A 70,434-nucleotide genomic window follows, 5' to 3' on the forward strand; every position below is an offset into this window, starting at 1 on the left:
CGAACACACCGTAAAAGCGGCAAACTGTGGACCCGTATTAGTTTCAAAGGCCAATTCATCACTTCCATCATCACTCTGGTCTTCAATTCCTCGCTAACCCATCCGGACCATCTATGGAGCACATAGATATTGGGGAAGACTGGAACAATCCTCACCATTCGAACCAACAAGCACCCGCTTTGGTTTTGCAGTTTTCCCATCAAAGATTTCTTGATCGAAGGCATCCAAATCGGTTGGATCGAGACAAATACCCGGTAAAATGATGTAATAATAAAATCTGGACGGAAGAGCGACAACCCGCGTGAGTCCATGTCCTTAGGACCAAGAGAACCTGCATCAAGCAAGACATGTGTCACAGCCCGAATTTCTAAACAATAACAAAGTGAATATTTGAGATAAAGAAAATCTCAAACATCACTAGGTTCACTTGTTTAAAAACCCAGACTATGACAGGGGATACTACACATACAAAACCCTAATAGCCATGTCATAAAAGAATCAACGTAAATAACAAAAATCCCAACAATTATCCGCAATTTCTTTATTAAGATAACATCCTTCCAAATAAAACATCAAACAAACTCTCCAAATAAATTCCTCACTACCATGTTCTCATGCCATGAAAAAGATAAACTACGTTATTACATTCTTCCAATAAAGAATCAGACCTAAAAGAAAACTAACGGACTGCTCCAGGCACGGATCCCAATCACACGCCGCGGTTCCACTGCCTTCCACTTATGTTCCCAAGAACACACCCACGTTGCCAAAACAAAGCAAACATGGGTTGACAAAATGGAATTTCTTTGGTATGAGTGAACTAACTACATATAAACATTTCGAGACTTTACTTATCCAACTAACCCTTTAAATCTATCATCACCTAATCATTCCGACTTGGAAGATGTAGTTCCGTCATCTCAACCGGCATAGTTTCTTCCCAAGCAAAACTTCCATTTTATTAACTTCCATTTTTATTAACTCATTCAAATAACTATTTTTAATATCTAAATAATTGCATTACACTTACCGATATCCGCTGCTGTATAAGGGTAGGACCACGCCCCCCAAGACAAAATATTATTAAGTCCTACCCTCCCCGCAAAGAAAGTTAGAACTTGTATATAACCTATGTAGATATCCTATATGTATTCAAAAGTAAGCCCAAACACACTCTCATAATCAAATCAATTTCTCTTATCAATTAATCAATTACTTTTTTTATACACCCACCCTTTAGTACCTACTCCATGATTTGCACTCCACACATTTGCCAAATCACACATTCCTGTGTGCCTCTCTCCCACCGAATACCACAATATCATAGCCATCATTGGGCTTTCATACACATATTTCACAGCCTCTTTGGGCACAAAAACTCAGGTCATTTATGGCACATTCAATGAATACCTTAGGTCATTCCCGCCACATTCAAGGAATACCTATCATATCACTAACGGGCCATTCATGGCACATTCAATGAATACCCGGGTCATTCATGGTACATTCAATGAATACCCTTATATAACACTAACGGGCCATTTATGGCACATTCAATAAATGCCCACCTAACATATGACTTCATCAATCATAAATTCAATTCCAAAACTTGAGGCGTGGAGAGTTCTAAAAGGGTGCGGTAAGTTTTGTTTACGCATTATTGTACTTTATTGCATAGATTATTTCAGAGAACGTAGGAATATCTTGATTCAATTATTTTTATTTACGCGTTATTAATTTCATGAATGTATAAGTGTCGTAACGTTGTGTATCGCAAAAGACTGAAAAATCACAAAGCAGTAAATACACATACACAAGTATATTTATAAAGGTCCTAGCCTAAGGTCAAACACGTTAATAGTCCTAGACTTATCCTATTAGACCGAATCATAATTTTAGGAAAAAGTCAAATTTTCGGGTTAACTGGTCAAAGTCAACCCTGGTCAAAGTCAAAGTCAGAGTCCACTCTGGTCAGTGGTCAATCAAAGTCAGAGTTCACAAACTCTTCTAACCCAAAGGCCCAAAAATAAAAATCCAAAAGTAAAAAGATATTAGCCCACACGATTTTGGCCCAAGCCCAAATTCGTTTTTTGCTACTGTTCATCTCCTTCCCTCATTCAACTTCCAGCCACCACCGACCACCACAACAGCCACCACCGACCATCCATGACAAAAAGAACCCAGCGGTTTTCATCCTCGCAAAAACCCCTACACACCTATCCTAAAAATTCATGATTCTGTTATACTGTAAAAATCACATCCCACGCCATTAACAACCTTTGGAGCTTCGACAGCTCCTCTCCAGCACCCAATCCACCTAACATATTCACCTCAACCCAACAACCATGTCCCAACAAAAATCCAAACAACAACAACATTCAAACAACACATTACAAATCCGGACGGTTTGGGGTCTTGGTCGAACGCCATTAATGGCTGTTTCAAGGCTTCCCCTCATTCAACTTCCCAAACACCAATTCGATACCCCACTCTTCATTACCACAACCAAACATCATCAATAACATTCAAATTTAACACTTCAACATTTCCACAAATCAAAAAAATGAAATATACTTCAACCACAAAACAGGAAGGACGGTTTGGTGCTTTGGTGCTGATGGCGATGCCATTACCCACCGATGTCCAGACTTCGACAGTTTAAATGCCAAAAATTCGTCCTAGTTATTTACTGTAGTGTTTCCAAATGGTATCTAACCTAGTCGACACCATTAACAGAATTGGCACCCTTTAACAGAGTTTACCAGATAAAAAAAACCAACATTACTTGAAAGCGAAACAAATATTTAAAAAGATCGTCGGACTACTCACCGTTTTAAAACCGAGCGGCTTCAGAGAGCTTAAACCCCGAAAACCCAACGCTCATCGGCTAAACCGAACGATCTTTCTTGTTCAAACCCCCTTTTTTTTTCTCTCAGTAAAACTTTTTTTTTTTTTTTCTAAAACTCCCGTTTTGTTTTTCCCTCCAAAACTCTACGTGAGAAACCCCTATTTTCTGGTTTTTAAAACATCCCCGAAAACAAGGGTTTTAAACCTATCTACTTACTTACGGGCTTTTATCCAAAAACTACTGGATATCTTATCTCTGTTATTTATTTACATTATTATTATTATTATTAATATTAATATTATTATAAGAAAAGCAAATAAAAGCCGGGGTGTTATAACATGTCAGTTGTTCTGCTGAGCCAATGCCATCCACTGGTAAGAATACTTAGCCCCAGTAACCCTGGATTGAACAGGGAACACAAAAAGGCCGACTGCGGAATCATTCTTCTTCCTCTTTTTAGTAACAATCTGCTTTCTCAACTCTGTCGAGCAGAGTTTCAGGGTTGGCCATTTGAGCCATCCAATTTACCGACTGACTATCGTGATCAAACATGGTCAACAGTATTATGGTAGTATGATTTAATTGATTTATAAATTAATATTATTTATTGAAGTATGAGTTAGGGTAATTCAGTACAGTTTCAATTACAAACCGTATTGATTGATGTATTGGCTCATCTTTGATTTCAGAGGGTCTGTATCATGTCTCAAGTTAGAGCAGAGGAGTTTGATTACATGACAGACGATGAGGAAGACATGGGTGGTAATGTCGTTGGAGTTGCAACAGACGAAGAGTATTACTATGGAAGTGATGGCGAAGTGCTTTTTGATGACTATGAATCAGTATGATTTTGATTTTGTCCTTGGAAACATATTGCATTTTCAGGCTTTTGAATTCTTGGTCCGGGTATTAGTAAATTGGTTTGATTGTGCATCTCATTTCGGTGTTTGAATCGTTGAGGGTTCTTCTGACCATAGCCATTGTCACAAAGTTTGGCGATTTTAGAAAAATCTCTAAAATAACTGTTTGGAAGTTTGAGGCATGTCACTGTTTAGAAGTTAATATGAAAGAAGGAAGTAATTCTTTTATAAATGATGATTATGACTGATCCTTTTGAGGCATGTAGCGTTAATTATATGCTTAGGATGCATCAACATCACATGTTATAATCTGTTCGACTGTTCTTCACGTGTTAATATATTGTATAATTTCCCTAGACGCTTACCAAGTGATCTAAGTTTTCACAGTAGACTGCTTACTGACTATTATAGCCTTCATAGCTAGGTTATATGGACACGCCATATTTTGAAAAAAAATCCGTGTCGGATACGTATCCACGTGTCCGTGTCGAACACATTGTATGTAATTTACCTCGAATTTTGATATTTTTCCGTGTCCGACAATTCGTATCCGTGTCCGATACGGACACACTTACCCGTGTCAATGTAACCTAGCTTCACAGTGTCGATTAGGTCATTTTTGGCGTCAATTCATTTAAGTGACGCTGAGTGTTATTAGAAATTAACAAATACTAATCCCAATAATAATAATGGTTTGCGGTTTTATTTATAATGGTAGGAAATTGCAACAATTTTTTTATCCCTTTCATTGCTTTGCAAATCTGTTTTAATTTGAAAAAGTGGCGAATTTCTACTCATACGTTTTCCACTGTTGCTTTGTATCCTCCATGCCAATGATGCCTCAACAATCAAACTCTATGATAAATTCTCCTACTCTGAATGCCTCACCCGCTGCTGGAGTTGCTCCTCACTTGCATCAATCTCCTTTTCCACCTTTCTATGACCAACAACATTCTCTTCCTTCAATGGGCCAAGGTCGACCAGATTATGATCCTTCACCCAAGTCTTTCAAGGGTTTGTCTGGACCACTTCCTTCTGATGTGGAAGCAGAACTTGGTAATGTGCTCAATAATCTCACTGGTACTAAGGAGTCGATCAAGGGTGCCAAGATATGGTTTATGCAGAGGTCCCCTTTTGTGCCTGCTCTAGCAGAGGCTCTGAGAGAAAGAGTACTTTCCCTCGAGGATTCTGACTTTCTTTATAATTCTGGAAAGTTTTATATTTTTGTTATTATTCTTTACTGTGTGCTTCTATGTGTTATATTGTTTGATTTAGTGGATGTCATGGATTGTTGTTACTTTTTTAGGCCAGCATTGGTGGGTTGGTATGACGACTTGAATTTTGATTAGTGATATATGGTCATTGTTTTGTTTATGAGTGTCCGAATTAGCATTATGATCTAAGTACTTGCCCTTAAACCTTGGATTCAGGGAATTGAATAGCATGCCAAAGAATTTAGTGATAGTGCCAATTGCATTACATCTATACGTTTGCTACTGGTTTAATATCTATGTTTTAATTGATTGAATAAATTCGATGGTGTGCGCAATAAATCACTTTTGAAGGTTTGAGCAGTCTGTTTGCCAAATTGAGTTTCTGCCATATGCGGTTATTTTAATTATTGTTTGATTGTTGGACTAACCTTTTGTTCCTTACCCGACCTTGCTATCTAATATTCTCTCTGTTTTTTATAAGACAACATGTTCTTTTGATAGATCAATCAATATATGAATTCTTAGCAACAGTAGCTTTTAACAATAATAGTAATAATAATAATTAATCATGTTCAAGACCATCCCCCCAGAATCCTCAACATTTGCCATTTGGATCTATTATTGAGCGGTTAAGACATTTTTATCGGTCTCATACTAGAAGTTATGTTGGTCTTTTCCGGTCTGATCATTTGAATTGTACATTGCAGCTAAATCTGCGATGGAGATATTGAACTTCACACCTCTCAATGGGAAGCCCATCAGGATTATGTTGTCACATCGAGACCCTAGCATCCACAAAAGTGGACATGCTAATGTCTTTATCAAGAATTTGGACCCGGAAATAGATAACAAGAACTTGCATGATTCTTTTTCTACATTTGGCAAGGTTCTTTCATGCAATGTGGCCACTGATTTGAATGGGCACTCTAAAGGTTATGGATATGTGCAATTTGAGCAGGAGGAAGCTGCACAAAATGTTATTAAAGGTCTGGATGGAATGTTGATGAATGATATAGAGATCTCTGTTGGTCTTTTCGTCCGTAAACAAGAGAGACATCGAGCAGACGGATCCGAAAAAGATACCAATCTATATGTAAAGAATTTTTCTGAAACACTTACTGATGAGGACCTTAAGAAATTTTTTAGTGCTTATGGTACCATTACTCATGCCTATGTTATGAAGGATGTGAACAGTGGAAAATCTAAAGGTTTTGGTTTTGTTAAGTTTGAGAAGTCAGATAATGCTGCTTCTGCAATTGAGAAAATGAACGGATACAGTCATAATGATAAGGTCTGGTACGTTGGGCTGGCTAAGAGCAAGACTGAAAGAAAGGCTGAGTTGAAGTCCAAATTTGAACAAGAAAGCAGTGGTAAAGTCTATAAACTACAGGGTGCTAATTTATATTTGAAAAATCTTGATGATGACTTTAGTGATGAGAAACTGAACGAGCTGTTTTCTCAATTTGGGACGATAACATCCCACACGGTATGACCTAGCATTATGGAAAATTTATTTCATGTTATTTCATTCGTTTTTCTTATGATGTATCTAACCACATCCTTCTTTGGTTTTCTGCAGATCAAGCACGATATGCAAGGGCAGAGCATGGGCTATGGTTTTGTTGCATTTTCTACTCCTGAGGATGTTGCTAAAGCAGTATGTTGTCTTTGATCCCACCATATTTACACACACATACATACATAATACATAATGTCGAAAATTTGTAAATCATGTCATGCACAGGCTTTGTTGTGTAACTATACCTTTTGTTTCTTTTTTTACTTCAGGCTGATCAAGTCAGGAACCGTAGTTGAGGTACTCCTGGAGGATGGAAAGCCAGTCAGCGTTGACACGGTACTCTCTCTCTCTCTCTGCGCGTGTGTGTGTGGAGTTAAACAACCATTACAATATTGTTTGAATTTAAATTGGTCACTGAACAATTTCGGTATACAAATAATTTTATGCTCATTTTGCTTCACCCATTGCCTGAACTTGGAAGTTCTCTTTTTCTTTTCTTTGCAGCCTCTGTTTGTTATTGACCCCTGAAGTAAAATGTGGTGGTGTTGTAGCATGTTGAAAATATACTTAATCTTAATGTTGATCCACAGTGTTTTAATTGTTTTTCTTTGGTTTTTCAATTGTTCACCATCCACCCCGAAAACCCCAAACTCTCAAAGTTTTCTCGCACTGATTTTACTATATCTCACTATGCTGGGGAGGTATTCATGGCTTTGTCTCAATATATATGATTATCTTTTTCACTCTTAGTAGTCATATTGATTATATTTTAATCTTTTATACTCTCTATACAGGTGATATATCAAGTTGATCAGTTTCTAGACAAAAACAAAGATTATGTAGTGGCAGAACATTAAGAGCTGATGACCACCTCGAAGTGCTCCTTTGTAGCAGGGCTGATACCCCCAACACCAGACGAATCCTCAAAGTCTTCTAATTTTTTTTCGATTGGAGCACATTTTAAGGTACTTTTATTCCACTTTTATCCCAACCTTTTCTTATTAACAGCATGGGTTTGATGATAATCTAGGGATTGAAATTTATTTCGGTGAACCCTTTTGTTGGTTCACCAGCACGTGGTTTGCGAAATAACCTACAAAAAGCAAAGGCAGCCAAGAATGGGGTGAGTGCTGTTCAGATACACCCAAATCCCTCATTGAGAGAGGCCATTATATATTTTTTGCGTGTCACTTGGGAATCTGAAAAATAATGTCTCCTTTATTTTCATTTTTTATTTTTGTCTATATCTTTTGCTTTTTGGAAAGAACAACAACTATATTAAGCCCCTGAGGCCAAGGTTGAGAGTGACATATCTGTAGAACAGGACCTTGGAGGTTCACTTGAAGATGTTTGTTGTTAATATGGAGTCTGTGGAGGTGAAAATGGTGTTTTCGGAACCCGAAGGAACAAACCTTCATAATATTGATGATGATGAAAACATTGACGAGGAGAAACTAGATAGTGTGGAGGAGAAAGTAGAGTGTGAGATGGAGATGGAATCTGTTTAATCTGAACTGCAACAGCTAGATAAGCCTGATTCAGCTGAACAAAATGTTGATGAGGAGATAAAGTCTGGAGAGCAAGACACATTAGATTCAGGAGTTGTGATGTGAAATAATGAGGACTCACAGTCTATGCCTATTGAAATTGTTGAAAGCAATAGATTAGAAACAGCTAGAGTGGTATCAAGAAGTGGAGAATCCGATGAGGATATCTCTGTGGAAGAACCTTTAGACTGCTCCGCAAAGAAGCAGGGCCTCGAATTGGAAATAGACTCCTCTCCTGTAGATAATATACAATTAGAACTAGAATCTACCGATTCTATTTATCAAAGTAGTGATGATAATGGGGATTTGAGTGGAAGGTCAGATGTGACTGATGAAGAGGCTAAGGAAGATGGTGACCGTTCTTATGTTTTTGTCGATGGAGGAATTCTCTTGATGGGATTGTTTCAGATTTTTTGGGATTGTTTTTTTGGTGTATTTTCAGTTATGTGAGGGTAGATGATATTAATGATGTTCAGTACTTCTACTACTTCGTCTCTTCTAACATTATTTGGGGGTTTCACTCTTCTATCTTATGGCCTATGGGTACGCGACATATTCAAACTTCAAAAGCAGTGGGACCCGTTGTGTCCAACACTGGCATGTTACGACTTTACAAACCATGCAGCTGCTTTTTAATTCGGTCTGCATTTTGTCTCACCAGTCACCAATTAACGCCATTAATGGATTTTAGCTCCTCTTCACTAGCAAATGCTGGTTTTCACTTTGCACACATAACATTACTCTTCTCTCAAGAACAGAATAATTGAAATGGAAGAAGAAGGAAGATCATTGTCTGAAACACCAACATGGGCTGTTGCAACTGTTATAACTGTTTTGGTTTCTGTTGGGTTTCTATTTCAAGGGTCTTTGAAAAGGGCTGGCAAGGTATGGGAACATTTCTTTTGATCTTTTCGACACTTTCTCTCAGCAAAAAAGTTTGGTTTATTGTTCTTGGCAATCTTATAGTGGAGTTGTTCTGTTATTGAACAGTGGTTAGTTGATACCAAGAGAAAAGCTCTTCATGCTGCTCTGCAGAAGATCAAGGAAGGTAATAATACATTGCACTTTTAGGAATGTTGTTTCTTTAATTTCGTTTAGATTTTTTGAGTTGAAAATTTTGGTTATTTTGGCAAACAGAGCTAATGCTTTTTGGAGTTTTATCATTATTGATGGGCCATTCCGCAATTTGGGTGTCGAAGATTTGTGTTAAATTTTTGCTCATGGATACCCGATTTTATCCATGTACATATGATGGCAACTACAATGTTTCTGTCAACCAAAAAAGTGTGTTGATCACGAGCTTTAATTCTTCAAAGTATTCAGTTTCACATGAGCAGATGAATATTGAACGTCGCGAGCATTGCCCTGAGGTAAATTTTTCTCAGAAGCCATTTGGGTGAAATATTGTTAATATTATGATTCCAACCATCAGTATATATACATGCTGATCTTTCATGGTTGTTCCAAACAAATATATATGTTCCATCAATGAGAGTATATAATTATATATACATGTTCATGAATCTAAATGTAGGTTGAGCGTTGTAGTAATGAGGTCCCAGTACGAGTGCACCCAACAATCTTTGTAAAAGGGGGTTATTACGCATATTAGTTTAGCATGTGTGCAAAAGAGCATAGGCCGTACAAATTTGGTTTTTTCAGTTATTCATGGAAATGTGGTAGCGCAGTTATATCTAAGTTCACTAATAACAAACAATTGTAAAAGATCAGAGCATTCTTTTCTGGTCGGACAGTACATGGGCCAATGGTTCTGTCTTGAAACAAGTTATTTTGTTATAACAGATTTGATATACTTTTATACTACGGTGTTTGAAGTTTATTATTGTGGTCATATAATATGGGATAATGGGAACTGTGGGAACTGGTGTGCATGTGAGTAGCTCTTTTAGCATAGAATGTTTGGCTGATACATTTCAAATTTTCTACTATATCTATTAGGATTCAAGTATTCACACACTGGGTGTTGCGACTGTATAGTAATATGTTTACCTGGGAATTTGGTGTCCTGATCGATCTCAATATGTGTTCCGGGATGATTTCCACCCTACGGATGTGGCAAATGAAATCTTGGCCAAGCAAGATACAGAGAGGTACTATACAGACTACTTATCCCATGAATGTGAAGCAACTTCTTCAACTCTAGCTGCAGCTTGATCAATTCTTTGGCGCTAAATGTGAGTATGTGACACAACCACTTCTGAGTCCTGACTCCTGACGTACTTGCTCATTGGTCATTTTGTGGTTATTGTGTATACAGCTAACTATGTACACAAAGTCTTGGTCCTTACAGAGTTTTCTTGAAAATTTATTTTAACATTCAGGCAAGTACGCACAATTTCAGGTCCCTCAAATATCACCTCGTCCTTATCTCAATTTTATGCTTCCTAATTCCTCAAGGACAGACTTCGCTTCAGGGTACAACCTCTTACCGACAGCATGCTAATTCTAAATATAAAATGAGCATTTCCGGTATGTTATTCAAACCCAGAAGTAAGTCTAATTGTTGTGTGCTTTTTGCAGGGTTTTGTTATCTCGGACTGGCAGGGTGTAGACAGGATTATCGACCCACCTCATGCAAACTATTCAGACTCATCTTTATGTGAAGAATCCATTGGCAGGGTGAAGAATCCATTGGCTTTGAGGTGAGGTTCCGTTGATTTCATCTTTATGTTCGGTACGGTGTTACGTTAGTACCCAATATTTTGGGATATGATGCTTCCGATTTATATTCATTACCATTGCACGATATCTCTAATTTTTTGAGTTGGGTTCATTCCGTTTTTTGCCTGAAACTTTTGATCACAATGTTGCCATGGCATTAAAGTGGCTAAATGGATTATACGTTGTCGAGGATAATTTTTACATCCTTAATCACAAATCCAATCCAGTCGGGCATTTCGTCTATTGCCTGGAGCAATCCAAGCGTTAATTTGAGATATTGGTAAATGATATGCTCCCTAATGATATGCGTGTCTTCCTTTTTTGCAGTAAATGAGATGAAATCCAACAGATGTCCTTGCATGGAATGTATAGTACTTGGCTGTGTGTCAACTGTCCTTACTATACAAATTTTGGGGAGCAATGATTTTCCAATTAAGAGCCGGAGAGGAAAACTGAACATAAACTGAACATGCAAGCCCAATAGAAAGGTATTTTTTTTTAAAAGTTTCTATTTGGAATCAACAGTTATTATCAACCTGAAAACAAATTTGGAAACTAGAGGAAATTTGGGGAATGGTAGTTTGGTCAAAAAGTTTGATTATTTCACTGAACCAACCTTCTAATTCAATTAAGGCTGTTTATGTTTACCTGGATATCTTTCCATGTAAACTTGAACTATAACAGAGGATGTTTAAGTTGTTGATTGGTGGTTCCCCCACTAAAACACAACAAAAAACTCTTACTGCCACTTCGCAACTGATGATGCGACATTTCTACTGCTATTTGCTTCTTTTGGGAGGGATATGCCTACCAATTCCTTGGCAAAATCCCTATTCCAGTTAAACATCATCCCCTGTTATAGCTAAATTTAGCTGGAAATACTTACAAACAAACAAGCACATTCTAAACCTGTTCTTTAGGGCACACCATAAGCTGATGACTTCAGTTAGCATAACTTATCATTGCTATGCCATTATTTCTTTATATAATAATAAATTAATAATACTACAAACCACATTCACAATTAATTAAAATCATCAAGCACGACAGAAGGAATTCTAATAGCAGTACTAAGCTATGTTCACATTAAAAAAAAACATTTGCAAAAATTGATATTCTAATATATCTGAACCAAGATAACTGAAACTAGGGCAAACTTTGATTACTCAGTTAGCCTGAATTTTCAGCCATCTATCACTTTAGTTAGGTTATTTTATTGAACGCGATTTACTGCAATTGCGTTCAATTTGCACATAGGAAGCATGTCAAACTTATCCTCCAAATGAGGATGAACCATAGTTTATCATCTGATATTTTTAGAAATGTAGTTCCAAAACTAAGAAACACATTTTCAATTAAGTTGAGGCACACTACTGCAAATATTTCACCCTAGGGCTGAATTTTATTCTCCAGTTATGACTTTTAATCTTTTGCAGGAATCACTTTGTGCTAAGCAATATAGCCCCAAAGACATAAGTTTTCCAGACTGAATTAAGCGTACCATCAAATGAGGGACCAAAGAAACAGGAGAAGGGCCTTATTTCAATTATTTGTTCAAAGGTGGGACGTGAAAATTCAGCGGGTATGTTGGTCAGACTGAGAAGGAACAAAAAAAGATCAGACCAAATTACTAAGATTATTGGTTTGGTTTCTAACTCGATTCTAAGCAATGATGTTGAGTGTAGGTGTGGCTATACAGACCAGACATTCAGAATGTTCGTATTGGAGGGGAACTGCTTTAATATTAAGAGACGGTGTGTTGTAAACAGGCACAGGCAAGTCCATGCGAAAGATGTTTTTTTCTTTCAAGTTTCTAATTAGAATAGTGTTCTTTGACATAGAATAGTCTCATTGCTATTCCGGCTCTTATTGACCTTCTGTGCCATGGCAGCCCTAGAGGGAAGAAGGATGCTGCCACTGCCATATTTAACCTTTTAATCTATCAAGGGAACAAAGTAAGAGCTGTCAGAGCTGGAATTGTTGTGCCATTGATGAGGCTGCTTACAGATGCTGCTGGTGGAATGGTAGATGAGGCACTTGCAATACTCGCAATCCTTGCAAGCCATCAAGAAGGTAGGATGGCAATTGGTCAAGCTGAGCCCACCCCTGTTTTGGTGGAGGTAATGAGGACTGGATCACCACACAACCGTGAGAACGTTGCGGCTGTGTTGTGGTCACTGTGCATAGCTGATGGGAAGCATCTTAAGACTTCAAAAGAATGTGGGGTGGAAGAAGCTCTGAAGGATTTGTCGTAGAGTGGCACTGACCGTGCTAAGAGGAAAGCTGCAAATCTTCTGGAGCTCCTGCATTGGACGTTGGAAGAGGTTGTTAGCCCCCGAAATTGACTGCTGGGTACTAATATTCCCAAAGAGAAAATACAAGTGGTCTTTGTTGCTGGTGTAGGATAAGAAAAAATCAATCTGTTGTTTTTTATGAGGTCTGTTGGTGTATAAAGTAATAAGACGAGTTGGTCTTTATTTCTGTTAAAAAATGGATAGTGTGATTGGAGTTCTGTTTCTCAGAAAGTTAACTACCGTGAGTTCTATAGCATGAGAATCTTTTGATTAATTTAGTTTCTAATATGGGTGGATACTTTGGTAGTGAAGGCAGCTAAAAACGCCATGCATGACTAGGGCTTCATATCCGCTTGCTAAAAGAAACAGTTTTTGTTGCAGAAGGCTTTGTTTTAGGATACAGTGTCATTTAGTGTTGTTGGAAACAGTAAAAGGGAAGGTGAAAAAAAAAAAATCTACTTGGGCATGCTCGGCATGAGCTGACTTTAGCGTGAAGCACCCCATAAGTAGTCTTCATGAAATCTTCACGCCAACTCCTAATTCCTAACCTCGCCTCCCTCTGTTACCCCTCCTCGAATTGGCTGCAAGCTACTGGGATGTTGCCCCCACATGCCCCTTCAAAAAGAAGTTTTTTAGTTTGGGCAACTGCCATCCCCAACTTCAATTTAGATTAAACCATTTATTTGAACTTCCTAAGAAACAGAGGACAATGTAGTACAAAACATTATATATAAAGCAAGACGATTGTCACATGCATGGCCATCATTTGTAATTCTTCTCAGATTTACTGACAAGGCCAGCAGTCACTAGAAACTCAAGTGCAAGTTTATACATGAACAAAAAATTATTAATAAATAATATTCTGACCAAACATGACTATGGGCCAAAGTTTGGGCTTTTGTAAAATACATACCTAATTAGAAGACTTTGGGCTTTTAACATTCTTTGTTCTTTAGCATGCAATTTCTTTATTTCTTGACCACGCAAGCAATACAAATGTCACTGAAACACATGCTTTTGAAGTGTGTGAACAAAAACGAGGGTGATATTCATTACCTGATCTCCACTTATCACTATGGCTTATGCAGTGATCTCTGGTGTGTTGGAGCAATTGGGTACAATCCTCCAAACAGAGGTGAATCTATTGGAGGGTGTATGTAAATAAACTGAAAAACTCGATAATACACTATCTTTTTGATGCTGACGATGTATTGGACGAATGGAAAACCGAAATTCTCTGCTCACAGATCCAACAACTTGATGACAATGATGCTCCTGTCAGTGACAAGGTTTGGTCCTACTCGAAATACCAGGTAGTGATCTTTTGGTGGTATGCAAAAAGTAAGCATTTAGCATCAACTATGGCATTTTTATGGGCTTACCCTTGCAAAGATGCAATCACATTTTTTCTTCATACTTTACAACTTCAATTTGATACACCTAATTAGAAAACTTTGGGCTTTTAACGTTCTTTCTACATTTTTTTAACTGGCTACACTATTCATTTTCGCTATAAACTACACATGCGTTGATAAATAGTAGTAGATAAATAATAGTTCAATTAATACCAAATTTTTCGTTCTAATTCGTTGATTCTTCTTCTATCACAACTTAATGTTTCAGTATGTAAGTGCAAGTTTACACATGAACTAAAAGTTCTTAATGGCTTTCATAAAATACTTACATATTTAGAAAATTTATTCAACCATATATTGGACTATCAAGGTAGTAGGCCCGACTATAGGTCGGGCTTAATGGCTAGTATTCCCAAAGAGAGAAATATATCCACAATACATATCCATAAATCAGACATCGATAAATATCCATATTTTGATATTTTGTACTATGTGTGAAACAATGTCAAATATCCCCAAAAAGAAAGATATATCCACGATACATACCCAGAAATTGAGTATCGATAAATATCCATATCCCTATATTTTGTACTATGTCCCGCTCTACCACTCTTTTTACAAAAAAAAAAAAAAAAAAAATCATTCTCAGTTCTTACCAACAACAGCAGCCGCCACCCATGGAACACAAACAACAACCCTTATTATTAGATCCATCAAAACCACCCTCCCTTTATCTAATCTCCGCTTTTTTCGCAATGGAGCCCACTCCTTTCTTAATCTCTCTCTCCAAAGAATGCGGCGGTGGTTCGATAACAAAACCAGTCCAGACTTTAATTTTAAACCACTGTATAAACAAATCTGTAAGTAGAGAGAATGGGCCGAGTGGTTTATACGTGAAGAATTTTTTGAAGAAGGTTATTGTTTATGTGGAAGAGAGTAGTGATGAGGTTTTGGATGACTTGTATGAACAGTTTGCTTATTATATTACTTCTTTCAAGGTAAACGGTAAAATATTTGAATTTTCTTTTATTTTTTTATTTAAAAAAAGAAAAATTATTATGTTTTTTTTTAGGATGATATTTTGGCTAAGGGAAATACAAGGGTCTGCAAAACATTTTCTTTTCTCTTTCCTGATGGTAAGCAATTTGGATAAATTATTATTTTTTGTTTGTTTGTTTGTTAGTGCATAGCTTGTTTCTTAATATGGATTGTTTATATGTTCATGAAGATTGCTTTGAACTCTCAAGTTGTCCGAAATCACTGAAACTTGAAGTTCCGTTGCGATGTTCGCTCAACATGCTTGATGGAGATACTGGGTATTATTTCTTTTCACTTGTTCTATATTGCTATATCTATAACTTCTTTGTGTAGAATTACTGGTTGTAGCTAAATTGGTTTGCATACTAGATATATACTCTTGATACTTACTCTTGTATGATTTCGAAAACTAACACAGGAGTGCATGACAGTTATGAGTTGCATCCACTCCTATCAAGTACATCACTTACTTTTGAGTTTGATAACTGGGCAAAGGCTCTGTCTCTGAGGAATTTTACTAATGTTGAATTTTGTAAACACCTTGATGGTCATTCCCTCTAAGATTTCTGGTTCTCTATAGAGCACCTGTACATGTACTTCAGTGGCTGCTTCTTTTAGCACATATCTATTTACTTTTTCCCAACATAAAATCTACCAGATTTAGCTCCTCATGATGGTTTTTACAGATGTTGGATTTGGCCCTCAAGCTTCTATTTATCAGAATTTGTTCTGTCTTATCCTGAGATTTTCACCGGCAAATCATGTCTCGAGGTACCACTGTTACCAAAGAGCTCTGGTTCTTCTTTATTTTGCAAAAAACTGTGATTTTTTCGTATTTAAGATTGTTTTCAATGGAGGCAAGAGTGTTCTACATATGCGCGGCTAGACGGGAGTGCTCGACTTAAGCTGAGATGATTTTTTGTGCTCATTTTGCTGGAAAATAGGTTGGCTGTGGTGTGGGCTTAGTTGGTATCTCTCTTGCTAAGGTGAAAGCTACCAAGGTACATTAGTTGGAATTGTTTTTGTGGAATACGAAGTAGTTTATAAATATAAATTGTAGACATCTTTAGTTACAACCTTTAAACAGGAAACAAGGACATTTCTTTTTGCGCTAGAGTACATTGGTTTTATGCTGTCTGACTTATCCTCATTGAAATTTAAACATATTACATGGGTTGAGAATTTGTTTTGTTTGTTACCATAAAGGAATAAATTGGATTCATGAAAATTATTATTAACCGAATCATCAGTTTTAACTTTTTATTTTTTTATTTTTTAGTCTCTTTGGTGGTTGGGATTAGGCTATCTAGCGCCCTTTTTTCTTTTTATGGAATCTATTTTTCTTCTGAAGTCATGTGAAATTTATTCAACTGTCTTGAACAGTATCTCGTTTTATCAAATCAATATGCTCTACCACTTATTAATTTAGAATAAGTTGATGACACTACCTGCTACGTACCAACCCATTCAGATGTGGTGTTAATGTTACTGGTTAAGTGGATTGACAATAAGTTTTCAACTTCTGTGCAAGTATACTTAAGTACTCCTAGTATTGTTCTTACCTATCCTTACTTTCTTTATCATGTTTTAGCATTGGATTTTTCTTTTTCGTTTTCCTCGTGTTTTTCCGCACTGTTTATTTCTGCCTGTATTTATAAACTTACCCATTTTCATGGGGACTTATGCAGGACTGAAATAAATTTTAACCTCTATAATAAAATGCAGATTTTGTGATAACTTTTTGGTGCAGGTGATACTGACTGATGGTGACATGTCAACCTTAGCAAACCTGAAGCTAAATTTGGATTTGAACCATCAATTGGGTGCAGAAAGTGAGGTGGCACAAGGAACGGATAGAGATAAAAATATAGTGAGTCCATAATATACGATAACATTTACTTTCTAAGTCATTTTAAAAATGGTAATATATTGAATACTAAAAAATCCTACTTTTGAGGTTTTGTCAAACCGACACTTCATACCCATTTCAGTACCAGTGTTGACCCACCCCCCTTCTGAAACATCTTCCATTGATATATAACCATCAAAGGACTTGTGAATGTTATTATTGGCTTAATGTTGTTGTTTGTAGGCTTAACTTCCGCTTGTGGTAGACACCTCCCTCCCTTTCCCTTTGATAATTCCTAATTCCTGCCATTTGAACTTTCGATTTGTGTTTTTGGAGGGAGAAACCAAGGAGTATCTTGCTTGTCCTTGCAAATTAAACACAAAAGTTCACATGACCCTCTAGGACATTACTAGAACTTGAGATTGTTTCGTTGTAAATTTCAGGTAAAAGGTGAATATTTGTCATGGGAATTTGCATCAGAAAGTGTCCTCCAAGGCTTCACGCCGGATATAGTGTGAGTTATTTTTCTGTTTATGCATATTCAGAATACTATTGGATTGCTATTGCATGTTAGAAGCCATTGGTCCTATCATTTTGTAGTGGAGCGAAGTAGTTTTGTCTTTCGTCTTTTTATTTTCTTTTTACCCCATTGGTTCCCAAGGTAGGTAGTCACAAGTGCAATTGTTGATTTTGATTATAAATGTGTTTACCATCTCATGAGATGTCATCTATTTATTTATTTTTTCCCGATAGGTCTATAATTATTAAGAACTAATTGGGGGGGGGGGGGGGGGGAACAGACAGACCCCTTAAGACAATGCTTAAAACAGTACCAAACAAAAGATAATAAGGATACAACAAGTTAGCAAACATAAAAGCAAAACAAATATTGGATCCAGACAACTCTCGACTACAGTCTTGTGCATGGCAAATAGGTATTGGAGAAACAGCCATCGATGAAAACCACGATCTAAGTGAGCATCTACAATAATCTTGTAGGAAAACATGCGCAATCCTGCAAACCATATAGGAAAACTATAAAACTTGCAAAGTTAAACACAAAGAACTCCAACAACTGTATATTTCCAACCGTACCGTGTAGGGGTGACTTTGGATCGGATCGGATTAACCTCCTTCAGAACTTTTTCCGAATTTTTTCGGAACCTAATATGCTAGCCAAATCCGATCCAATTTTTTTTCGGATTCAAAATATATTTCCAATTTCGGAATTTTCGGAATACTTGGTAAATTTTCACAGATCTCTTTCCTTTCAATTATTTTTGGAAAATAAAATTTGACATCATTAAATTTCAAAATATAGTAATATACAATAGCAGTAAATAAGGGTGGAATTCGAGCTAAACAAGCCGAGCTTTAGCATGCTCAAGCTCAGCTCGCTAATTACACGAGCTTTAAATTGAGCTCGAGCTCGGCTCATATAGTTAAACGAGCGAGCTCGAGCCAAGCCCGAGCTGCTTGGTTATTTTATACTATAAATATGCTATTTGAGCTAAATGAGCCGAGCTTCATCAAGATCATTTGTTACACGAGCTTTAATTTGAGCTCAAGCTCGGCTCATATAGTTAAACGAGCGAGCTCGAGTCGAGCTCCGAGCCCTCGGCTCAAATTCCACCCTTAGCAGTAAAACACTTTAAAACTTAAAAAAAAAACAAGACTTTACATGTAAGGAACTAACAAAAGCCTAATACATGTCAGGAGCTAAAAGTCTTTATATGTCAAGAGCTAAAAGCATTTACATGTTACAAACCAAGACTTTATATGTCAGGAGCTAAAAGCATTTACATGTTACAAACCGAGACTTTATATGTTAGGAGCTAGCCTTTACATGTTACAAACCAAGACTTCGCATGTCAGGAGTTAAAAGCCTTTACATAACTTCAAAATACCAAAAGCAATATCAAAATCCACCTGAACAATTTTGGTTCAGTTCAATATCTACTATGGCAGTATGATATTGTACAAAATTTAAAACCTATAACATATTCAACCAATGTCCAAGAAACCATCACAAAATTACAATGTTTCATTAGCCAATGTATAATTGATACTCCAATTCATTTATTCCCTATTTATCAAAAAATCCAGCAGCCACCAACAACCTCCATGGCTATTAGTGTAGCACCTGAACACGCAAAAGTTGTATTAGAATCTACAAACTAAAAAATCTGGATGTTGAACTTAAAAGTAAGAAACTATACAAAGTAAAAATAGAGATTAAGAATCGAGTTATAAAACTTGCAATTAGGATGACTTCCCTTCTAAAATATAATCAAGTAGTTGATCCAATTGACAAAGATCTCAATTCATGTAAAACAACTATAATGACAAAGCAAAACACATAGATTTTTAGTAAACAATAATAGAACAAGAACAAAAAACCAAAATCAGGTTGAGCACAATATACCTTCCTCAATTTTTTCAAGTGCAGCAAGATGTTCTTCAACCTCATTTGATGACTTCAACCTCATTTGATGACAATGAGGTTCTTAGCCAATCTTGAGCACACACCAAACTTTCCACAACTTTTGGAGTCAAAGAGCTTCGAAATGGATCTAGAATTTGGCTGGCAGTGCTAAAAGCACATTTGGAAGCAACCGATGTTATAGGAATGGTTAAAACATCACGTGGCAACATAGCAAGTGCATGATAGGTTGGAACCATCTCTTTCCACCAAGCTAATACATTAAAGACTTTTTCATCCCCTTCTACAACATTATCATCCAAGAACCTATCCAAATCATTTGAAGCTTCACCAACATCTTTCTTCTTCAACTTGCCCTTAAACACGTCTTTAGACAAGAGACGTTTATTCACCTTCCCAACCAGATTACTCCCCTTATCATTTAAAATGCTAGATGATTCAACTTCTTCATTGGAAACATATTCTAGTTTGTAATGGTTATAAAGATGAGTCATCAAAGCTTTTAACTCATCATGGAATTTCTCCACCACTTTCTTCCTTGCCTCATCATCATCATGACCAATTCTTACTAAGTGTCATACCAAAACTCCACATATTGCATTTTATACTGTGGATCCAAAACTATTGCAACAATCAAAATCTGATTTAGAGTTTCAAACTTGCAATACTTATAAAACTTTAAATTCATGTTCCTAGCCATATCACAAAAAACACACATCATCACTAGCTAAATGATCCATGATAAGATCTTTAACTTGTGTTAAGTCATCAAAATACGTGTTAGAAGTAATATATTTGGAACCGGAAACATGTTTTGTTAGATCATAAAATTCTTCCAAGAAAATGTGCAAAACTTTTAGTTTCATCCGATCAATATCCCCCATTACACCCTACTTATTTACATTACAGTCAAACCTATAATTTGGATCACACTCATCAAACTTATCAAAGATCTTCTCAAAATCCATTGCGGCATCTATCATTAAATAGGTCGAATTCCATCTTGTTTTGACATCTAAACACAATGACTTTTTAGAAGTAATCATCTCCTCCACACAGCACTGCTTAAACACTTGCAAGCGTGAAGGACTACTCCTCACATACTTGACACTTCGACGAAGGCGTATGATTGTATCTTTATCCTCCTTAATTCCATCACCAACGACAAGATTAATAACATGTGCAAAACACCTCACATGAAAGAACTCACCACCAAACAACAACCCATTTCTCTTGTTCAGTCTTCTTTTCAAGTTCTCAACATGTGAATCATTATTTTTTGTATTATCAAGTGTGATGGTCATCAAATTTTTTATACCCCACTCTAATAGACACCCCTCTATAGCCTTGGCAATGGCTTCACCAATGTGTGGGTGTGGAAGCACTCGGAAATTGATAATCCTTTTGTGAAGCTTCCACTCCTTGTCGATAAAGGGAGCGGTTAAGACCATATACCCCAGATTTTGGATTGAAGTCTATAAATTTGTTGTGATGCATATCCTAGAAGGCACCAACTTCATACACTCTTTCAAGTTGATTCCTTCTTCATAAAACAACTTTAAACAATCCTTAGTTATGGCTGTTCTACCAACCACATAAAACTAGGTTGAGCTTCTTCACAAAACAACCTAAAACCTTCATATTCTACAAAACTAAAAGGGAGTTTATCGACAATTACCATTACTGCAAGGGCTTTGCGACACTTTTCTTGGTCAAACTTCCAATTAGAAGGATGACCTTGTTTAAAAGTAAGTGTTGTTTGAGTTTTGTCTTCTTCATAACTAGGAAACTCTCGACATTTTTTAAGATGATTCCATAATTTGTTGGTTCTATGAGATGAAGGTGCAATAACCGGTTTATGACAATAGTTGCAAATACCTGTGCCACTATATTTGTTGGTTCCCTCTGATAGCTGCTTGGCAAAGTGATTCCATACGGCAGAAGGTCCATGGTGTCCAACTAACCCAGATTTTAGACCTATCTTCTGCTTCTTTTGACTTATAACTTCATCATCACTACTAGCTACTGGACCAGAGTTTTGCTTCTTATGACTTATAGCATCAGCAGTACTAGCTACAGGAGTATTGTTCTCATCCATGGCTGACATATATACCTGGACAATTCAAGCATATATTATTTCAATTATAGACTTCACATAAATACTATAATAAACAAAGAAATAAACGAAAATTCCTTCTATACTGAATACTGAAACTCGAGAAAGAGAATGAAATCAACTCATCAACTCATCAACAGCAAAAGGATAATAATACTACTGCAAAAAGATCAAAACGGGAAAATCATTAGAATTGTTTGAGAGGAGTGGAGATTTGCATTAATGAAAACTAAACTAAACTAAACAATTATAGAAAACTAATAGTTCTTATGTAAAAGCTAATGATTTCTACTTACCAAGGACGAAAAAATTGAAAAATGGTTAGATTAGGTTTGACCGTTTGAGAGGAGTGGAGAAGAGAGGGAGTCAAGTAGCGGCTAGGTTATATTGTTTGTTTTGTTTTTGGAAGTACAAAAACTAGAAAATAAATGAACGGTTGAGATCTAATCAAGTGGACAGTGGAGATTTATTAGTTTATAAGTACATATTTTCGGAATAAATCAGCAATAATATCGGAAATTTCGAATCGACTATATATCGGAATTTTCGGATCGGATCGGTTTTTAGAGTTATACCTGAATCCGATCCAATTTTTTTTCGGAATTTTCGGAAATCGGATATTGGACCATGAAAACTCACTCAGAGCCGGACCAATTTTGGAGTTAGACCAATTTTGGGTCGGATTTCGGCAAAATCAGAAATTCGGCAAAAAGAGACACCCCTAGGACCATGTCATGATCACAACATCTCCACACGGTCACAATAAGTCATAAAACATGTCAAATGACATTTCTTTTTCTTCTTTTGTATGTGAATTAAAAGAATACCCAGTCAACTAAGAAGTGCACTGCCTAAACAATACAAATACAAAATTAAAAGAATACCCAGTAACAACCCATTTTCCTACTTCCTTTACTGTCATCAACCGTACTTAACAGGAAAAGTTGCTTGCTAGGATTGGGTTTTGACAACTCATAATAGCGAAAGGATTTGGACTACTTTAGATCCTTAGTGAGGGTGGATTTATGATATCCCTGAATTGGCCTTGTTTATGTCTGATTGAAATGTTATTTTATAGATAAGTTCATTGGCATCTCATATCCAAAATAGATGGCTTGTATTTCTTTCTTTATTTATTTTTTGCTTTTGTTTATTTTGTTTATTTGTTTATTTATTTATTTATTTTCGTCAAAATTGGAGTTTACTAGTCCTCACTTGGGTTTCTTTAGGTTGGGTGCAGATGTCATATATGATCCATTATGTTTTCCTCATCTTGTTCGAGTGCTATCCATTCTTCTCAAGCCTAGAAAAACACCGCTTCATCAAGGAAACAAAGGTTGTGTGGATTTACCAACTCATGAGGCATTTGTAGACAAACGTATCGATGATGATACACTCAATTTTGATTGTATAACAACTTCCAGTGATAAAAAATCAAGTAAATATAATGGTGATCATAATGGTGATAAATTTTGTGCTTGTGAAGGCAGAAGCGCAATGACTCCTATTGGCATCTCAAAGAAAAAGCCTATGGCTTATATAACTACTGTAATACGTAATGTGGATACCTACCGTTATTTCTTAAATGTGGCATCTCAAGCCTATCTCTCTGTTGTGGATATTACAGAAAATCAGAAGCCTTTGAATTTGCTTCCTTACATGCAATCCTATGACAGATCGAATATACGGTTATTGACTGTTTCAGTTTTGCACAATTAAGTTGAGTAATTGGGAAGTTGTTATGAGTTGGGGAATATGAAGGGATGTAAGCTGTTATGTTATTGATTGTTTTTTATTTTGTTCTTAAAATATATATATATATATATATATATATATATATTATATATATATATTCATTTGTTTTTAATTGGGCATGTTGTATTGTTGAGAAACGATGTTGGATTTCTGCTAATTTTTTGGGCATTGTGATGTATGGAATATATGAACTGGAATGACTTGTTTAATTACGAAGTTTGTTTTAAACAGCAGGCAGTTGATTACATATCATCAAATTTCGTATCAAAGCAGGTCATGCGTGGACTGGTAATGTTGATGAACCCGTAGAGTTGGTATGATTCAAAAATTGAATCTAATAAGATTTACAGTTGAATGCTATGCTTTGTAGAAAATTTAGGCATTCATGCATCTTACAAAATGCTTTTCCGGGGGAACTACCAGTAGACTGGAAAATTGAGACCGTCCAATAGCAGGTACTTTAAATATGGATTTTGTTCAACTCTGGCATTTAGCCTGTCATTAGTTTTTCTTGAGTTTACCAGAATTGGATTCGGCTGCTTGGGAAGCATTATGTCAAATTGTCAACCGGATTGATACTAATATTGTAAGTGAAATTCCATCAAAACCCCCAAAATTTTGGTGGAATTCACTTTCAGCGTTCCACGAGTTTGTACTCAAAACATTTTCCATGCTTATGACTCCAGTAATATTAAATGTTTGTACTTGCGGTGGACATGAAATATTTAAGGGTTAGTTAGTGTACACGCAAAAAAAGAGGAGAGGGGGGTAATACTAGTTAACCCAAAATATTTAAAGTAACCCAAAACTTTCATTCAGAAAAAGAGAGTAAATGATGGGATTAAATTTTTAGCATTTGACTGAAGTGCTGATAATTACCTTGCCGCTTGGCTACGTGTATTATAGGTGCAGAGAACTACTAATGAGTAATTCCTCGTGTATCAAAATTATAAAACTTACATTTTTAAGTCATATTTTGCATTTTGCATCTGTATTTAATGATCATTGGTCATGTGTTCTATAATTCCCAGAGATCTCCTTGACAAAAGCATTGGATTCCGGCCTCTTGAACCTTCTCCAATTCAGCACCTTGCAGACGAGTGCATGGTGAAATGGCAAGCTGTGGGAAGAATATGAGAGAATTTGAGCATGAGGATAATGCTTGGTAGTAAGCTTATCGATCTGCAGGCTGCTCATCAGCAAATGATGTAGAGGATGGTAATCGGTAAAAGACCTTGGTGGGAATCAGTTAATAAAGGCATTTTGGGTACGTAAGCTCTCTTTAACGTGTCATTTCTAGGGGTTACTTGCAGTTAATCAATGCATTTTTGGTATGTAAGTTCTCTTTTTCTCGAACTATTATGTTGCACCGACACAGAACCAGCTCGATTCATTCTTATGACTATTACTTTTTACTAAGGGTCATTTTGTACGCATTATTGCCCTGTTACGTATTGCTGAGAATACTGCACTCTCCTTCAAATTTTATGGTAACTGAATCTTTGCGTGAAACATTTTGACATTTGCGGAGGAGTCATCTTAAAACTAAGCTTATTATTCTGTAATTCTAATCAATCTACTATACATAATTGCACAATTCAAGGTGACCTTCAACCAAAGGCATCTGAGCAATAGTGGCCTGTGTAGGTGTAAACATAGTATCCTAAGATTGACATGCAAAGAATATCAACAACAAATTTAGACCATAGGGATATAAGGATCAAGAAGATTCTCATCGATCAGCCATCATACGCTTTTTGATTTCTCTGTTTTTCGACATTGCTAACTGTTCTCCCCTTTTGTTATCTCTACACATAGCCGCTTTAGGAAAGATGTTTAATCTGTGCCACTTAAATAGATCGCCCACAAAATAAAGAAATATCAACCGTGTGTGAAGTAGCAATCAACCTGGCCTGGGGTTCCCTGTAGCAACATTCTGTTTGGCTGTTGAGTGCCAATTCTTAAGACCCTCAATGACTTGTTCTGGAAACACCACCTTCTTCATTGAAGATCCCATCTATTAATTGCATTCCCAATTTTGTCAGATTCAGGTAAAGCAAAGGAGTAGGATATCCAGTGGTTGATACGTGGACATAAAGTTGATACATACCTGTGTGACCAAAGCATATAAAGGTAAGGTCACATAGCCACAAAGGCAATGAACTAGTGTGCCCACAACAGTCCTTATAACAATGTCTCCCGTCTTCCTATGGAAACAAGATCTCAACCCAAATTTGTACTGTGTTTCACAAAGATAAATTAGTCTAGGTTTCACCAATGTATAAAAGCCATAAGCTGTTAAATTTGTATCTCACCCATGTCCATGTGAAGAATGCCAACTGAAATGAGTTCTGCGAAGGGAAACGACAGATTGTCTTGAGCGAACTTGCAACAGCTGATGCTTGACTATGATGAAATTAAGCTATTATTATAATAAAATTGACATATTACCTGAAATAGAATGAAATGCATAAGGTGAAGAAGTAGCTGAGGTCGGCTAAACCAGAAGAGGTTGTCGTGGGGCTTTACAAGCAAAGCCCCTACAACAACAGAAGTCGAATCACGGCTTTGCAAGCCCATTTTTGTTATGATAACTTGTAGCTTAGTTCCCACCAACAATAGCAACTGCAAGAAAGTTACAACCACGGGTTTTCATTTCAGTACATTTGTTGATGTACTCAATTTTCAGACATTTTATCGCAGTCCATCGTAGCCTATTAGCCCAAACAAAATGTCCAAATATGGATATCCACTCCCTAGTAGACTTACCACTAAAGGAATAAAAGGAAGCCATAAATAGCTATAAAATCCTGAAAAAGAAAAATATGGAATTGAATCAAATCAGCTCTTCCCAGATCAGTAGTTCTTTAGAACGTGGTGTTCATCCCACCAAAAAGGAGTCAAGGTAACATTACCGTATGCATTGAAAAATATGAACGATACAGAGATCATCCAAATCCAGACACTGCAAAAGAAATTATACTAGCTATGAGAGCCCATTTTAGGAGCAACAAACTTTATGTGATGTATCCCCTACTAGTTTATAATACATTAATGCCTTAGTACCTTACTCCCACCACCACCTCTAAGTCTTTGTCCAAAGCTCTTCCTAGAAATCCTTTGAAGTTAAATTCACTGCCTTCAGCAAAGTGGGCCTAAACAAACAGAGGGATGAAATGTCAAAGGAATATATACGTTAAAAGAAGCTCTAAGAAGTGGGAGTGTAATGTCATTACTTTGGTCACTACGTAGAACATACCATGATGAACCCATGTCGAAGAGTCATGTAATCAGTTTTGGAGACAGAGCCAGTAAATTGTCTGACCAAACAGACCTGCAAAAAATATATTGTAGCGATTCAATACGAATAACAAGATCCCAACCAATGTATGGTTGGAAAGGTAGAGTAATAAGAATTAAGAAACACAATGCAGTAAGGTCTTTGTGCCACTAACAGGCCAGCGAAGTAGGCGGTGATCACTCCAGAACTTCAAGTGTCGTTGCGCAAATGTTGTTTGTTTAGTGAGCCTGAACCTCCTTGGATCTAAACAAGTAAGAGATTAAACTAAGTAACTATACAAAGGATATCATCTGAATGAAATATAAAAAAGAGGCGGGCTCATCATCTCCAATAATTGAACTCACTCTGTCCGTAACAAAACAACGAATGCGAAGAATCTTACCATTTGAGAGTTGATATTCTACTGTTCTAGTCTCTTCTTCCCAAGCCTCCCAACGTCTCATCTAGGAACCCGTAAGTAAAAGAAGATTAATAACAGAATGGTTTTACTGTAAAACAAAAGGTTTTATTTTAAAAATAAGAGAAGTTAATTAAGCTTTATGAAATACCAAAAGAAAAATATATATATCCGGCGTACTACATACTACCTTGTGGTCCTTTTGACATAATTTGAAGTTTTGAACACAAGATTTCAGTGATTGACAGCCTTAAAGTTGGAGAATGAGTATAATCCACTTTAATTTTAATTGTTGTTAATGACTTCCAACCGCGTAGATTGATTTAAATTTAACTATTGAAATTTCCTTGTCAAATTAAATAGTGCAGCTGAACAAAGAAGTCATGACTGTAGGGCCAGCCAATGGTTTCACCATACCAGGAAAACTTTACATTAAACTATATTTATTACTAGACTAGACACTCACAACTTACTTTAATGGTGTTAGGTAATTTTTGGGTTTAACTGTTAAGTCTATCTGCTGCCACATAGGGTCAAATTAACTGCATCATCTTTCTGGTCTTAAGTCTTAACATAATAGAAGTTTCTCTTAATTTGTTAGGTACTGAGGGACGCAAATACCATCAAAACTATCTGTCATTTCATATATAACTATAAAGTCCCTATAAAGTTTTGGTCGTTTTCGCCTCTACCCCATCCTGATTTCATCCCTTAGGTAATCATATGCTAAGCCACTGCCACCACTAATTCTCGAAACAGTAAAATTCATTATATTACAGCAGCCATTGTTTGCATTGCAATCTTTAATTTTGCCTCTTTACCAAGCTTCTCTTTCATGACAAAATAATGTAAGAAACAAAGTAGCGAGTTGAGGTGACATATACCTTAGCCATCCCAAGACCAAAGATGAGAATACAAGAGATAACATGATAGAAAGCCAGCAGAAAGATTAAAATTTGAAGCTGAGTGACTCCTTTTTCGGACAAAAGTGAAACCATCCCCTGGGTATCAAAATCACAAACCAATAACTACAACATTAGGATAGAATCATCAGAGGATTCTATTATTATATTTATTTATACATGTTAACTTATACCATATTAAAGCTATATATATATATATATATTATACCGGTATAAGTAACACTATATCTACGACGATTTTCGTTCATAGATAGAGTTTTTAGTAATATAAAAACTTGAGAAGAGATCCAACTAGACATGGTTTACGACTCTGCGGATTGTCTAGTATCCAACCAACTTATTAAACTTCGCGGACTGTTTCGGATACCTGCTTATGGCAAGAAGTTTCTTCTTTAATCGCACTTGGGAGTTCTCCATCTTCACAAGGTAGAAAGGTCTCGGCAGCACTTTTTGGGATACAGATCTTTGAAATAGGCTCCTTGGTGATAGATAGTGACAATGAGAGGAAGCCAAAAATCATCAGTTCTACATAATAGAGAAAAGAAAATTAGCAAACAAGTAAACAGTAAAGATGAAGTTCTTATCTAACTATATGTTTTTTATTTCTCAGTCCAAAATTTCAATTAACAACGTTACAGTCACCTGATTTGATCTTGAATAGAGCTTGATGGAGAGACTTCCTCTTCTTTTGAAAGTACTGACAAAAGTGTAAAAAAATACTCATTGCATCTTAATTGAGTAATCAAAGTTCTATATATAGTACCAGTATATACAGTTATACACCAACTATCTGAGCTCCTACCAGTAACACTGTGATGTTTGCTTATACATGAAGATATATACAAAATTTCCACACACTGACAAGACACACACATATATGTATATAGCTTGATATATATATGTACGTACATACCTTAGTTAAGAGATGTAAGGTATGTTCAGCAATTAGAGAGATGATAATTAAAATCGCACAAACAGCAGCAACAGCCCATGTTGGTGTTCTTTCAAGAGATGCACTCTCTTCACCTCCAGCCATGATAGTGTCTCAAAAATGCTTTGTTACGTTGTTAACTGGAGAGAAACTACTTACTTATTTGAAGTAGGTCATGTAGATGAAACTGACTTATGGTAGTGAGCAGTTCGTAGTAATAGCATTATTGTCATCAGGTCAAAAAAAGAACACGTCCAACAGGTATGTAGTTGGGTCGGCTGATATTATATTCAACCTAGTCAAGCAAGCTTTGGAGGCTTTTCAAACTTCAAATTACATTTGTTGTGGACTTGTGGGACCATAAGCGCAATCAATGGCAGTTTATCTGGGCTCGGACTAAAACTTGAGCCCAAATAAAATGCCACGGAATAAACCGTACGAAATGCCGTGGCATCTCAAAAGTTTTAAATAGCAAAAGTTACAAGACTCAAAAACCAGCATATCCAGATCGAAAAATTTACACCACCAAAGAAAAATGGTAACCAACATATTCCTTTTTTTTATACATTTATTCTTATATATGATCTATATTTGATGACTGTGTGTGCACATTTATTTGTTATATACAGTTTTTAAACATTTCTAGGGTTTCGGCTTTTGTTTAAATGTTTAGATTTAAATAGTGAGTTTGATTGTTTAAACTGGGGTATATCGCATACAATATGTGTCCATGTTGTGTCCTCTACGGAGACATGCTGTATTGTATTTAAAATTTGGCATGTCTATGTAACATAGGTTGGGGTACTAGCTCATGATATTTTTGATAGACATGGGCTGATGGGCTAGTACTTTACCATTACAATTTACTTTGATGTAGACGATAAAGTATTCAAGGATTAAGTAGTGTTGAAGACAGATTGCAGGGGATGTTTAGAGAAAGATACTTTGATGAAGAGTGTTGGTTAGCGAGTCACTCCCTAGACATTGGGAGGTTACTTTGAGGAAGTCGCGAGGTTACTTTGAGGAAGTCGGTCTTTCTAAGTTGAAATCCTTCTATCCCTGTTTTCCTCCGTTACTTCTCTCTCTTCTAGAGTTCTAGTATTATATTGGTGCATTTACTCAAATGACACATGTGACAAACAGTTGTTGTACACTTTGAAATGCGTAGAGAGAAAATTGTTTTGTTAAAATAAAGTGGCTGAGTTCGTGTTACGACTTACAAACTATGTTTATTACCTTTTCTTTTATGCGTCAAAATTTGTTTTTGGGCTTGTTTGAGGAGTTCCCTTTACAGTAGTATATATGCCTTTTGGTGAAAGATTACAGATTATAACTGTTTATACTGTATTTACGCGGTGATAGTGTTGTCTTTTGATATTCTTCGAATAGCATTTAAGAAGTTCTGGTCTGCAGGATGGTAATAATTCAGAAGACCCACAGCAAGGCACTGCTGACATGACTGCTTTTGTGAGTTTCTGACCATCTGCCCCATATTGTATAGGACTTGCATTCATTATGCAGCAATACAATTTTACTTGAATTCATTCAGTTACGCCCCTGACTGGTTAATCCAATTTCTTTTTCAGGTACAAAACCTTCTTCAGCAGATGGTTAGTTTCTTTTCTCATACCTATTGGGAGTTTAATTCCTTGATAATTTAGAACATATAATCTATGCATAGAATTTTGGTTTTGAAACATATATGTTTTGCAGCAAGCTAGGTTTCAGACAATGTCGGAAAACATTGTTTCGAAGAATATCCTTTTTTCACGTTTTAATCGCAGTTACATATGTTTATTTTAGATCCATGGCTTCCTGAGTAATACACTTGTTAAGATGAGAGGAAGGTGAAAATGTGACATAGTAGTCACATCTATCCCAGTTGCCAAAAGTTGGGCAGATTTGTTAGCACCCATCTGTCAGCTTACAAGGACTCTTATAGTAACAGATGAAAATCATGTGGAAATGCTGACAGGTCCTGTTAGTGTTAGACACTGCAATTCTGGGTGTTTTGTATAGCTTCCAAGTTACGCATTGAAAGTGCATTTAGTATAAGGAATGATTGTAACACCAATGCCTTTGCCTTTTTTTTAGTGCTATTTAATATTATTTTTACATTTATATTATGTGAATCGAAAGTGTTTTTTTGGCGTCCTTAACTGCAATGCACTAGATGACATGGGCAGCCGGATAGATGAATTGGAACAGAGCATCAATGATCTTAGAACCGAGATGGGGGTCGAGAACTCTCCTCCCCCTGTGCCAAAGACTGAAGGCACCAAACCAGCTGATGGTTCAGCATAAGCCAGAGGTGATGTCACGCAAATTGCTATTGGGAGTGAAAAGTCAGCTGTTAACTTGTATTTGTCAATCTATCCTGATGAGATACCCAAAAACCGAAGTGATTTTCATTACGTAGTGGACTTCTCAAGTTAACTTGTATTTGCCTATGGTTTCCTTTCAAACGTAGTTATACCCGAAATAGTTGAGAGATATGAGGTATTTAACCTTAATCTTGGATTTTACTTGATGATGTGTGTAAGTGTGTTGTCTGCTATTAGTCAATGGCTGCATAATTCAGATTTATAGTCTTCTATAAACCTTTTTAACTATTATTTTCACTGAGCGTCAAATCTTCAAATAGCTGTCTCAGTGAAAGCTAACTCTGCTTCTGTCTTACTAGAATTTTTGAACTCTCAAAGAGTAAGTTGGTCTGAAATCGTTCAACTGACGAACAATGATATCACCACATGGAGTATGGAATGTCATTAAGCCAACGTGACGTGGTGCCAGTGGATGCATCTTACAGTTCGAACTTTCATCACCTAGTTGCAACTATTATTTGCACAATGTCCCCCCCAACAATACTAGTACTACAATATCTTTCTTCATAGTTTTTCTTACATAGGTTTTCTTAACAACATTGAAGAAGCATAGGTTTTCTACTGGCATCGAAGGTGGGCTTGGGAGTTGGGACTGTAATATACCGACAAATTCCAACAGGTGTTGAAATGTTCAATATACGGCATTCAAGTTTTCGAAAACCGAAATAATTCGCTAAAACCTCCCGAAATCTCGCGAAAGTTTGGGTTTTAGCTTTTAGTTGTTCAAGTGAACTTTTCAGCCTCCTTTTTCAGCTCAATTCTCATTTCTCAAAACTTGATGGAGGAGAAAAAATCTGATATCCAGGTAATCTCAATCTGAAAAATGGTTTCATTCATATGACTGTTTTTACAAATGATTCTAAGAAAAAGACTACTCCACACAATATCAAAAACTCGACACAAGTTCCCCACTACTTTAACCCCACAACTTGTTTTATTAAACTTAAAAAACTGCCCAAGTGATGTAACTGCATTGAATTATTTCTTAAAATGTGTTAGCCATCCTAATTATTTTCATAATCGTCAGTCTTTTGAGTACATTGTACCTATAGTTAGTCGTTTAACGGATACGTATGTGTCAGTTAAAGGAGTTGTTAAGGAACTAGAGAGCAATGGGTGTTTGATAAAAGCCCAAACATTTTTAATGTTGTTGAGGATATATTCGCGGGGGAAAATGTATGATATGGTGTTGAAAACTTTGGAAGAAATGTGTAGTTATGGTTATGTTCCGAATACGTATGTTAGGAATGTTGTTCTTGATGTGATTTTTAAGATTGGGAAGGTGGATATCGCCTTTCAGTTTTTTAGAGACACTGAGGGAAAGAATTTTTTGACGTATAATACTGCGCTTTGTCATCTTTGTAAGCTGAGGAATGTTTTGGGTGTTTGTGATGTATTTAGAGGAATGTTGAGAGAAGGATTTAGACCGGATTTTGGGACATTTTATGTGGTTTTGGATTGTTTATGTAAGGCGGGAAGGTTGGAAGAGTCGTTGCAAGTTTTGGGGGTGATGATTTCTTTGGGTTTTTCTCTTACAGTGAATGTATGGAGTATGTTGATTGATGGGTTTTGCAAGGTTGGTAAACTTAGTGTTGCAAGTCATTTGTTAGAAAAAATGGTTGAAAGTGGGAATTCCCCGAATGTTGTAACATACACCTCTTTGTTCGAAGGATTTATGAGATGTGAAATGTTTAATAGCGCGATTAGTATTGTAAATACCATGGAGTCCGAAGGATTCTCTGACGACATATTTTTTTGTAATGTTTGTATAGACTGCCTATCTAAATTGGGTAGGTACACTGATGCAGTTGATTTTTTTTTCTCCTTGCTTGAAAGAAATATACAACCTGATTCCTATACCTTTTCTTCTGTACTTTCCATTCTTCATGTATCCCAAAGAATTGAACTCCTTCCACGGTTGATTAAAGAAGTTTCAAAATACGCTGCTTCTGATGTTGTTGTCTATAACTGTCTTTTAAGTTGTGTTTCTAAGTCAAGGTTCTCATCTCATGTTGTTGATATTTTTAATGACATGCTATATAGAGGTATTACGCCAGATTGGTACAGTTATATTGGATTATTGCGTGGACTCTGCAGAGGAGGGAAATTAGAGAAGGCAATTCGAGTATTTGTCACGAATGATTTGTCTCATGATGTTCATGTGCTCACCTTAATGATTGCTGAGTTAATTAGATTGGGAAGGCTTGATACAGCCATTAGAATTTTTTCAAAAGCTGTTGAGGAAAAGTTTCCCCTTGATGTTGTCTCTTACACTGTTGTAATATGTGGACTTGTCAAGGTTGGTTCTCTTCGAGAGGCTTTTAGATTGTATTGCCATATGAAGGAGCGAAGTATACTTCCTAATACATATACATACAACGCAATGCTACTTGGTCTCTGTAAGTCTAGAGAAGAAAAATTGATTGAGTTGTTGGTGACAGAAATGGTTGATGCTGGTATTGAATGGAACTGCTTCACATATAACATTATCATTAGATTCTTGTTGAAGACACGTCGATTTCGTGCAGCGAGTATCCTGTATGAAGAGATGCCCAGTGTGTATAAGGCTTCAAGTACCTTATCGGTTGAACATTTTGCTCAAGCTGGAGAACTAAGTGATGATTGTAATTCAATATTGGAAGTTTATTCAGTGGATCTGCAATTTAAAACCAACAAATGTTCTAATGATCTTCCTGATGTTGCTACTTCACTAGCTTGAGTGATACATAATTTGTTTGTTTCTGTTGGAACAAATGGTTTGTAATTGCATTTGGCTGAGGAGTGAACTGCGGATAAATTGACTGATGCCATCATAAGGTAATGTCCTCTACTTGTAAGCCTGAACACACAGATAATCATAGTAAACTAGCTAACTAGCTAACTAGAGTAGTGGAGTTCAACTCACATGAAGTGAAATAGTTTTTTCAAGTACTCAATTGTCACCTGAGTTCAAAAGCATTTTGCTTATGCCACTTGGAATGTGGTCCATTTAAAGTTTGAATAAACTTCAATTGGTTAGAGTAAATCAATAGCACTGCAAAATTGTTGTTTGGAATACCCATGTATGAAGTATTAAAGTTGTTTCTCTTTTGTGCTCTCACAGATTTAGGCATAATGAGTAAATCAGAATCCAAATCTCCTCGTAGAATCCATGCTTCCTATATGGGATAGCAGCAGACATGACTCAGAGCTAGAAGATTGGCAAGAACTTCAAGTACCTAGGGTTCCTTGGAGGTATGCCTGAGGTTGTGAAATCGTTGTCTTCTTTAACTTATATGTGTAGTACTTTGTTTTTCCTCACTTGTATTCTTGTGCATAAAAGAAATGCAATGTGTAAGAGACCTTTTCCAATAGTAGACATTTCCCAAGGGGGTCTAAAAGAATGCTGAAAACACGCTTTTTCAGTATTCTGCCACAAATTTTGTTGAGGATCTAATTGCTGAAAAAGCTAAAACCATTCTTTTGAGTTTAAACTATCTAGTTAATTAAACATGATATGGATCTTTTGTATTTTCTTTGAAGGTTGTGGTAAATGTAACTATGTAAGTATGTAACAATTCCCAGATTTACAAGTATCAGAGCAGTATTTGTATGAGCAGTATTAGGGCGATTAGAATTGAAATGCATGTTAGAAAAACAATACGTACTTTATTACTTTATTGAAAGTTTGTTTCTCTCATCTATATATACTTCTGGAAAGAGCTGAAGAGTCAGAATTCTGTGATTATAGGCTGAGAAGATCTTGTTGGGAAAAAGCTGAATACAGTTAGTTAATATTGGATATCTTGGTCACTTTTCAAGCTGGACTTTGTAGAAGCCGAAGCAACATGGTAGAAACAGAATTGCAGTAGAAGATAGAAGAACATATACAAGCATATTGAACCAGATAAAATGGTTATTCCTCTAGAATATTGCAAATGGAGTTACAAGATGTTATCCCTTTATGGTGGAAGATCTCTACTTCTCTCCTACAAGACATTGAACAATACCTGTAGAGGATGGGATCAGATCCTAATGAGGCTTGAGGGTTTCAAATAGAAGTTTTCAATTCTGACCTTTTAAATCCCTTAGACTCTGATATTGAGGCACTCTAGATCCTAAATGAAAACATTAGAGACTCATGTAATGTTACCTTTCTACGTCTTCTTCTTTTATCTGCATCCCAATATGAAAGTTTATTGTCATCTTGTGTCCTAATTTTTTTCTGTGCCTCACAATGTTCTCTCAGCTCTTCTCTTAAAACTGTGTATTTTCTGATATTATGATGTTTATGCTCAGAAGTATCTTTGTGTTTAGCTAGGGACTGTCTGAGTTGGCTGATTTAGCAGTCTGGCAATGATATGTTTGTGAAATTTCATTGAAAGATAAATAAGTCTCAGTAGCTAGGTGTAGTTGGGGTCTAATTATCAGTATATGTTTTAAAATTGTTTGGTTGTAAGTAAGAGAAGAAACAAGATGTCTTTTTTTTTTTTGCTCGGTAAAGGTGTATATATTAAAATAAAAATAAAAAAGGATGAGATATCCTTATGCGTACAAACAAGAACGGTGAAAAGAACCAAAGGGGAAAGAAACCAGAGAAAAAGAAACAAAACGAAAAACCTCTAAACCAGAGAAGAAACAAGATGTCAGAACATTTTTTTATTTTTCTTAGAAGCTATTGTTTTCTTTCTTGTGAGGGATACTTATCCTGAGTAGGTTTGGAGAAGTCTACTAGACTCAAGTGATCCCTTAAAGAAAGTGTAGATTGTACTAAAGCGAAAGGAGCACGGACAAGTGCTTTTGACTTGGTTTGTTGAACTGAAGTTGGTATAGACACCGTTGGCTGTACAGCAGGACAAGATGCTGTTTGCTTGAGAAAATGGGTAAGCAAACTAGAGTTGGCCGTTAAATAATGTGCAAGTGGTACAAAAGCGAAAGGATAGGGACCATGCTTTTGGCTCGCAATATTGGTTTGACTACCAGATTGTGTCTTCTGGGATTTTCTTGGACTGAAGTTGGAATGGGCACTGTTGCATGTATAATGGGACAAGGTGGTGCTAGCCTGAGAGAATGATCAGATCACCCAGAGCTAGCCGTCAATAACTTGGAATGCTTAGACATATTTTGGCAGATTGGGGAGATGGTTGGCTCGTGTATTTGAAGTTAGGCTAGCTCTGATAGTCTCCTTCTCTACTTCTTATTCAAGTCAGGCTCTGATAGTCTGATTCATGTGAGAATGGGACTAACAGCCAAGTTGTGATACTCATTCTCATTGGATTTAGTAAGCCTTGCATAAATAAAATAGAATGCTTCATAGAGGGTGTCTGATACCACTTTTCACGTTCTTCCAAACGGGAGTCATCGGTAGAAGTGATTGAAGAAAGGAAAATAATTGATAAAAGCAATGCTATAGACAATATGGTATACTAGTCCTGAGAGGTAGGCGGAGCTCCAAATTCCTTTCTTCAGATGTGTATCTACTAGAAATTCGAAAAGGTAATCAAATGTTGCATCTCTAGCACACTAAGATAGGAATGAACTTCCTGAGCTGTGGTTGTTGCTATTGGTATTGCCTCTTTTTTCAATGTTCATAAAAATGCTAGGTGGTGGTCAGTTGGTGGGAGAACGCCTAGCGCCCAGACTTTTTAGGTGGTGCGTAAACTGTTTTGGCGCTAGCCTTTTTTTCCCCTAATATATAGTTGTATGATAGTTCACATATATTATACACAAATTAGTCAAACACTATACTTGTATGATAGTTCACATATATTATACACAAATTAGAGTACTTATAGATATACAAGGCATTAGCATAATAGTATATGATCTATTTTGAGAGGGATGAAGTAAAACATCCTCACTTTTGATCTTTTAACAACTTATAAATGACTTATTTCTTTCAAGTTTGATTGGGCTTTAGTCTTTTAAACCCATATTCAAATCTTAGGCCTTTCTTAGAGGCCGCCTAGCTCGACTAATCGGTCTGTCTAGACCTGCCTAATAGGCCCACCGTTTTGCAAACCGATTTCAAGCCTAGGCGGGCACCACCTAGACTGTTGCCTAGACGGCTAGACCGTTAAACTTCGTTAAACAATTTCTTCTTCTTCTTCTTAGATGAAATAGTAGGAGAGAAATTGATTCAATGTCGTGGCATTCATAGATGAACCCCAAGTATCTCAATTTACCTCTGCAGTTATACATATTTGGACATCTTCTCCTTATTTGTGGTTTTGGATATTAAAACCAATTGTTTGATTCCTTATAATTTTGGCATGGTACATTGCAGCGAGGTGCTACGAAATTGAATTCTTGAACTGACCAAGTGGAGTTTGAAGAGCCGAGAGCGTGAAGCTGAAAGAAGGACAAGAGGAGATGTAGAGGAGACCGACTTGCTACTTGAATTGATTTTGCTGATGCATCAAAGTAAACACTAATTCACTGGAAAGTTGCTGCAAATTTTGTTTTCTTTCTTCGAATGTTGAATACGTTATAAAGAACCTATCTATTATCAAGTAAAAGAGAGGTTCCTTTTCGGAATTAATTGAAGTTGAACATTCAGCTTTGGAAAGGAAGGGTATCCATGAACACCGTTGAATCCAGAAAACACTGCAGGCAAGGAATTCTGGTTGGTTGTAGTAAGATATATAATGATCAATAAACCGAGATATGGAGATGTCCACTTAGAACTTGAACATCGGTAATTACATTGAAATTTAGCACCGTATTGTGGACAGACATCAAATGCCATATTGCTTAAAGCGACTATGAAGGTTCTGTGTAGGTAGGACACCCTTGTACTTTGTTCCATCTTTTACTTTCAAGGTTTTGAGAAGTAATTTAGTTGTTCATACTTGTTCAGGTGTTCTGCTGTTACTAAAGGTCACCTATATAGGGAGATGAGGTAGCATGAACGGGGTGTCTGGTCTCTGGTCAATGGACTTTTCACTGGCATATTAGAAAAAGTTTGGTACCAGAAGTTATGATGGTGCTATTAAACTTTAGAACATCAGTCAGGTTGTTCATTTCAGCGTAGGTGCATTCAACTCTGACGCCTAAATGTATTGTTTTCATTTTGATATTAATACGTCATTATGTTGTTTTTAAACCCACCTTTATGGTAACATATTTTTCTTGTATGGCTGGAGAAACATAGGGAGGAGCTATTGGTACTTTGCCAGTTTAAATAAAGCCAATGTCAGCTGTGGAAAGTTCCCTCCGGATTCTGCATGTTTATCTGTGATTGGCTCAGCAGATAATGGGGTATATTATCATCTATGGAGCACAATAGCACCTTCTGTCCACATTGAATGGACATGCTAAATCTGTGAGTCATGTCAGATTTCTGAATTCTAATATTCACTCTTCAGTATTTAATAAAGTTATGGATTTATTCATGTGCTTTTTCACCCATTTGACAGTTCTCTTCAGTAAATCTGCTTAAAATTTTTTAATCTCTATTTGAGTAACCAACCTTTTTTAATTGTGCCGTAATTGAAGCCTTAAAGGTATCTTCCCATATTAACATAATTAATTTTGCTCTTTATCATCTCAGTGAACTATTTATTACAATCGCTTTTTGTTATGCAAGAGATGAAGCAAATCTAGCAGAACCATGAATCAGTACAAAATGGATGTACAGATGCAGAAAATACTAAATAAATTCTAAGTCCTGTATGTTGACACAATTCCTATCTAGGTATGCCATTATGACCTAAATATGCTGTGGGGTGATGTTTAAAGGTGTTTTCCTTCAGTATTTAATGTAGGCTTCATATTTATGGCTGTTGTGTAGTAAGTGCTAATTTTTTTATGATAATCATGTAGTAAGTGTTAAGAGTGATGTTTGAAGGTGTGTAAAGTCCCAGTTGTGTTGTTCAAGGTAGTACTACCGACCACACCTCTGCTTTCAATTTTTGATGTGTTAGTTATTTTCTCAATAGGACGACACATGTCCCTCATTCGGTGTATGTGATTCTTTTATGTAAAAATTCAAAAACATATAAACTTTATAGCAAAACAGAGTAAATAACCCGGAATCATAATTCAAAATTAAGCAGCCCTATTCTTCCACTGAGGCTAGCAATGATGACAGAAGAGAGAGATAGAAATCATGTATGCGGAAGCGATTTAATTTGTAACAAAGCCATGAAAAGGCTAACTTGAGAACAACTCTTTGTTATTCAAAACCACAATTGAAAAAAGGAGGCTCTACTGTCTTCAAATACATAAGTTTCTTAATCTCCAAGCAAAAGAAAACCCTAATAAACCTTCCAAATAAATCGAAATCAAAACGAAAATAGAAAGTAAAGATATGACTCCATAATTAATGGACTCCTAGGCTGGACCAATCAGGCTGAACAAATCACATCATTCACCCCGTGTAAGAAAAATCTCTTCCTCGAGCTAGTAGCAGCATCAATCAAACAAACTTCCACAATTTGATTTGATTCATTTGTTGTATCTCTAGGCATTTCACCTCCTTCAGTAGTTTGCACAGTGGTATTCTTCTTTTTCTTAAGATAATCTGAATCCCGGTGGCCAATTACACCACATTTGTAACATTTAATTCCTTGATTAAATGGTGAAGGAGTAGACACTGGGATCGGAGTAAACGTTGTTAAGTGAAAGAGTGCTTCTTTTCAGCTTTTGAAGCTAGTTTATAAGCGGTATAAAGGTATGCCAGAACAGAAAGAGTAAGCGCAGCTCAAACATGCTTCTTTCTTTAAACTAATAAGATAGCAACCAATAAGCTGATCATTAGTCTCTTGAACTTCAGCCCAAGAGCTTAAAAGATGAAATTGTTCAGTATATTCTTAAACAATGTTCGTCTTCTGTTTTAATTCCTGCAACCTCATAAAAACATCTGTTTGATAATCTTCTGGAACAAAATGAGACAACATCTCACGATTCATGGTTGCAAAGTGCACACTCTGTGATGACCACGAGATTCACAACAAATATTCAGTTCGTCCCACCATAGTAAGCCATAACCAGTCAATTTGATTGTTGCTAATTGTACCTTCTTTCCATCATCCAAATTCTTATAGGCAAAACATTTTTCAATTGCGTTACTCCAGTCAACAAAAACATCAACATCCATATTACCAGAAAAACAAGAAAAATCAAGTTTAATATCACATGTTTGACTATGCTCTAAGATACGTAAAAATCGGTCAATCTGATAAATGGTTCTTGATTATGTCGATTTCTTCCTTGCCATAGTGGAGATTGATCAAACACATCATGTGCATTAAAATCGTCACACCTGGGTCTTTGGGTGGATCCCTAAAAAAGCGTGGGGCATAAAAGCGGGTTTAAAAGGGAACCGGTGGTGGATAAAGTTGGAATTTTCTATAAAAGTGGGAAAAAAAAAAGGACATAAAATAAAAATAATAATAATACAAATGAAAGAAAATTCAAATACATGAAAGTATCAAATTATGAGGAAGTTTTAGCGATTGCCAAAACACTATTCAAAATAAGATACTACTAATGAAGGATAATTAGAGAGAGGTCCCTGGTCTACATGACCTAGGCGATTTTTCTGTTGCCTGTACCATTTTGGTTTTCAGAATGTTCCTTTCGTCATTGGATGGAATTGGGAGGGTCAGGATATCAACCACTACCTCCATGTCCACTACGTGATGTGTCATGTTGTGCAACTAGTTGAGGAGAAGCGGCAAGCCTGTTATGAGGAGGAAGAGCTTTATGTAGGCCAGGGCAATGGGCAACTATGTGGGGTGCTGGCCACACCTTGGTTGATTTTGGGCTGGTAGATCTTGGCAAGTAGCGCTTCAGTCAGCCAAAACCTAGTAATAAGAATCGGCACTTTCAACAAGCGCCTTACTATCTTCATCACCATCAGATTCGTCAGCCATTAAATCATCACTTTTGTCGATAACTTAATGGTACTTACTAGTGCCCGAGAAAGGGTTAACCATGGAATCAATATAACTGTTCACAGTATCGTTGACCTCCAAAGAAGAAGAAGGGAGTTTGCTTGCAGGCATCTTGCAAGTATCAGTTTGTAAATCGCCGACACCATCATCTCCAAAGCATCAATTTTATCAGCTCTAGTGTCCGCATTGGGGAGATTGTTTCTCACATCAACCATCTTCCCAGAGATGTCGTGAACATTGTCTTTAAGCCTCCCAACTCTTGTTTCATCAATCGTCCTCTCTGTTTTTTTCCACCAGCCATTGAAGAGAATGAGAAAAATGGGATGGGATCTTGAAGAGGAAAAATCAAATCTTTTGTAGAGATTGATGAAGGAATTTGCTAGCTTTGATTACCTAATGATATAAATCATGCATGCGGAAGCGATTTTATTTGTAACATAAAGCCATGAAAAGGCTAACTAGAGAACAACTCTCTATTATCAAAACAACAACTGAAAAAAGGAGGTTCTAGTGGGTCTTAAATACATAAGTTTCTTAATCTCCAAGCAAAAGAAACCATAATAAACCTTCCAAATAAACTAAAATCCTAGTAAAATAATATAAAATGAAAACAGAAAACCATAATTAATGCACGCCTAGGCTGGACCAATCTTGTCGCACAAATCACATCATTGAGTCTTTGCTTACCATTTGGTGAAGTTTCGTTTTGAAAAGTGAGACTAATCCTTCCTTCTGGTAAAGCTACCATTATAACCTTATAATTTGCTTCAACACATGAAGAAACAACCACATTCGACTTCTTTTTATAAAAAGATTAAGCTATGTGATACTCAGTGGCCATCAGTCTCCTCCCAGAGTTGCAGCTCTGATCTAACTTTATAATCAGGAATTAGATAGACAAGGAGAATGGGTGGACTCCCAGGCTTTGCTAGATTTGCATTACTGCGTACTAGCACAAATGTACACAACCTGGAGAAAAAAAACAATAAGGGTGTGTTTGATAGGAATTGTGGCAAAAACAAATTTTGTCACCATTTGCCAGTGGCAAATTTCTCATGGCTAATAAAGTGGGAAATTGCAAATAATTCATGGCAAATTTGGATTTGCCATTGTTTGACGACTCCATGGCAAATGACATTTACCACCATATGCAACCACTTGTCATTGTTTGATTGTCAAAAATTTGTCGCAGCAAATTATTTTTAACATTTTTTCACAGTTTCAGCCAAAATTAAACCTATATAATATATGCGTAATACTCTAATTAACACAAAACTTGAAATTTTCCAAAAATAGAAAGTTTTGGGATAACCACATATTAAAAACTACTAATCAAAATAGAACTAACCCAACAAACCAAATCGAAAATGGACTCTCCTATCAAAAGATATAGCAAAAACAAAAAAAATTCTAAAACGACAAAAATGTAATTTTGAAGGCCTAAACGATGGATTTAGGGCCCGAGAGGGAGCGCTGTGGGTTATGCTTATTTTGACGTTTCCAATCAAACATGGGCTCGTCCATGTCTTTCCGACTTTGTTGTCGCTTTTCCAGTTCATTGACATATGCACAGGAACACTTGCATCAACTACCCTCAAATAGATTCTGCCTTCTCCCAAATATCACACGCCATGTCGTTTATAACCAAGTTTTGCCTAACTTAATCCAAAGTCATACGAAGGGATATTTATTTGCATATATTGGCAGAATCAAATATCCAGTAGGCTGTTTCTGTAAATAACAATGACAAGCTTCAATTAAGATGCAAAAACAAAGCCAATCTCAGCAGCTGGGAGTTCTCAAAGCCTTCAAAATTCCATTAGATAATTAAAACTGAAACATAACTTTTCATTTACATAATAATTTTCAATTAAAATTTCCAGTAACAAGGTAGTTACGAAGAATCATGTATTATGTACAACACTATAATGCTTATACTTCAAGACAAACCAACGGTTCCATTCTTGATCAAATACTTGAGCAGTTCAAAGGCATTGTGTCCAGGGCAGCACAAAGCCACAAACTGACACATAAATTGATAAAATTCAAGGACTAATCAAAATACATAAAAGTGTCTTAACACCACACAAGTGAAACTACATCAGTCATACCACCAAAATATAAAAATATATTAGTCGTGCTACCAAAATACCATAAACAAAATATCATAAACTGCTACTAGTGCCTTTCACTTGGAATATCATATTCTACTAGTGCCATAAACACATCATAGAGATGATTAATCATTCTTACTGACTATGGAAGGTTATCCAAAAGCCACTCTCTCTGAAGATCTTCATCATCATAACCCATAAATATTTCACCCAAGTTTCTGTTGTTTCCAAGAAGATTCATCCTACACTTAAAATCTTCTTTTGACAACTCGAGACCTTTCAAGGTACCATGCACTAGTTGCATCATGGATGGAGGTCGCTTTATGTTCTCGGCCATTTCTTTAGCAGCCTGAGCAAGGTGTTTAAATGACTCGACTCCCGCTTCCTCATTCACATCTATGCGTGGTTTCTTTTTCTTTTGCCCCTTTTGGATTGTGGAATTTTGGCGCACTGGTTCTCCTTCAACAAGCATTCTTGGGGCAGACGTTCCTAGGGTTGGGGGAGCATCTCCTCTATCCGTGTCTACAGTGTCGCCCACATCAACAGAGTTATCCTCCGTTTCATCTATAAATATAATACACGACATAATTAAAACCATTGGAATACCATCATATCAAATACAACATAAAAATGTCAAGGTAAGAAACATATACCATCCAAAGATATGGTCTCGGGATCATTAGGATTAAAGTTTCCACCTCCATTTGCACTCTCCTTCCCATATATGAAGTCCAATTTCTCATAATGTTGAAGCCAAATAATCAAGAAAGTACCACTTGTATATACTCAATATACAAAAAAAAATAATAGGCATTAACACTATAGTACATATACTCATAGTTTTGATCCATAGCACTATATGGTGGAGCTTACTAGTCGTATGTCACTTAAGCTTACTTAAAATTGAACCATAGAAAGTCTTTTGCATGTGAGAATGTGAGATATGCTATCTAGTTCTACATATAAAGTCCTAGTTCATTCTCATTTCTACCATATAGTGTTTGAGAAAAACTCCCTATACTGTTTGAGCATTTGGTCCAATAGTGTTTCTCTTCTTTTTCCTGGGCTTCTATAATGCATGACAGGTTGTGTTCCAAACTTCTAAATCTCAAACAATAATTGAAAGTAAAATTAATGCATGAACTAACATAAAACTGATAAAAGACAACAAACAATCTAGCCTCATGACTTATTAACGTGTCGAGACCTAATTAATAAGACTATATACCAACCGTAGGAACAAGAATGTAACACATGAATTGATATCTGTCGCTAGCTTATGTTTGCAAACAACAATTTACGCAATAAAATCCACTATTTAACATAACATTATATAAATAAACCAAGATTTTAACAAACAAGTTTACAAGAACCATGATTACAAATCACAAATATAGTCATATGTCGCACAATATGTACCTTGTCATGGCAGTGACATAATAGTTAACCACAAGAGGGAAAAGTATACAACACCTATTTCAAAGCATCAAATTAGTTTTTAAACATCAATAATATTTATTTCACACCAAAATTGAACCCAAATTTCCACAAATTGGACAAACCCTAGCCCTAAACAAACTATTTGAAATAACAATAATAGCAAATATTGAGAGAAGAACAAATAAAAAAAACACAGAAGTAGAGTAGAGAACAAAATAGAGAAGTGGAGAACAAAAGCTAATGAAATTAAAATGAGGGAAGAAGGGTAGAGATATTGAGAGCATAAGAGATGATAAATGATTGAGAACAAGAGAAGAGAGATGGTGAGATTTACCTACGATTTAAGCTCAAACTTGCTTGGTTGGTCTTCTTCTTCAACACCTCTTTTGTTTTTGATAGTAGAGAACGAGAAGAAAAGTTGGGAGGAACTCCCGGGTTCTTTTTTTTTCCCTTTTTTTTGTGGCAAATAAAAATCGGTTTGGTGTCAAATATCAGTGTTATTTTCTCATGGCAAATTCGTTTACCTCCCCCTCCCCCCAAAAAAAGAAAATATCACCACAAAAATCATGGCAAATCACCACTTATGGCAAATACGGAGAAAATATGCTACGAAAAAAAATCGCTATCAAACACTGGCAAATAACACTGTAGCAGGTGAACAATGTCATTTGCCATGGCAAAAGGGCCTATCAAACACACCCTAAGTAAGGATGAGTCCAATGCTCCCTATCCCCATAAAAGTAGAGTCAAAACCGGCGGTTTCTATTCTCTATCCGTAATTTACTCTCTATATATACAAGGTAATTTTGAGGAATACAGAGTACATTGTACGCCAGTTAAGTTGGTGTATGCAATTTGTAAAAAAACCAAATTACGCCACTGTAGAAAAAAAAAATGGTTTTTCATTTGGCATCAGTTGAAGTGGCGTAGAATGATGTGTCCCCACCAAATCCCATGTCAATTATTCTTTAATGGACTACTACACTACCCCCGCTATTTCTATTTTATTACCATTATATCATTTTACTTAATTAATTCAATTTTGCGGAATTAATATAATTTTGCGTAATTAAAACAAAGTTTTTCCAAATTAATTGACAATTATAAAAATTGTATTTTTACGTGAATTTTCCAATCACTTCTTGGCATTCAACTTTGAGTAATTAACTAATTATCTTGACAAACTTAAAATATTTAAATAAAAAAATTATTCATAAAATAATACAAGATACATAATGCCCCACACAAATTAAAATTGCATAAAATAAACACAACACGAGGGAGATATAGTTTCAATCGGAATCTTCGTGTTCGCATTGGGTGAATGCTCCTTGATACACCAGACATACGTGCTTGTATGTTTATCACAATTTGACGTTTTGCTAACTTATACCATGTTTTCCCCTTTGATGTCATACCTGAAGTACTTGTACTAATGATTTTTTTCTCCCCCTCCAATCTCTCGAGGGTTAACTATTCTTTTTTCCTTTACCACATGATTTTTTTTTGTTTTCATTAACTTTATAGACTTTTTTGTTGCGGTTACGTGAATCTTCAATAGCCTCTGTTGCTCACCGAGAATATTCTTTAGAGTGGATGCATTATGTGATTCAGCTCTTTTGACTTGTTTTGCTTTGTCTCTCCCACGTACCCTTGTCGATGAACGATTTCCTGGCACCTCGGAATTAGGTGTTGCCTCAATCTCGACACCTATGTTTACTGACGTAGATGATGTGAAATTCATGTTGTTAATTGAGATGTCAGGTGTCAGTAGGACTTCATGTGGACCCCATTTCTGGTTGTCTTTCAAAAGCTCCTATGCGTGATTCTTGGTGAAATTCTTGTGGCCGGCTAACCTTCGAAATACATCTATTTTGCTTGCACCATATGTTAAATAAAAATTATACAAACTGTAAACAAAATGAAAGATAAATTTAAATTATGAATACTAGTAAATTTTAATAAGTACTTATAATATGTGTTTCGCTTGCTCTAGAAATATTAAAATATTTGGCTTGATGGTCAAATTTCCAAGCTTTTCTTGGTTCGATCAATATAATTGTACTTCAATCTCTCTGTTTTGTAATGATTCATAATATTATCCCAGAGCATGTTGTAGTTGGATAAGTTGAAAATTGTAACCATGCTTCAATCAAAATTGTGTCCTTCACTGGGTTAAATGAGGATTTCCTTGCTATAAAACAAAATTAGAGGAAATGAGGAAAAAACAGAGAGAATGAGAAACTTAGTGTGAATTGTATTCCATAAAGACATACATAAATAACTGAAAAATGATAAATTATTAGATTTGTAATCTTCAAAAAAATCTCCAATCTCCAATAAATAAGTGGCGACAGGATGTATGTGTCATCATTTGATGTCTATCTGAATTGATTTTACTTTTTTGGCTGTTAAGTTAGGAAATAAATGTGGTGTATGCTCCAATATCCAATCTACAATCAATTCAGATAAGCGTAGATTGGATTGGATGTTAAAGATTGGAGCATGTATCCCATTTATTTCCTGACTTAACAGGCAAAAAAGTGAAATCAATTCAGATAAGCATTAAAGGATCTCATATACACTCTGTCGCCGCTTATTTATTGGATATTAGATATTGAATATTGGAGACTTTTTGAAGATTACAAAACTAATAGTTTATCATTTTTCAATTATAAATACGTAAGTCTTCATGAATACAATTCATACCAAGTTTCTCATTCTCATTCTCTTTGAGCAAACAAATAAAAATTTATCATTCTCTTTGTTTTTTCCTCATTTCCTCTAAAGTTTGTTTTATAGCGATGTTTAGGAAATCCTCGTTTAACCTAATGGAAGACACAATTTTGATTGAAACATGGTTACAATTTTTAATTTATCCAATCACCGGGATCAACTAGTCCTACAACATGCTCTGGGACAATATTGTGAATCATTACGAGACAAAGAGATTGAAGTACAATTATATTTATCGAACCAAGAAAAGCTTGGAAAGTCGTTGGGGTATGATCAACAAAGCTATAACTTTGTTTTGTGGTTGTGTCCATCAAACCGAATCTTTTAACTTTTTTGGAGCAAATGAAACATATTGTAAGTGAAACACATATTGTAAGTACTTATTGTAAATTTATTAGTATTCTTAATTTAATTTGTATTTCATTTTGTATAATTTTTTTTTAATTGATGGCGCAAGCAAAATAGATGTATTTTGAAAGGTCAGTCGGTGACAAAATTTTCACCATGGATCACGTATGGGAACTTCTGAAAGGCAACTAGAAATGAATTCTACATAAAGTCTCATTGACGCCTGAGTTCTCAATTAACATGAATTTCACCTCACCCGCGCTTGATTACGAGGTGCCAGAGGGTACGTGGACGAGACAAAAGAAAATAAGTCAAAAGAGCTTAATCACATAATGCTCTGAAGAATATTCTTGACGAACAATGGAGGCTAATGAAAACTCACGTAATCCGAGGCAAAAAAGCCTATGAAGTTTACGAATTTAGTAAAAAAAATTCTTCACGTGATAAAAGAAAAGAGAAGGAGCCAACTTTCCAGAGATTGGAGTGGGAGACAAAAATCATACGTACAAGTACTTCAGGTATGGCACCAAAGGAGAAAACGAAGTATAAGTTAGTAAAACGTCAAATTGTGATGGACATATAAGTCCGGTGTATCAAGAAACCTGGATTTCACCCAATGCGACAACAAAGATTTCGGTTGAAATTGTATCGGCTTGTGTTGTGCTTATTTCATGCAATTTTAATTTGTGTGTGGTGTTCCAAAACCTATGTTTTTTATGTTATGTAACTGTATTATTTTTGAATAATTTTTTATTTAAATATCTTAAGTTTGCCAAGATAATTAGTTAATTACTCAAAGTTAAATGCCAAGAAGTGATTGGAAAATTTATGTAGAAATACAATTTATATGATTGTCAATTAATTTGGAAAAACGTTGTTTTAATTACGCAAAAACATATTGATTCCGCAAAATTGAATTAATTAAGTAAAATGATATAATTGGTAGTAAAATAGAAATAGTGGGGGTAGTGTAGTAATTCGTTAAAGAATAATTGACATGTGATTTGGTGGGGACACATACCATTCTACGCCACTTCAACCGACGGCAAATGAAAAACCCTTTGTTTTTTTCTACGCTACTTAAAGTTGTGTAATTTGGTTTTTTACAAATTGCACCAACTCAACTGTCATACAATGTGCTCTTTATTCCTCAAAATTACTTTGTATATATAGAAAGTAAATTACGAATAGGGAGTAGAAACAGCCAGTTTTGACTATCCACTTTTATGGGGTTAGGGAGCCATTGGACTCAGCCTTAATGCTGGATATCTTACCTGCAACACTCAAAGGTTTTTGTATGTAACATAAGAGTTGCGTTGTCAAGTTTATGATGAGTTCATCACTTCAACTTTTTGCAGCCCTGCGTCATTCAAAAAGTTCAGCACTTGAAGCTTTCCAGTGCTTCTCTGCTTTGAAACTTTAGGTTCATAATCAGACGAACAACATACATTCTTGGACATGGTATCATAGTCACCAGCTGCTGACTATGATCAGCTCCTATGTTTAACATGTGCTTTCCTGTTTTTCCTCCAAGAATTGATGCTCAAGTTCCGTAGGAGGTTTCATGTGGAGACTTTCTCATGTGTTAGGCACTTAGGTTACATGCCCTGGAGAGAACAGCTCTCTCTTTTTTTTTGTTTTGGCTAACCGGGTGTCCGGACTAGCTTACGCACACCTCGACTAATCCCGGGGCCCTGGTTGGAAATTCGACCCCCAGTGACCTTTAGGGGAATTGAACTAGTGACCATTTGGGAGCAAACCCAAGGCTGGACCAGTTGTGCTACCCCTGGATAGAACAGCTCAACTTCTCTTAGGCACTTCTTTTAACAGAGTGGTGTCGGTCATGTTTCAACCTGCAGAAGCACCTACACCTTTTTTATTTAAACTCGAATGCCAGGACTTGATCGACTCAGTCCATAACTAGTAGCAGGGCTCTGATCCAGTATGATGTTAAAAGTTTGTTACCAGAAATCAATCAGAGATTTATGTGTTTCTTAGATATATTTCTGCGAGTGTTCTTTAATAGAGATATATCACATGGAGCATCTGTTAGAATACAGTATACATTTTCTTCATTCATGAATAAATATCACATCAATTGAGAGCCCCAAAAGGGCAATAACAAATTTTTTTCAAAAATGGTGACATGTCGTCAAAGGAAAGCACAGATCCTGTCTGATTTTTTCATCTATGTGCTGTAACCAGAGTTTCAATGAATCTTAAGCCGTCGAATCTTGGTGCAAATTTATCTTTTGAATTTTCTTGGTAATCATTTGAAACAGCCTGGGAAATCAAGAAGAAGAAAACAACACAGAACAAACTTAGGATAAGTTTGATAATTCCATTTAAGACTAACATTTGCTGAAAGTGCAAGGGTAAAACCTCATGGGAACACTAGCAGGTGCAGTAATGATAAATACATTGTGTCTAGTTAACTTAAAAGTTACATATATCTGGACGTAAGTTAACACTTTTTGTAAAAATGTACCTCGTTCCAAGCATAATTTTTTGAATTGCAGAAGAAATATGAAGGAGAGACGGAAGCAAATATTAAAGTAATGAAAGCCATCGAAGACGTAGCCATAAGTACGCTTGATTTATTCATAATCATCATACAGGAAGGTCTAGCAAGGTCGACTATAAGCAAACTCTTAAAGAAAGATTGGTTTGATCGAAAGTGGCGTGAAGAAAGAGTTCTCTTATCAAGTAAATAGTTGATAAGAAGTTACTGTTTTTATAGATGGTGAATTTAATCAGGTTTGAAGCGGCATGGTTGTCTTGTTTTCTAAATTTGAAACAATTGGCTTGTCCTGCTATTATGCCAATTACTGGTAACAAAACTCTTGCAAGTTGCAACTAATACAAACAGGTTGGATTGGTCATTCTGTATTCCCCTTTCGATAATTTTGTGTTTTGGATAGGTCTAATCCACTTAATTGTCGATGTTGATGAATTTTTCTTTCCTATTTTTGGACATCTTAGATTTTGTCAATATGTAGATTTCCAACGAATTATGAGTTGGTTACAGATGGGTTTGGAGCACACATTGACGCCATAACCTTATCAGAATTGAACTCCATATTTTATGAACTAGAAATTGGGCTCTAGACACTTTCTTTAGTGTGTTTTTTGTCTAGAGAAAGACCAATATTATCTTTTGATTCTATTCCAATTTTAACAACATGTCACTTTTTGGGTGTATTAACTGTTTTTAAAACTTCTTATTTATCGTTTTTACCCTTTCATTTGTAGCCAATTTCTTTCACAAATAAATAGCAGAAAATCTAAAATCTGAATATAAATAGGTGTGTGTCAATCGAGGCCAATCATCGAGGGCAAGGGTGCGTGTGTATTGCTCCAAGATGTATAAATCAAATAGTACAATTGTCTTATAAAAAAATCCATTTGTCCTTTCACAATTTCATAATTTGAATTACATCAAACAAAGCTTAAACATGATATTCAAAATTATCAGGAGATGCATTTTAAATTGTTAATATTTGTTGATTGAAATTAGTTGTAATCAACATACATTTTTTCCGCTTTTGAAGTTGATGTTTTCCATATTGTTTTGGTCTCTCTAGAAATTCATCTCACTTTTAATTGGAAATTTGTAGATTTTGGATGAATTTTAGTTATTTTGATTAACCCACTACTTTTTGGTATATCGATTTAGTTCGTAGTTTTTTTTTTTGGTAGTTTAAAATTTAGTTGGGACTAATAAAAGAGGTCAAAATTGTAAAAACCTCAAATTTGAGCGGATGTCAAATTTATTTAAAATGGAGGAAAACAAAAAAAAAAATTTTATTTCCTCCGAACATAAAAAATTTAATCCTGCATGCACCTATACCCAATTTTCTGATTTTATAAATACATGATCTTCAACCATGTTCATATTTAAGAACGAGCATAGCCGGCCAAGACTTCAGGCCCGCTCGTGTAGTGTTTGAAATTTGAAAATGACGTATTTTCGTTCTGAAAAGCTCATATTAATAGTCCAGAATCAAGGAACCCATCGAGGAGCAGATTTATGTCATGAATATAAATCATACTGTTCAGTTTCATGCTTGGAATCGGGTTGGAACTTGGAAGTGTTGATGAAAATAAATTAAACGTGTGTCCAAAACTCCAGATATCAGATATGTAATGATGATGATCCATTTTGTCACCATCTTACAACTATAGTACAAAATATCATGATATGGGTATTTATCGATATTCAATTTCTGGATATATATTGTGGATATATTTTCTTTTTGGAGATATTTGATATTGTTTCACATGCAAATATCGTAGATATATTCAAAACATCGATAAATATCGTAGATATTATGAATATTTTTTAATATATCATAATACATTATTTATATTTATTTAAAATATAATGGTAAATATTAAATAAAATTGTTATATATACAAAATATCACAAAATATTTTCAAATATCATAAATATCATTGAAATATCACCAATATTTACAATCATATATATATCTGAACTTGTTGGTCCATATAACCATCTCCAAATAGATATCCTCAAATATCACAATATATCATAATATTTTATACTATACCTACAACTCTACAAATATCTAGCTAGGCTCTGGGCTCCAGATTTCGTGCAGTGCCAAGTTCATCGATACACTGAGGATTCGGTTCATAATTATGTTCTCGACAAGATCCACTACTAGTTGAAAGTTGAAGTTGTTTTCATCTTACAGTTTCTAGAATTTATCGTCTCTCTCAATGGCTTCTAAGACCAATAATTGTCTAGAAGAAGTACCAATTACAAAGCGATCCAAACCAAGACCGCCAAGACAGGTAGGGTTTCATATGCCGTTGCTCCACAATTTAACTCTCACTAACCACTTTTAAGAGCTCAAAATTATTTATCCCACACACTTGCATCTAGTTATCTGTACGCTGTGAAAAAAAAATTGTTTTGGTAATGCAGGTTGTGGATGATGCTACAAAAAAGGGAGTAAGTGAACTAGAACGACTTCAGCAATCTTCACAGGATGAACTCATTTCCCTAAGGAGTATAAACAGGAAGACACGTCGTAAAAAACTGGAAGAAATGTTTAAGGATCTGGCAGACATGGAGGCTTTAATGGCTTCTAAGACCAATTATTGTCCAGAAGAACCAATTACAAAGCGATCCAAACCAAGACCGCCAAGACAGGTAGGTTTCATATGTCGTTGCTCTACAATTTAACTCTCACTAACCACTTTTAAGAGCTCAAAATTATTTATCCCACATACTTGCGTCTAGTTATCTGTACGTTGTGAAAAAAATTGTTTTGGTAATGCAGGTTGTGGATGATGCTACAAAAAAGAGAGCAAGTGAACTAGAACGACTTCTCTGAGATCTACGAAACCGTGTGTACTTCTCTGAAGGAGCTGAATGAATATAATCCTAGTGGCCGTTATGTGGTAGAGGAGCTATGGAACTTGGAAAACCTGAAGGAGGCTATCACTTTTTTGCTGAAGATGTTGCCTAACTAGCTAACTTGAATGTGGAATGGAGTGCCTTTATTTTGGGTCTGGTTAGTTTTGGAAGTATTTTTGTGTGTTGGGACTTCTGTTGTAACCTTTTTTGGTAGGTCTGGTAGTGCTAACTACTAGAAAGGGTAACGAAAGGAACTTCTGTAATTAAGTAGATCTGTTGCTAGGAGTGAATTAGTTTCATTTTGGCTCTTATATGCTACTGGTGAAAATGGTTTTGGCTTGTTTAAACTTTGATATATATGATGTTGACATGCTGTTCTAAAAAGATCGAGTACATTAATCTTCGTAAAACAAAAGAGTGGGCAACTATATATTGTGCTCAAGTAATTGCAGTTGCCGATTCTTGGGCAGAATGCAACCCCCTGAAAGAAATAATAACTAAATCTTAAATTCAAAATATGGCCACAATTATATTGTGAAATTATCTTAGCTCATGCATTCTTTCTGTAACCCAATAACAATTTTAAAAAATATAAAATGGTGCTATGTCGTCTCAAGGATGGCAAGCAGTATTTATAGCCGATCCTATCCGATTGCCTCATCTATGTGCGGTAAGCCTGTTAACCAGAGTTTCAATGAATTAGCCCTCGAATCTTGGTGTAAGTTGATAATTACTTGAAACAGTTGGAGAATTCAAGGAAATGAAAACAACACAGAACAATCGTAAGACAAGTTTGTTAAATACATTATGACTAACATTTGCTGAAAGTGAAGGCTAAAACCTCATCCGAGCACCAGCCGATGCATTTGTTTTACTTTAATGAGAAATACATTTTTGTCTAGTTTTAACGTTAAGTTCAGAAAAACTTGAACTAATTGATCACTTTTGGGTTCCCCTTTTGATAATTTTGTGTTCTGGATGGGTCCAAATGTCCAATCCACTTAATTGTTGATGTTGAAGAAATTTCGTTCATATCTTTGGAGTTTGGACATCTTCGGATTTTGCCAATAGATTTCCAACAGACTTGGATCACATTGACGCCATATCCTATCAGAACCAAACTCCACATTTATGAATATATGAAGTTCAACCATTACTTCGTAATTTCGTATGGTATTTAAGAACGGCCATAGCCAGCCAGTTTAGCCCTTAATGTGTTTGGAAATGATATATTTTTGTTCTGAAAAGTCTCATATTTAATGGTGCAGGAATGGGGTTGGAACTGTTGTTGGAAATTAAACTGTGCAGTTAAATATAAGGGGATGGTTAAATGAACTCCACCTTATAGTGACTCCAAAGTTACTCCACTCTTAAAAGTAAACTTACAAAATGAATTGATGACTAATTTTTTTTTAGATGTATATATACATATCATGATCTCATGATGGAAAACACCCCCACCAAAAATCTACTCAATTGAATATATCTAACATTGTCTTAGTTGGATCAGCATGTGTTTCACTTCTCCTATGTTCTCTATTTTAGTTAATATAGCCTCAAAATTACTTTGAGGGCAAGAGGGGGCTGAGACAAGGCGACCCCGACCCTGTCCCCTTATTTTTTTGTCATGGTCATGGAAGTTTTGGGAGGACTTTTGAAGAATGGAATCTGCTCAAAAGATATGAAATACCACCTGAGATGCAAGAGGGTCAGAAATTGAATCACACACTTATGTTTCGCAGGTGACATTCTTTTGTTATGTAAATGAGAGAGTGAGTCCATACATTCAGTGAAGAACATTCTTGATAACTTTTCTCTTCTTATTGGGTTAAAACTTAACTCCATGAAGACTACTTTACTCACAGGGAGTATCACGCAAGAAAATGGCGAAGTTTTAGCAGAAATTCTTGGAGTAGTTAACTTGGTGACTCCACCCGTGAATTACTTGGGGTTACCTCTTACCTCATCCAGACTAGGTGCAAGGGATTATTTGCCGCTACTAGATAAAGTTACTATTAGAATATCAAATTGGAAAAATTGATTTCTCACTTACATAGGAAGACTACAATTGATCCAGTCCGTGCTCTTTTCTTTTCATACCTATTGGGCAAACACTTTTATACTACTAGTTGAGGTGATGGATAATGTGGCTAAACTATGCAATATATTTTTATATGGTCCGGTGCTGAAATTAAGAGAAAGATGCATAAGGCTAGTCATAAAACTCTCAGACTGACAAGAGTGAAGGGGGTTTGAGCATAATTAATGCAAAAACGTGGAAAGCAACATATTGTGGACTTGTGTTTAAAGTTGCTAGTAAGGAGGATACCTTGTGGACCAAGTGGGTGTGGGCTTACCAGCTTAGCATTTCTGGACTATGAAGGTACCAGCAGACTGTTCTTGGGTGTGGCAGTGTATGCTCAAATATAGGAAAACTACCATGAAGCACATCAAGCACGTATATTGCAGATGGAAAAAGCACCAATCTATGGCATGATCCTTGGGTCTTTTCAATTCAACTTTACTACAAAATAATGTACATGCAAAGTCGCTCTTACACTTACCTGATGATGCAAAAGTTGAAAAACTTCTAATTGATGGAAAGTGGAATGATATAGTGCTGAACTTACCGGATTGTGACTTAAAAACTCAAATTCTTTGGACGGACATTTTCAGCAGACTAATAGATGACAAAGTTGTGTGGATTGGTACAAGCACAGGGAGATATACCACAAAATTTGCCTACATGTTGCTCAAGACACTGAAAGAGAAAGTTAAATGGTATAGTATGGGTTGGTGTGGGGGGGAAGTATAATATACCCAAGCACTCCTTTATATCTTGGCAATTGTTTGCTGGTTGCATTTCTACGCATGATAGGCTTATTCAGAGAAAGGTGTTAACTCAGTAGGAGTGTAACTTATGCAAATGTCACAGAGATAACTCCAAATATATGTTCTTCAACTGTAACTTCTCAAAAGAGGTTTGGTCGAGAGTAAAGGCGGCTCTAGGATTGAGCAACACAATGAAAGAATGTACATGCGAATGGAATGATATTTTGAGAAGAACAAGAAGAAATACAACTGAGTCTGAGATCATTACCTACATAGGATGTGTTGGAGCTCGATCTGTTTTGATGCAAGAGATGAAAGGAATTGAAATAGGACTAGAAGCAGGGTTGATGCTAGGTATAAAGAACATAGTGGTTGAATCAGACTCTAAGAGGGCAGTTAATGTTATCTTAGGTGCTGAAGAGAGTCATTGGTATTGTCTAAATGTTACTGCCACTATTAAGCATTTATTAACTATGTATGAGCATGTAGAAGTAAGGCATGAGTATAGAGAATGTAACCATATATGTTGCAGACTATATTACAAAGCCTAGTGCCGCAAATGGACGAGAAGGAGTTATGTTTGATATCCCCCCACTAATTAAGTCTAGGACTTTTTATGATAGTGGAAAAGGATAGAATTGGGTACATGTATGAGAGATTTCATTCTAATGCAGGTTAGGGTAAGCCATAATCCTTAAATGATTAAAAAAAAATTGTCAAAAGTTGTATCAAATTTTAAAAAAAATCTAGACCATTGGATAATTTCATAACTTTCTAAACGATTTTTGATGAGGTTGTACATCTTCAAAGGAACTCATGATTTTTTGTGAGGATGATCACTATTGTGTGGAGAACATCTGCACTAAAAATTAACTTCTAATTCATTGAGTTAAGTGGTGGAGTTCATTTGGAGTTTGTTTGAGTGGAGTTCATATAACCATTCCCGTTATATAATGATGATCTATATGTCACCGACAAGTATCTAGCTAGGCTCTGGGCTCCAGATTTCGTGCATGTATTTGCAATGCCAAAAAAGTACCAAGTTCTATTAAAAAAAAAAAAAAACTCAAACAATGAATTTATTTTAATCCAAAAAGTGCGTTATCCAAGGACTATATACACACTGAGGATTCAATTCAAACTGTACTCCATGAGATACACTTTGGAAGTTCGGATTAAGGGGATCTTCAATGGGGAGTGTAAAACTATACCTCCATGTAGGCACCACTAGGATTTTACACCCTCATTTCTAAAATATGTAAAGATACACCCCATGTGGCTATTCCAATGGTAGTGTGGAAACAAAGAGTAAACAATGCGTCCCAAGTTTTTAAAAGTGAAATTTGAAGAGAATGCACGTCACTTTAACCCACGTCTGTGTTTTAAAAAGTTTGGAAAAGAGAATAGCGATATATAGCCCGTTGCAAATGAAAAGTTATAACTTCCCACCTCTGTTTAAGGGCATATCCAATGGGGGTGTAAAATTACACCTCCACGTAGGCTCCACCTAGGTGTCATTAGGATTTAACAACTCTACTTACACACTAATTTATAGATTGCATATATCCATACTCTATATAGCTCCCAATAAAGAGATGTAAAAATAAATAGATTTTAAACTCGGACGTCACTTGGAGTGACGTTTGAGTTTAATTTAAAGAGGACATCAGAGTGACATTCGAGTTTAAAAATTAGAAATCAAGACATTAGAACTAAAAAATAGGACGTCCAGACATACTTTAAATTCGCATGTCATTTGGAGTGTGATAAGAGCCCAAAACTGTAGTTTTAACCCCTTAACCATCATACTTTTAGACCAATTATGTGAGTAATAATTAAGAGTTAATACTGATTACGTGTTTTTATGCATTTCAGGCTTCAAAGTCCATTATGTACAGAATGTGCCACTTTAGCGAGATAAAGGAGCAAAGGTCGGTTGCTAAGGAGTTCCGTGATTAAAGGCCAAGATTCAAGAAGACAAAGCTTTTTTAAAGCCCGATCAAAAGCTGAAAAGTCGACGCGGGCAAAAAAACACACAAAATCAGCAGCACTTCCGAAGGTCGTATCTTTGGACTCAGACCTCGGAATTGGGCCTACCTTATGTCAAAACGACCGGCTCGGAAAGAGCTTTCCAATGGTCTAAGCCTTGACCCAATCAGAGGAGCAAAAGTGGATGAAACGTCTGTTGAAGACAAATCCAGTTGAAGAGCCTTTTCCGGACTAAAAGAATTGGGTTTTGGGCCCGATTTTCCTGCCCAAAACATGGCTCCAAGCCCATGCACGATTTTTGGATCTGAAAGTATAAAAAAAAAAGTTTGACTCTTTGTTAAGGGTAGATAGTTAGGTTAGAAAATAAATTAGGTTAGGATAAGAAAAGTAGCCATTAAACCTTAGTTTTAGATCTAGTTTTAGATTAATTAATTAGTTTTTATTCTTGCCTTAAATTCAGTATTAAATTATTGTTATTGCTATTCTATTAGATTTATAAAGTTAATTACTTATTCCATAATGACATGTTCTTATTATTGTTCTTGTGTTGGGAATGGTAGTATAGAAATTTCACATCAAATCATTACTCTCACCATTGTTTCTTTTGGGTTTGATTAGTTGAATTCAATTTAAGTCTAGACAGTTAAGAGTGGAACGAATCCTTACTTATTATATTGCATGATTATGTTTTGAGAGTAAGAAAAATTGATTTAAACGTAAGAACGGTAGGATTACGTATTAGTGTTGTTAATATTAATATTTAGGATTCTACTATTTTTACGGTTATCAAAATGGGCCACCGCCATCTTAATCTCGTTTCAAGACAAGAATTCAATTGCTTGAATCCAAGGGAAATCCCCATTCTCTACCCACCCACCCTTTTAATTTTTCATTCTTATTTCTTGAATTTTCGGAACCTGTTCTCAACGTTTTAGGCATAGGGGCATGGATTCACAGAGAAAAACACTGCGGTGAAGGTATTTCTAAATTTTTGAAAATTTTGAAAATTTTTCAGACATAATATTTAATGTGTTTTGATTTATTTGGAATATTTTCAGATTTTTCAAAGTTGGTTTACCTTGTGAAAAAAATACAATCTTTACAGTGCTGCATTTCAGTTTTCACACCGTATGTTCTTGAAAAACAGACGAGTAAGGTTACTTAGGGAGTTCTAAAAATTCTATAATTTTTACAGGAGTATCTATCCTAAGTTAGAAGTTTGTAGTAAAAATTTGACGAGTTTTTGATTTGTTTTGACTTCCTAAATAGTAGAGTGTTTCCAGTGTATTTCTGCAGTGTTGCAAACACTTAATATCTGGAACACCAGCCGATAAGGAGAGGTTGTAGAACTCCAATTGCTCTAAAGTTTTTACAGGAACAAGTAGGATCTTTCAGGAGTCTCCAGTAAAAATTTGGAAATTTTTGGCTTTGTTTTGATGGGTTAACCATTCGGTTGTTTGTATTGTGTCCGAAAACTGTTTTGCAAACTTTGCAGGGAACTAGAGAGATTTTCATAGCTCCGATTGATCTGAAATTTTATAGGCTACTTGATAGACGTCTTACCAAATTACTGTAAAAATTTCAAATTTTTTGGAGTAAGATAAAAGGCCTAACACTCGAAAATCTTGAAGGGCGACCTGCGCCTATACCGAGCACGACCCGCGCTCAAAACACTGGACATTCGAAAACCCTAAGGCGCACCTCCGCCCAAAAGGAGCGCACCTGCGCTCAAAACACTGGAAGTTGAGCGTGACCTGCGCCCATACCGAGCGTGACCCGCGCTCAAAACACTGGACATTTGAAAACCCAAGAGGCGCGCTTCAAAAAGTGCACTGCGCTCAAAAAAACACAAAGTTGAGCGACCCGCCGCCAAAACTCTGGAACTCGAATTTGACCGAAGCACCTGCCCAAAGTGAAGCGCACCCGCGCCCTTTCCTGATTTTGCCGGATTTCCGCGAGGTTTGATTCAAATTTTCAATTTTCAAGTTTTTAGTGTTCTAACTTGTTATATACACCGAACACGCGTGAACAAGACGCTATTTATAAGTGAAGCAAGGACGCAATCGTATTCCCTTCTTCCACTCCTCGTTTCTTTTTGTCGGATGAGTTTTAATTCTAGTATAATCAAGCTTGTTTTTCGTAGACATAAATACCACACGCCTATCTAAGAATTTCACACACACACCCCGATATAATGGGTGAAGAAAGAGAGACTCCTCTCTCGACTTCTACAAAGCCTCGATGGCGATAGCCCCAAATCTTGCATCGATCTAGCGGACCCGATTGGGGGATTTCGAATCCCCAAATATTTTAATTTGTTACCCGTTTTTCATGGTTTAGGATTGAAAAACCTTATCGATACGCGTAGGATTGAACAAGTCCTAACAACATTCCACCATCCCACGGTTGGTGCGGAACAAATTAAACCGGGGTATTCCCTTTCACCTTAGCCGATAAGGCGGCGTCTTGGTTAACTGCCTAAATGCCAAACTCTGTGGACTTATAGGCTCAACTTGTTCAATTGTTCATGGAACAGTTTTACCCACCACGAAGACATGGATGAAATGCTTCACAAGATTCATTTCTTCACCTTAATCCTCATGAATCCTTTTCAGAGGCACGGAATCGTTTCATCGATCTTCTCATTGAATGCCCAAGATCATAATCTTGCGAAAGACACGCTTGTTCGTGCTTTCTTCAAGGGGCTTTCACATTATCATAAGGAGGTTCTAGATATCATGATTGGGGTAGTTTTCTTAGTAAAGGAGCCTTGGAGGCTTATAAATTCTTAGAAGATCAATCTAAGAAGAACAACAATTGGGGAGGTAACGATTCCTCCCGCTCCTCTCCTTCTTCTCTTGAGGTTAAATATGATCCCGAGCTTAAAACTCTTATCGATGCCCTCACTAAAAAGGTAGATGCCATCTCTGTTCAACAACAACCCACTCCAGTCATGAACATTAACTCTACTCGTTGTAATGTGTCATTGTAGTCTTGAACATTTCGACTTCTATTGTCTTCTTGTCTATGCACAAACACCACCACAACCATCACACTTCAACCGGTTAACTCAACATCAAGGACAAGGGAACTTAGGTGACCGAATAGAGGTTTAGTACCCATAACCTAGAACTATCAACATCAAGACATGAACGCCAACAAGCTTTAATTCCAATACAACCATCTACGAGACAAAGTAGTAGTGACCTTGTTGGAGAAACAAAATCAAATTATGCAACAAAACTCCAACTTGATGAAAGATCAAAGATGTTCAAAACTCTAATATGATGAAACAAATGATGCAAATGATGCGTCTTTTGTGCCAAAAGGTTATTGACATGTCTTCTAACCAAAATAATAACCAAACCGGTGTGTTTCCAAGTCAAGCGATTGCTTAATCCTAAGTCAACAAACACGCCTTTGAAATAAACAGTATTTACTGTAATGGTAATATAAACCAAGGGGACCTACAGGCAATCACTACCCTTCGTTCAGGGCGAGTAGTTGATAACCAAGTGACTATGCCTAAAGATTACCCGCAAACTAAAAATGATACCATACCAAATACTATAATAGAAATTGAAGACCCTACAACTGTAGAAATACCAGTTAAACCACAACCAAAAGGGAAAACATTACAAGACCCAATAATAGAAAGTGAAGACCCTACACCTGTAGAGGTTCCAATATGGACACCTAGATGGAAAACGCGTCTAGAGATAAAGCAAAGACTAATAATAATTTTTATCCCTTATGCTAAAAATAGCGATAAAACACCATATCCCCAAAGACTAGTTATGTTTAAAAGGGACGAGAATTTTGATGAGATTAGGGAAGTGTTTAAAAATTTGACTATAAACCTACCTTTTCTAGAAGCTATAAAAAGTCTATCCGGCACGCTTAAGTTTCTAAAAAGAGTTGTGCACCAAGAAGAGGAAAACCAACATACCCCACGAAGCATTCTTAATTGAACAATATCCTCTTTATCCGAACATAACGGAATTGTTAAGTACAAGGACCCCGGTCGCCCTATCAGTACAATGCACCTTAGGTGATACCTTCATAACAACTACTTTATTAGACACGGGGCGAAAGTGTTAACTTACTCCATTTTTATTTATATAAACAACTAGGTCTAACAAAACTTCAACCAACCAAAATGACTTTGTAGTTAGCCGATCGTTTTATTAAGTATCCCAAAGGTGTAGTTGAAAATATTCTCGTTAAAGTTCAGGATTTTTACTATCCAGCCGACTTTGTTATTCTTGACACAGAAGTTGCTCATGATTCCATTCCCATCATCTTAGGGCGTCCTTTCTTGGCAACCGCCAATACCCAAATCAATTGTCGGGATGGCTCAATGACTCTTTCTTTTGGAAATCTTTTTGTAGAAATTAACATGTTTAGACAAAAACAGGGACAACTAGGTTTGCCTGTAGAAGGGGAAGTGAAGTCCATTGAGAGTTTTGTACCTCACGTTAGTGCGGCTGACACTTTAGTCCCCACACTAGTAGATACCCCTCTTATGGAAGAAGACAAGGATCACAATTTCTACTCCTTAGACGTAGATAACATCAAGGAGGATTTCCTTCGACTCTTTTGCAACCCTTCTTTGCGCCTCGAAGTTCTCTCCTATTGACATCCATTCATCTCTTGACACCATGACGGAAGAAGAATTTTTAAGCCTCTATCCCGGTGATTCTTCTTACCCACCTATTGAAGAATGTCTTGCATATCTCAAGGCCTCTCGATGATATAGACCTAAGAACACTAGTTGAACACCATTTCACACCATGTTCCATTCACCTTCCATCAATAATGTTCCTCGCCTCTACCTTTTCAAAGAACCATTGAGTTTGTACTTGACCTTGGCGTTTCTCCTATGCTTCATAACTATCTAAAACCAACTGGTGAAGAAGTAACACCAAAGGACAAGCCACCTGACACTTTTTCATTTTTTCCATTTTTTCCTTCTCAAAATTATCCACATCCTACGTATCTTCCACAACCATCAATTTTCTCACGTTCATTTACTTGGCATCCCCTTCGTAGGAGGACAAAGAAGAAACCAGATTTCGATTAGGTTTTAGATCTATAAGGCTTTGCTCTCATTCCACTAAGCTATGTCATAGGAAATCTTGGTGTTTAATTCTGTTTGATGGTGCATTCCATGTTAATTATTTGTGGAAAGACCCACAACTTTTTCGATTGTTGATATATGGTAAACTGCATTTTAATACATATATATTAGATAAAGTCTCGAGTATCTGACTATAAAAGACTCATTTTATTCTTGGTGTACTCCATTCCAATCTTATGTTATGGGAGTGCACCATTAAGACAACCGGACCCTCCCTTTTTGGAGTGAGTGGTTGTAAGTGTCGGATTCTTAGTCTACGTTCATGTGACTCACGATTTATCTCTTACATTTTTTCTCGTGGATTGAGTAGTGCTTATCTATGGAGTGAGTTTCATTTTTATTTCTTTATCGTAATTTTGTTTTGTTTTTCTAAAAATCAAACATATAAAAACTAAATAAAATAAAAACATAAACATATATTAGTAAGTCTAGGGAATCGACTTTAAAAGACCCAAGTTTTCGTGACAATACCAACTTTCTCGAGTATAGGCCAAACAAAATTTTCAAACTTAAAAAGAGTTTTCCAATTTTTGTTTGGGTCATGATTTTGATATTCATTTCAAATCATGTTGCCACCCTAAGCCTGTCATGTTTACTCCATTAGAGTTTTTTGTGTTAGTTAGCACGATACTAGGTTTAATTGTACTTCATATTATCATATCATCTTTACAATATTTCTATTACAGCATCGCCAATTTTTGCCACGTTTCTATGGTAAATTCTTTTCCTTATCTCTTTACACTTTGAGGACAAAGCGTTCGATTGTTTGGGGGTGGGATAGAAACATTTGCAAAAATTAGACACTTTTAGGATGTAAATTACGACACTTTTATTTATAAAATGTTAAAAATTATAAAAATTAGTTAGTTACATAATTTAATTGTGCTATTGAATTGTTTCATGAACCCCTTCTCCCAAATTGTTTGGGGTGGTATAGAAACACGATGTAAATGTTAAGCACATATTAGGTTGTATATTACGATTATTTATTTGTCTTAAAAAAAAAATAAAAAATAAAAATAAAAATAAAAATAAAAAGTTTATGCTATACACTTAGGAATATTGGTATTGTTTCTTTCTCTATGCTCTTAATAATCTAGAAGTCTCACATAGTTTTTGCATTAGAATAATTTATAGAAACTTAGGTTAATATGTAGGTAATAATCTTTGCATCTATCTATAAATATATTACATGAGTATCTATGATTGTTTGGCAGTAAGTTTCTGAAATCTAGGCTAGAGTACTTATTCTACAAATCCTGTGAGAATATAGCCTAAAACCTTATATGAGTGAAACATTTGAGAAATGACACAAAGGAGAAGTATATTCCGAATAGAGAAATCACACGTCCACTTGCTTGACCACTATACCATGTCCTAAGAGAGAATTTAGGCCCTTTTTGGATCGATATAGCTAGAAATTCTAACCTAAGTATATTTTCCGCTAGTCGCCCCACTGAGCCTTTCATTAGCCCTTCCATAAACCACAATTCATTTACCCTGTTACAAAAACAAAACAAAATATAAAAAAAAAAAATCAACCTACCTATTTTAGAATAAGTCTGAGAATAGGATGAGTGAAGAAAAGAGAAGAGAAAAACCTGTGGTAAACATAAATTAGTTAGTTGCTTTTAAAAGAAAAAAAAAAGAAGTTTCCATCCAAAGAAAAGAAAAGAAAAAGAAAAATAGAAATAAAATAAAAATTCCAAAAAATAGAATAAAAGGAGTTCAAAAAAGCCTAAAGAAAAAGGTTAAGGATGGAAACAAAGTGTAGAAGCAAAAGAACAAGGTTTTCTCTAGTTACGTAATATGAAGACCCTATTATCTCGGACTTGTCTTTTTGAATATCCGTTTCCTTCATTCTTAAATCATCTCCTAATCCCCCATGAACACCTAATAAAGACCTCTAGCTCAATTAGGAATAGGTTAGTGGGATAGTAAGTGGCAGATGTGTTTGATCAACTTCGGCTTCCTTGTGTGTCATTGAGATTGTAAGGTAAAGTATGCCCACCGCATTAATGGAGTAGCAAAACTTGAGTGGAAAAATCGAGTGATTTTTGTCTTGACTTTTATGTGAGAACTTACTTAAGGACGCTTATTCCAAAGTTTGAAACGGACACATTTATTGCATTTCATAGCATTACTCATTGTATATATGTTTATTAAGTAGATGATTGATTATTATGCATATATTAGCTTAGGTTTCGACATGATTATTCGTATTCATTGCTAGTGAGATGTATAGATAATTGAGACATAAATAAGGAAACAATAGTTTTATTTCTTAGTCGTTGTAGTATAGATGAAGTTTGTGAGTACCTTCATTGGAAAACTCTCACGAGGCTATAACTTCGTCCACTTAGGAAATTCCTAGTGGTTTAAGGCCTTGTTGCGATATGGTCAATGCAATCGCGACTCAAATAAATGAGAGTAGATAGAACTCCATTTTTGGTCACTTATTCTAATTTCTCATCTTTGCTTGAGGACAAGCAAAATGCTGTTTGGGGGTGGTTTGATAAGAGCCCAAAACTGTAATTTTAACCCCTTAACCATCATACTTTTAGACCAATTATGTGAGTAATAATTAAGAGTTAATCCGATTACGTGTTTTTATGCATTTTAGGCTTCAAAGTCCATTATGTATTTAAATGTGCCACTTTTAGCGAGATAAAGGAGCAAAGGTCGGGTTGCTAAGGAGTTCCGTGATTAAAGGCCAAGATTCAAGAAGACAAAGCCTTTGTAAAGCCCGGTCAAAAGCTGAAAAGTCGACGCGGGCAGAAACAACACACAAAGTCAGCAGAACTTCCGAAGGTTGTATCTTTGGACTCAGACCTCGGAATTGGGCCTACCTTATGTCAAAACGACCGGCTCGAAAAGAGCTTTCAAATGGTCTAAGCCTTGACCCAATCAGAGGAGCAAAAGTGGATGAAAAGTCTGTTGAAGCCAAATCCAGCTGAAGAGCCCTTTTCGAACTGAAAGAATTGGGTTTTGGGCCTGATTTTCCTGCCCAAAATATGGCTCCAAGCCCATGCACGATTTTTGGATCTGAAAGTATAAAAACAAAAGTTTGACTCTTTGTTAAGGGTAGATAGTTAGGTTAAAAAATAAATTAGGTTAGGATAAGAAAAATAGCCATTAAACCTTAGTTCTAGATCTAGTTTTAGATTAATTAATTAGTTTTTATTCTTGCCTTAAATTCAGTATTAAATTATTGTTATTGCTATTTTATTAGATTTATAAAGTTAATTAGTTATTCCATAATGACATGTTCTTATTATTGTTCTTGTGTTGAGAATGGTAGTATAGAAATTTCACATCAAATCATTACTCTCACAATTGTTCATTTTGGGTTTGATTAGTTGAATTCAATTTAAGTCTAGATAGTTAAGAGTGGAACGAATCCTTACTCATTATATTGCATGATTATGTTTTGAGAGTAAGAAGAATTGATTTAAACATAAGAACGGTAGGATTACGTATTAGTGTTGTTAACATTAATATTTAGGATTCTACTATTTTTACGGTTATCAGAGTGACGCCCGAGATTTTTGGTTTATTGCATTAAGTTTGCTATGGCTACTGAACTATATGTGGTCCTTTATGTTACTACTTCCCTCTGATTCAAGGGGGGCTAACTTAATGAGTTGTCATGAGGCAATTCCACTCACATTTTTGTTGAATACTATTGGAATATATCGGCATAGTCTAGATATAGGTTAATATGGTAAGATCTTATTTCTAGGATTTAGGTATAATTTTTGACCTATCTTTCCATATTTATGTACTAAGCCACTCCTATTTAAACATTAGTTTTTCTCAATGTAACAATCTAACTATCACTAAATATATATTCAATTTTTTCATTAACTCTTAATTCTAGTTGGTATCAGAAGCAAGGTTTTCTACAAAACCCTAAGAGCCTACTGCTCTACTCTCTAAACCAATACTACGAAACCTATTGTTTCATATCTCATACGATGGTGAACTCTGCAACATCTGATGCTCTTGTTGTCCCGCCAACGATGAACGTGTTAGCAGCATCAGAACCGATGTCAATTCCTAGTGGGATCAAGTTGAAAGGCCTTAACTTTGATGTTTGATCGCAATTTATGACTATGTTCGTTATTGGAAGAGGCAAGAAGGGATATCTTACCGGTACCACTCCGAAACATGATATAGGTGCTGCCATTTACGATAAATGGGTTATGGATGATGCTATTGTGAAAGGATGGCTTATCCATTATATGGAAGCGGAGGTAATGTTATTATTCATTCGTTTATCTACTGCAAAAGATGTTTGGGATGCTATTTCTCGCACTTTCTATGAAGGTGCTGATAAATCAGTACTTTATGATTTATCTCGTAAAGTTATGGCAACAAAACAGGCGGGGAGGCCGGTATCAACATATTTTTCAGATATGAAGTTTATTTGGCAGGAACTTGATCATCGTAAACCTATCTTTTTTACGTAGGCAGGTGTTATCAAGGTACGGACAACAGAGATCGAAGAAAAATAGTCCCGTTGCTTATAGAGGTTCACGACGATCAAAGACTCCTCACTTTCCGTGTGTATAGTGTATTAACCTAACATGTTGAAGGCTGATGGAACAATTTTCACAGCCCTTGTAAAAGGTTTCAGTGATTAATTGTGCTCTCTTAGGCCTATTCACCGTTAAACTCTCACGACCCTTGCACATAGCACTTTTCTGAAGTGTTTGTCTCAAGCGTCTGAAGATGACACGTTTGCCATACATGGAAGTTTTTGGGTTTCTAATATTTTCTGATCTTATTGTTTCTTCAGACTGGAGTATAAGAGTATCTTTTGATCTTATTTTCTTTGTGAAGTTTTGGTTAAGAGAGTTTTGGTTAAGATAGAGTTTTGGTTAAGACTGTAACAAGGATATGACCTTACTTCAGACCACCCTAAAGAAAATGACTATGGTCTCATAAAGTGTAGTAGATGTCCAAGTAGGGCACACTTGGTGGTCTAACTTACTGCCATCTGCTACTATCTGATTTTTTTTCCCCTTTGTTTTATTTAATCCCCCGCCTGATACATATTTCGAAGTTAATGTCAACCATCCTTTTTCCCTTTCCTTTATGTTTTATATGTGCTCCACTACCCTACTATCTTTATTTTTTTTACTGCGAAAAAGGTCAGTAGTGCTGTCGGTCTTCAATACGTTTTCGACTAATTATTGTTACTTCGTAATTTTTTTAGACGGGCTTTCTTGTTGTGAAGTGCGCTTTCTTCTAATTTTTTTAACCCCCTTTGTTTTATTTACTGCCACCTAAGTTTTATCTGTGTTTATGCCTAATTACTACTACCTTTACATGCGAAATAATCAATGCTACTTTGTCTTTATTTTATGCGACTTTGTCTTTATTTTATGCGCCCTTTTTCGTTGACTTTCAATGGTATGTGCAGGAAAGCAACGTTTTGTTATCCCCACCTAACTTTTTATGTTTGTATCTACAAGTTTTATTGAGTATCTATTTCTATTTGTTTATACATGATCCCATAGATAAGGGTAAACGTCCAATGGACCCTTATAAGGATCCTTCGAACAACAAAAACAATATTTATGTTCCAGTGCAAGATGGACTCTACCTTCAACCACCTATTCCTCAACGACCTGCTCGCTCCCAGGTATTACTATCACCAATATACGTTACTGACTTTGAGTTACCCAAATTGTCCTAACACTCTTATTGGTTTCATATCACGTTTTTGAACTCTCTTTCAAATATTTATAGCTTCTTACGCAACCAATTCTTGACAAAGGGAAACGCCCTATGGACTCCTCTAAGGAACCTTCAAACTAGAACAAACATGTCTTTGTTGCCCCCCAAGATAGGCTCAATCTTCAACCGCCTCATGGCTTCCAGGTATTTCTTGCTTGCATTGTCTTATGCTAAGTTGCATTGCCTTATTTATTCTTTTGCTTTATAAATGTGCAACACCTATCAGATAGGGTTCCTCTATCTAATCTTCCGCCATCCGGTTCCCATGTAAAATGTGTTTTAATTAAAAAAATATATAACGGCCTGATGTATCATGTCCATAAGGTGTTTCACTGCCATTTAATATACTGACTTTATGAATCTCATTTCCCCACTTGCGAATTATTTTTCTACACTAGTTGCTTATGTATATTGCATTGTCTTATTTCTTCTTTTGTTTTATAAATGTGCAGCGCCCATCGGATAGTGTTCATCTATCTTATCTCCCACCATCTGGTTCTCATGTAAGATGAGCTTTAATTAAAATGTAATACTATAATTGCTCATGCATTGTCCAAAAGTTTCAGTTTGGCTACATATTGTGTCACTTAGTACTTCTCCATGTAGGAAAGTAAAGTTTCAGTTTGGCTACGTATCTTTTTACGTTCATTATTTGTGCTGGATAAGGGTAAACGTCGTCCAATTAACCCTTCTAGGAATCCTTCGGACAAGAAAACAAATATTTTTGTTCTAGTCCAAGATAGACTCTACCTTCAACCACCTACTCCTCAACAACCTGCTCGCTCCCAAGTACTACTATCACCAATAAATATTAATGATAACTTCTGTGTTTGAATTTGTAATTGTTCAGTTACTGTATTCATCTCATATTTGAACTCTCTTTGGTTTATATAGCTTCAAGCGCGACCAATCCTTGACAAAGGGAAATGCCCTTTAGACCCTTCTGAGGAACCTTCAATTCAAAGCAGAATAAACACGTCCTGGCCTCTGGGTATTTTTTGCTTACGACTTTTATTGGATTGCTAAGTTGCATTGTCAATCCACATAGTATTTATTTCTTCTTTTGAATTAATTATAAATGTGCAGCGCCCAACTGATATTGTTCTTCTATCTCATCTCCCGCCGTCCGGTCCCCACGTAGATGAGGTTTAATTAAACTTTGCTTATGATTACCAGTTAATGGCCTGATGCATTGTCCATAAAGTGTTTCACTGCCATTTATTTTTCTACACATACTCGTGCTTATATACATATTACATTGTCATAAAATCTTGTTGTTATGTTATGTTCATAGTATCCATCAAGTTTAAATTATGCTTCATAGATATACAATTATACATCAATTTATTCATTAATAATTGACCCATTTT

At 36.0% G+C, this 70,434-nt stretch overlaps 6 protein-coding genes and 1 long non-coding RNA gene across 25 annotated transcripts; 5 read left to right on the forward strand and 2 right to left on the reverse strand.

Moving 5' to 3' along the window:
* Nucleotides 1-3,183: 3,183 nt before the first annotated feature.
* Nucleotides 3,184-13,238, forward strand: LOC147476263 (polyadenylate-binding protein 2-like). Of its 6 annotated transcripts, XM_086582684.1 has the most exons (16): nt 3,184-3,416; nt 3,538-3,690; nt 5,630-6,408; nt 6,502-6,579; nt 6,711-6,777; nt 7,236-7,406; nt 8,747-8,873; nt 8,979-9,036; nt 9,126-9,358; nt 9,948-10,183; nt 10,331-10,424; nt 10,530-10,651; nt 10,998-11,158; nt 12,107-12,252; nt 12,356-12,445; nt 12,562-13,238. In XM_086582684.1, exons 3-5 carry the CDS (start codon nt 5,641-5,643, stop codon nt 6,735-6,737), a joined length of 873 nt encoding a protein of 290 aa, XP_086438810.1. In that variant the 5' UTR covers nt 3,184-3,416; nt 3,538-3,690; nt 5,630-5,640; the 3' UTR covers nt 6,738-6,777; nt 7,236-7,406; nt 8,747-8,873; nt 8,979-9,036; nt 9,126-9,358; nt 9,948-10,183; nt 10,331-10,424; nt 10,530-10,651; nt 10,998-11,158; nt 12,107-12,252; nt 12,356-12,445; nt 12,562-13,238. The 6 variants fall into 6 exon arrangements, with proteins under 6 accessions (XP_086438810.1, XP_086438805.1, XP_086438807.1 ...); XM_086582679.1 differs by lacking the exons at nt 3,184-3,416; nt 3,538-3,690 and adding an exon at nt 3,703-4,877; XM_086582681.1 differs by lacking the exons at nt 3,184-3,416; nt 3,538-3,690 and adding an exon at nt 3,705-4,877 and having other exon boundaries at nt 6,502-6,777; nt 7,515-8,873.
* A 1,679-nt stretch (nt 13,239-14,917) lies between these two features.
* On the forward strand, nt 14,918-23,602 carry LOC147476264 (S-adenosyl-L-methionine-dependent methyltransferases superfamily protein). 2 transcript variants are annotated; one of them, XM_086582726.1, is made up of 8 exons: nt 14,918-15,317; nt 15,392-15,455; nt 15,548-15,635; nt 16,044-16,128; nt 16,302-16,358; nt 17,108-17,227; nt 17,650-17,720; nt 22,995-23,602. In XM_086582726.1, the coding sequence occupies exons 1-8, from the start codon at nt 14,997-14,999 to the stop codon at nt 23,482-23,484; spliced, it is 1,296 nt and encodes a 431-aa protein (XP_086438852.1). In that variant the 5' UTR covers nt 14,918-14,996; the 3' UTR covers nt 23,485-23,602. The 2 variants fall into 2 exon arrangements, with proteins under 2 accessions (XP_086438852.1, XP_086438853.1); XM_086582727.1 differs by having other exon boundaries at nt 14,930-15,317; nt 23,006-23,602.
* Nucleotides 23,603-25,054: 1,452 nt separating this feature from the next.
* Nucleotides 25,055-29,301, reverse strand: LOC147476265 (MLO-like protein 2). Its single transcript, XM_086582728.1, has 14 exons — nt 29,055-29,301; nt 28,784-28,838; nt 28,509-28,666; nt 28,103-28,219; nt 27,204-27,264; nt 26,976-27,064; nt 26,780-26,854; nt 26,587-26,675; nt 26,436-26,485; nt 26,290-26,330; nt 25,972-26,145; nt 25,836-25,871; nt 25,631-25,759; nt 25,055-25,537 (listed from the first exon to the last, which is right to left on the reverse strand). The coding sequence occupies exons 1-14, from the start codon at nt 29,175-29,177 to the stop codon at nt 25,424-25,426; spliced, it is 1,311 nt and encodes a 436-aa protein (XP_086438854.1). The 5' UTR covers nt 29,178-29,301; the 3' UTR covers nt 25,055-25,423.
* A 122-nt stretch (nt 29,302-29,423) lies between these two features.
* HSBP (heat shock factor binding protein) lies at nt 29,424-31,687 on the forward strand. The gene is made up of 5 exons (XM_086582729.1): nt 29,424-29,610; nt 30,486-30,539; nt 30,659-30,682; nt 30,786-30,828; nt 31,243-31,687. Exons 1-5 carry the CDS (start codon nt 29,608-29,610, stop codon nt 31,374-31,376), a joined length of 258 nt encoding a protein of 85 aa, XP_086438855.1. The 5' UTR covers nt 29,424-29,607; the 3' UTR covers nt 31,377-31,687.
* A 134-nt stretch (nt 31,688-31,821) lies between these two features.
* LOC147476267 (Pentatricopeptide repeat (PPR) superfamily protein) lies at nt 31,822-50,854 on the forward strand. 12 transcript variants are annotated; one of them, XM_086582718.1, is made up of 7 exons: nt 32,268-34,273; nt 34,560-34,690; nt 37,722-38,216; nt 38,295-38,759; nt 38,988-39,131; nt 50,255-50,373; nt 50,492-50,854. In XM_086582718.1, the coding sequence occupies exon 1, from the start codon at nt 32,310-32,312 to the stop codon at nt 34,173-34,175; it is 1,866 nt and encodes a 621-aa protein (XP_086438844.1). In that variant the 5' UTR covers nt 32,268-32,309; the 3' UTR covers nt 34,176-34,273; nt 34,560-34,690; nt 37,722-38,216; nt 38,295-38,759; nt 38,988-39,131; nt 50,255-50,373; nt 50,492-50,854. The 12 variants fall into 12 exon arrangements, with proteins under 12 accessions (XP_086438851.1, XP_086438844.1, XP_086438845.1 ...); XM_086582719.1 differs by having other exon boundaries at nt 39,024-39,131; XM_086582714.1 differs by lacking the exons at nt 38,988-39,131; nt 50,255-50,373 and adding an exon at nt 35,187-35,578.
* LOC147476268 (uncharacterized) lies at nt 40,962-50,589 on the reverse strand. Of its 2 annotated transcripts, XR_015207766.1 has the most exons (3): nt 50,461-50,589; nt 44,102-50,255; nt 40,962-44,012 (listed from the first exon to the last, which is right to left on the reverse strand). It is a non-coding gene; the product is annotated as an uncharacterized LOC147476268 (long non-coding RNA). The 2 variants fall into 2 exon arrangements; XR_015207765.1 differs by having other exon boundaries at nt 40,962-50,255.
* Nucleotides 50,855-52,487: 1,633 nt separating the features above from the next.
* LOC147476269 (uncharacterized) lies at nt 52,488-53,742 on the forward strand. The gene is made up of 3 exons (XM_086583301.1): nt 52,488-52,790; nt 52,924-53,151; nt 53,282-53,742. Exons 1-3 carry the CDS (start codon nt 52,716-52,718, stop codon nt 53,333-53,335), a joined length of 357 nt encoding a protein of 118 aa, XP_086439427.1. The 5' UTR covers nt 52,488-52,715; the 3' UTR covers nt 53,336-53,742.
* Nucleotides 53,743-70,434: the final 16,692 nt, after the last annotated feature.

Source organism: Coptis chinensis, chromosome 9, assembly GCF_015680905.1.
Source record: "Coptis chinensis isolate HL-2020 chromosome 9, ASM1568090v1, whole genome shotgun sequence".
NCBI classification, from domain to species: domain Eukaryota; kingdom Viridiplantae; phylum Streptophyta; class Magnoliopsida; order Ranunculales; family Ranunculaceae; genus Coptis; species Coptis chinensis.

What these genes read in the sequence shown, in the direction of transcription:
- LOC147476264 (XM_086582726.1), top strand. Translation starts at nt 14,997, where the DNA reads ATGGAACACAAACAACAACCCTTATTATTAGATCCATCAAAACCACCC. An exon ending in ATGCTTGATGGAGATACTGG is followed by an intron (nt 15,636 to 16,043) that starts GTATTATTTCTT and finishes TGGTTTTTACAG; the next exon opens with ATGTTGGATTTGGCCCTCAA. An exon ending in CTAAGGTGAAAGCTACCAAG is followed by an intron (nt 16,359 to 17,107) that starts GTACATTAGTTG and finishes TTTTTGGTGCAG; the next exon opens with GTGATACTGACTGATGGTGA.
- LOC147476263 (XM_086582679.1), top strand. Translation starts at nt 4,820, where the DNA reads ATGGTTTATGCAGAGGTCCCCTTTTGTGCCTGCTCTAGCAGAGGCTCT. An exon ending in CAGAGGCTCTGAGAGAAAGA is followed by an intron (nt 4,878 to 5,629) that starts GTACTTTCCCTC and finishes TGTACATTGCAG; the next exon opens with CTAAATCTGCGATGGAGATA. An exon ending in CTGAGGATGTTGCTAAAGCA is followed by an intron (nt 6,580 to 6,710) that starts GTATGTTGTCTT and finishes TTTTTACTTCAG; the next exon opens with GCTGATCAAGTCAGGAACCG.
- LOC147476267 (XM_086582725.1), top strand. Translation starts at nt 32,310, where the DNA reads ATGATTCTAAGAAAAAGACTACTCCACACAATATCAAAAACTCGACAC.
- LOC147476269 (XM_086583301.1), top strand. Translation starts at nt 52,716, where the DNA reads ATGGCTTCTAAGACCAATAATTGTCTAGAAGAAGTACCAATTACAAAG. An exon ending in AACCAAGACCGCCAAGACAG is followed by an intron (nt 52,791 to 52,923) that starts GTAGGGTTTCAT and finishes TTGGTAATGCAG; the next exon opens with GTTGTGGATGATGCTACAAA. An exon ending in AACCAAGACCGCCAAGACAG is followed by an intron (nt 53,152 to 53,281) that starts GTAGGTTTCATA and finishes TTGGTAATGCAG; the next exon opens with GTTGTGGATGATGCTACAAA.
- LOC147476265 (XM_086582728.1), bottom strand. Translation starts at nt 29,177, where the DNA reads ATGGCTGGAGGTGAAGAGAGTGCATCTCTTGAAAGAACACCAACATGG. An exon ending in TCTATTCAAGATCAAATCAG is followed by an intron (nt 28,667 to 28,783) that starts GTGACTGTAACG and finishes TCTATTATGTAG; the next exon opens with AACTGATGATTTTTGGCTTC. An exon ending in TGCATTTCATTCTATTTCAG is followed by an intron (nt 25,872 to 25,971) that starts GTAATATGTCAA and finishes TTCCCTTCGCAG; the next exon opens with AACTCATTTCAGTTGGCATT.
- HSBP (XM_086582729.1), top strand. An exon ending in AAAACCTTCTTCAGCAGATG is followed by an intron (nt 30,683 to 30,785) that starts GTTAGTTTCTTT and finishes TATGTTTTGCAG; the next exon opens with CAAGCTAGGTTTCAGACAAT. An exon ending in GGAAAACATTGTTTCGAAGA is followed by an intron (nt 30,829 to 31,242) that starts ATATCCTTTTTT and finishes ACTGCAATGCAC; the next exon opens with TAGATGACATGGGCAGCCGG.